This window comes from Macrotis lagotis, chromosome 5 (assembly GCF_037893015.1).
Source record: "Macrotis lagotis isolate mMagLag1 chromosome 5, bilby.v1.9.chrom.fasta, whole genome shotgun sequence".
In the NCBI taxonomy this organism is placed as follows: domain Eukaryota; kingdom Metazoa; phylum Chordata; class Mammalia; order Peramelemorphia; family Peramelidae; genus Macrotis; species Macrotis lagotis.
Window position 1 is genome coordinate 266,252,642 of NC_133662.1, and position 71,479 is coordinate 266,324,120.

The 71,479-nt window shown below is 43.7% G+C and overlaps 2 protein-coding genes and 2 long non-coding RNA genes across 7 annotated transcripts; 2 read left to right on the forward strand and 2 right to left on the reverse strand.

Annotated features, from left to right (window-relative positions):
- Positions 1-2,075: 2,075 nt before the first annotated feature.
- LOC141490217 (uncharacterized) lies at positions 2,076-17,594 on the forward strand. Its single transcript, XR_012469095.1, has 3 exons — positions 2,076-2,159; positions 2,706-2,832; positions 17,181-17,594. It is a non-coding gene; the product is annotated as an uncharacterized LOC141490217 (long non-coding RNA).
- LOC141490216 (small ribosomal subunit protein eS10-like) lies at positions 10,843-11,396 on the forward strand. The gene has a single exon (XM_074190446.1). It carries the CDS (start codon positions 10,886-10,888, stop codon positions 11,381-11,383), a length of 498 nt encoding a protein of 165 aa, XP_074046547.1. The 5' UTR covers positions 10,843-10,885; the 3' UTR covers positions 11,384-11,396.
- Positions 17,595-22,730: 5,136 nt separating the features above from the next.
- On the reverse strand, positions 22,731-49,039 carry LOC141489113 (uncharacterized). Of its 3 annotated transcripts, none has more exons than XR_012468901.1 (5): positions 48,588-49,039; positions 48,255-48,487; positions 46,074-46,152; positions 44,115-44,192; positions 22,731-25,040 (listed from the first exon to the last, which is right to left on the reverse strand). It is a non-coding gene; the product is annotated as an uncharacterized LOC141489113 (long non-coding RNA). The 3 variants fall into 3 exon arrangements; XR_012468899.1 differs by lacking the exon at positions 22,731-25,040 and adding an exon at positions 42,504-42,640; XR_012468900.1 differs by lacking the exon at positions 22,731-25,040 and adding an exon at positions 42,504-42,640 and having other exon boundaries at positions 46,050-46,152.
- On the reverse strand, positions 27,559-40,883 carry ACKR3 (atypical chemokine receptor 3). Of its 2 annotated transcripts, none has more exons than XM_074189800.1 (2): positions 40,863-40,883; positions 27,559-29,605 (listed from the first exon to the last, which is right to left on the reverse strand). In XM_074189800.1, exon 2 carries the CDS (start codon positions 29,577-29,579, stop codon positions 28,491-28,493), a length of 1,089 nt encoding a protein of 362 aa, XP_074045901.1. In that variant the 5' UTR covers positions 29,580-29,605; positions 40,863-40,883; the 3' UTR covers positions 27,559-28,490. The 2 variants fall into 2 exon arrangements, with proteins under 2 accessions (XP_074045901.1, XP_074045900.1); XM_074189799.1 differs by lacking the exon at positions 40,863-40,883 and adding an exon at positions 40,258-40,626.
- Positions 49,040-71,479: the final 22,440 nt, after the last annotated feature.

Consider the following 71,479-nt stretch of genomic DNA (forward strand, 5'->3'; position numbering starts at 1 on the left):
TTAACCCCATTGCCTTACCAAAAAAAAAAAAAAAGATAGGAAAAAATAGATGGGTCACTATCTATGTCACTAGAGGGAACTCCTTCATCCATTTTTGAGTACATGGGAGTGCCAGAGGTAGGACACAGTCTTCCTGACTCCAAGGCAAGCTCTTTCCATACTTCATTGCCACCAAATAAGGTGCCCATACTAGGAGTTTCTTCTGGTTCAGGCTTGGTGGAAGGTTTGCAAACCTATTATCCCTAGAGACAGGATGGTACTCCTTGAGTCTCAGCCCTTGTCAGGAGCAAGAGGCAAACCATTTGTCTTTGGGAAGTAGGGTGATAATGAGGGCTGAGCATGGGATTCCAAACATGTGGGGACTCCCCAGTGAGAAAGAAATCTCTCTTTCGATGCAGATCAGCATCTGCTCTGCAATTTATGGTTTTAGACAACTATCTGGGACTTATCCAGGATCATCCAGTCAAACAGTCAGACTGAAAGCATTCATTTAGTGCCTACTGTATTTCAGACACTGTGCTGGTACTGGGGCTACAAAGAAGGGCATACAACAGCCCCTTCCCTCAGGGGCCTCATAGTATAAAGTATATACTGCTAATTTGTGTTAGATGGAAAGATTAGAACTCACATCTCTGTCCATTCAATCATGAAACCTCTCTATTGGTAGATCAGAGATCCTGCCCATATCCTCTCCACATTAGAGTAGGTCAGGTCTCTAGTCAGAATTTTCTCTTGGTTGGCTGCTAAAAGAACCTCTATGGCTACCCCTCCATTCTCCTCACCCCCCCCCATCATTCCCCAAAGCCAAAATGCCTCAGTATTCATTAGGGCAGTTGTCACTGCTACCTTTGTTCTTCAGGGGCAGGGGGCACTTGATTGAGATCAACAAAGATGTAGGAAGGCCCAAAACTAGGTAAAGAACTATGGTAGGAATGTTTTTCCAAATGTATAAAGTGGGGAAGCTAGGTGGGGCAGTGGATAGAGCACTGGCTCTGGCCTCAGGAGGACCTGAGTTCAAATCTGACCTCAGACACTTAATAATAATAATTGCCTAGCTGTGTGACTTTGGACAAGTCACTTAATCCCACTGCCTTGCCAAAAAAAACTGTATAAAGAGTGACTGGCACCTAGTTTATGCTTAATAAACACTTATGAATTGATTGACTTTGCACATTTGTAGACGTCAGATACACGAGGGGAATCATACTAATAAAAGCTAACTACAAAAGTTGCTCCTTATTTATAGGATATTCCCAAAGTCTTAAGCGTCAAAACTTAACTTGAAGCTGTTAAAACAAAATGTCAGCAAGACTTGATGCCTCCGATCAGGGCTGTTAAGTTGTGCTTCTCTTTGTGACTTCATTGGAGCCTCCCAAGGACCCTGCGAGATGGCACTATTATCATTATTATTATTCTTGTCTAGATGACAGAAATTGAGGCTTAACAAACTCAGTCGATTTGTCCATGGTCAAAGTTAGTCAGTGTCTGAGAGGGATTTGAACCCACGTCTTCCTGAGTTTCAATTTACCATTACTCTATGAGCTAGCTCTCTCCAGAGCTTCAACACTCCCTCCTTGCAAATCAATTTTTCCTGAAAATGTTGCTCCCACTGCAAACAGGCTCTAAAGCGTCACAGCCATGGTCAGACTTGAAGGGTGGCAGTTTGAACTTAGAACTAAAGAGAAAGGTTCCCATTTTCTGATGGTGTCGCTGGCATTCGTGGTGTTTCTGAGTTGACTGTTTGGCCATGGTAAGAGGTGAGGAGAGAAAGCACCCTAGACATGGGAGGCAGAGCAAAGTTATAGAGATCGGAGTTAGACTGCCTGAGGTGTCAGAATCCCCAGTCAAGGTTCTGTAGGAGAGGGAGGGGGCAAGGAGGGAAGCCCCCAGGTTCCAAATACTAATTCTGTAAAAGACAAGCTCGGAGAGGTCACCCAATTAGCAATGGGATGTCCCTAGTGACCCCATTATACACTCCCCTCTTTAAGTATGACATTGGGACCATGCCAGGTGCTAACATCACAGAGCAGTGACTTTCCCCAAGAGGCAGAGTCTCTTTGACTGAATCCCTTTGACTGAGCCAGATGGGAGGTAACTACCCTGATCTTTCTGCCAACTGATCTGAGCTGATAGGGGGCTCGTTCAAGTCTCAACCCTGAGTAAGTAATATATAATTCACAAGATAAACATCAATCCAATGGTCGGAGCTGGGGACCGGGGAACTGATAGAATCACCTTTGGCGCCACGGGTCACCATCAACAGTCAACACATGATATCATTCTGTTACAGTCAGACTTATGGGAATAATTCCAGCCTCCAAGTGCTTCCACGTGTCATTCTTATCATTTGAATGTGTAATATAACCAAGGTTAGGGTCACTAATGGATCTTCCTTTGAATTATGCAATTTAGCTCTGAGTATTGGCCATTCAGTTTGGCAGGTTTTTATTCTGACAACCTTGTATATGAGACTTTGTAGCCATTCCAGCTTTCAAAAACAGAGGAGAAGAATGGGAAAGTGGGCTCCTTCTGGGGGCAGAAGCCCCAGTCTCTGACCCTTGATAGCTGTGTGACCTTGAATATGTCACCGCCCATCTCTCAGCTTCATTTTCAAACTATAAAATGAAAGAATTGGATTCAATGTCTTTTCAAGTCTCTTCCAACTCTCTGATCCCATAAAGTTTTTATTATTTCATTTTTTACAGTCCAAGCAAATGAAAAAAAATGTTGTAAAGAGAGAGATGTTGAACATGGTCCTACACCCCCTTAAAGAGCATGGGATGTGAAGCCAGAGGCCCTGGATCATAGTCCCTTTTCTGTACCTCATTGTTGGTGAGTTTAGAGCCCATTCACATTCTCTGAGCCTGACTTTGGTCCTCCTAAAAGGGAAGGGATTGTCTTGGATCCTCTCTACGTGTCTTTCTCAAATTCTACGATCCCTTTAGAGTGGGCTATAATAGAAGTGGGGGAGAGGGACCAATGACTATGATAGAGGTGAGACTGAGAGTTGGGCAGAGGACTCCCACCAACCTGAAGGAGAGCAGAGACTCCTTTGGTCAAGTTACCTCATGGAGAAGGTAACACCAGAAGTGTGCCTGGGAAAAACAGAGAGCAAACTCTGAAAGCCCTAAGAACTCTGAGGAAAAGTGTCCAAGTATAAGTCCTGATAATGAATCCTGCTACCCACCTCTTGACAGAGAATTGGTGGGTTCATGGACATGGTAGAAATTTGTTTTTCTTGTTATACATATTTGTTACAAGGGTTAGGTCCCCCCAACTCCCTACTTTTTTCCAGTAGGATGGTGGGAAAGAAGATAAATGTTTTTAGTTGGAAAAAATAAGTTAAAAAATTAAAGAAAGGATAAACTTGGGGCAGCTAGGTGGTGCAATAGATAGACTAGTCCTGGAGTCAGGAGGACCTGAGTTCAAATCCAGCTTCAGACACTTAATAATTATCTAGCTGTGTGACCTTGGACAGGTCACTTAACCCCTTGAATCCCCCCCCCCCAACAAAAGAAAGAAAGAATAGAAAGGATAGACTTTAACAGGTAGAGTTTGGGGCCAATGCACCAGGTTCTGGGAAAACATTGTGAGCGTAGGTGCTGAGAGGGGAGAGAACCAGATCAAAAGAGTAAGGATATACAATGAGTCCAATCTAGCTGGGATACCTTAAGGCAGTAAGGGATGCCCCATGAAACAGACCTGGCAACAAGGTTGAAGAAAACTCATGGGAAACCTCGAGTGCTAAGAGAAGTTGTATCTCATGTATTCTGTAGACAATGAGGAGACTGGAAGTTCGTGAAAGAGATGTGATGTGGAAGATTTGTCCATTGGACAGCAAAATGGCTGATGGCTTGGAGACTAATGGGTTGGGGCCAGGAAGACCAAAGCAAGGGGATGGTCATAGTCTAATCAAGGGATAATAATGTTCTCAACTAGAATTAGGCAATGGGGAAAGAAAGGAGGAGACAGGAGAACTATGATAGGAAAGCGAAAGGGCTTGGTATCTGATTGGATCTAGGAGAAAGCTAATTAAAAAATGACTCAGTACTTGAGAGATGGGAAGGATCTAAGTGAGATGACCAGAAATAAAGAATTAGGGGAAGGATGTGATTGAGTGATCTTTCCTGTTGCCCCTTGGGTGATCAGCATTTTCATTTCTTCAGAATCAGAAATCAAAGGCTTCCATGTCCCATAGGCTTGCTAGAACAATGTTGATGCTAAAGAATTGGGCTTGGATTTCTGGGGGAAGCTTGGTGTTGTTAAGAGAATTCGGTCATTTTCCAAAGGTAATTCAGTCTGCTCAATATGGTCTAAATGTAAACATGCCAATAGACAAGATCTAAGGGTCATTTATTCAATGCATATCATAATCTGGACAACTGGCAATTTTTTCTGGTTATTTATTCCTAAATGAACGATAATAATGAGCATTTGTATGATTCTTCAGATTTACAAAGATTCTTCATTATAGACTACTGAGGTCGAAAGAGGCTAATTTACTTGCCCAGGGTCACACAGCTACTAAGTGGCTGAGTCAGCAGTTCATCTCAGATCTTACAACTGCATCCAGTGATCCATTCACTACACCATCGAGCTGCCCAGGCCAAACTTCTTTGAGTGATGAAAGATCTCTTCCAGGAAGTTCTGCAATTGTTCAAGTCTTGGCATCATCAGTACAGTATCGCTCACATATAGGAGCACCTAGAAGATTTCACCTCCCATAAGGAATCATTCTTCCATTTGGATTCCCTCCATTGTAGTGTCAAATACCTTCAAGGAACCCATAACATTCTATTTTTTCCTTCCCTGATGCCAAAGATCACAGGGTAATGGTAGAGGATAGTGATCTCTGTTGTAAAGAATGGCAACAAAGAAATGTGGGCATGATTACAAAGGTCATCAATCATTATCAAAAATGAAGAATGGGTGGTGGTCAGCCTTGTGTTCCACTGGTACCTTCTCAATGCTAAGAGAGATCAAACTCTGCAGCAAGTAGGGTAGAGCTCCTTAAGAGAGGAGATGGATAAGAGTGGCAAAGGATAGACAGGCATGGATGACATATTCAAAATGACTGGAGGAAATGTCTTCAATGAAAAAGACAAACCCATTGGACTTTCTGAGTATTGGAGGGATCTCAAATCCAGATTCAGAATGAACTCTCTACTATTTCTGAGAATCCACATGGTCCCCTAAACATGTCATAAGGGAATTTTATTTTCAGTGTCATTATTTATACTGTCTTTTCTTTTGTTTTTCTTTTTTTTTAGGTTTTTGCAAGGCAAATGGGGGTAAGTGGCTTGCCCAAGGCCACACAGATAGGTAATTATTAAGTGTCTGAGACCAGATTTGAACCCAGGTACTCCTGACTCCAAGGCTGGTGCTTTATCCACTACGCCACCTAGCCGCCCCTATACTGTCTTTTCTATGATCTTAATTTGCTTTTCTATGAGGAAAACTGAATACACACATTTTTCCTGTGACAGAACTCACCGTGATATTGTACTCTACAGTTTGCAAAGTCAACTGAGAGGGAAAGGTGAGAAAAATGAGGGAGGAAGGGAGAGAGGGAAGAAGAAGAAGAAGAGTAAAGGAGAGGATGAGAGGGAAAAGGAAGAAAAGGAGGGAGAAAGGAGGAGAAAGGGAAAGAGAGGAGCAAGGAGGAAGGGGAGAGAGAGAGAGAGAGAGAATCAATAAGTAAAATTTTTCCAGGGATGCTGCTTACTACTGCCAGTCTAAATAGTTTATAGCTATGTGTGTTCCCACATAGATTTAAGACTATATAGCCCAGATCCCCTTCCAAGTGCAATATAATGTTCTCTTGGAAACCACCCTGCCAGAGAAAGGACCCCATTGTTGTTCATTCTTAGTTTTTGAAGAGTGATAGCTTGACTTGCATGTGAATCAGATTTAAGTGAGGCACAGGTGCCCAATGTTGTCCATGCTTACTCTCTCCTCCATCAAAGTACAATGACAGGACAAAATCAAGGACGGAGAGGGTGATCTTGACCTTTCTAAATTTCGGTGTTTCTCTCAAGTCTCAGTTTTTCTGAGAAACACTTTCATGTTTCATTAAAATATAAACTCCTTGAGGACAGGGACCCTGTTTTTCCTTATTGCCTAGAATTACATTAGAGATAATATAGTATATACCAGGTTAGAGTGTTAGACTTGGACTCAGAAAGACTTAAGTTCAAATCTAACCCCAAGCACTTAATAGCTGTGGAGCTGTTGGCAATTCACTGAACCCTGTTTACCTCAGTTTCTTCATCTGTAAAATGGCAGAAGAAGAAAATGACAAACCACTCTAGTATTTTTTTGTCAAGAAAATCCCAAAAGAGATCATAAAGAGTAGGTCATGACTGAAAAATGACTGAACAAAATACTGGAGAGAATTATCCTTGCACTATCTTCCCACCCCAAAAACTTGCTATTTGGAAAGATTTTACCCCTAAATTCAAATACAATGTAAATAAGTCTGAGTAGTTGGTGTCCTTGTACTATCTCTGTTCCAAAAGTGGGTGGGGGAAAAGATTAGGAGAAAAGGAAGGGAAAGGAAATTATCTGAATGACAAAAACATGTTACCCTAACCCTGTTTTCATTTTTTAAATTTTTGGTCAAAAGATAATTCATATTGTCTCAATTACTTCACACAATCAGATGGGATGGGGGTAGGAAGAGCATTCTCTGAAGATTTGTTGATTTGGCAGATGCCCACATTACTGAGGCCAGGGTGGCATGTCTGGCTCTACAGAGGATAGTGTGCTTATAATAGACTGCTGAGATCCTTCCCTTGGTCTGTGGGTGAGGGAGAAAGTCACCAACTTCACTGAATATCTCACTGCTTCCTCCTGGGGCGGGCTCTTAAGCTGCCTCCCCTAATTGACTGCCTGTCAGATTGTTACTTTCTCATTTTCATGAACTTTTCTCTGTGGAGTCCCTCACACTTGGGCTCCTCTTGAAAGTTAGCTATTCATAATGTTAATTCTGTGGTCATGGGAGCAGGATCAGATCTGAATGTTTTAGCAGGGAAACTGGGGCCGATGCTGCTGAAAGAAGACAGCACAGATGGGGGCTTTAGAACCTCACTGGTCACAGGTTTGAAGAAAGCACTCTAAAATGAGTAACTGGGGTTCCATGTGAGAGAATTATTAGGCCATAGGAGCCAACATGGCACGGTAGATTGGGCACCAGGCTTGATGTCAGAAAGATCTAGGTTCAATTCCCATCTCTGATACTTACCAGACCTTGGACCCTGGACAAGTCCCTGTCCTTCCTGAGTATCAGGTTCCTCCTCCATAAAATGGTGAAATAACAACACCTACCTTCCAAGGAGCTGTCAAGATCAAATGAGATAATGGATGTTCAATGCTTTGCCAGAATTCAAGGGAAAGATAAAACTGGATCATCTTCAAGCCTCCTAAATCTGGAGCCAGAAGTTGTAGACTATAAGCTGACATCTCAGGTAGTCTAGGATCCTAAAAGTCCCAGGACCACCTCTCTGGCTTCCTTTAAAGTAGCAATCCAAAAGGATCTCCTACAGGAAGCCTTCCTAATCCCTCTTCATCCCAATGTCTCCTCTGGGGTGGTTATTGATGCTATATGGTTTGATTTGCATAGATTTGCTTGCCTGCTGTCTCCCTCATTAGATTGAAGCTCCCTGAGAATGGGAGCGGTCTTTTGCCTCTTTTTTTTAACCCCCCCATCCTTAGTACAGTGACTGTCTCATAGCAGGAACTTAATGAATGTTCATTGGATTGACTTGAATTACAGATGAGGATCTGACCCAAGGCAGACAAATAGGCAAAAAAAAAAAAAGCTGGGATTCGGACTAGAGGCTTTTGACTCACGCAACCAGATTCAATGAGCAACTGGGAAAATATGTGTTTGCTCAAGTCTAGTCCTTTTCCTTCTCTGAACACCCTCACCCTCTCTCGAGTCTGCTTGGAGCTGCTCATGCCAAAAATTCTGTTCTCCCGTATCCATTATTATGGGAAGCTTATCACCTGGGACCTCAGAGGAGGGAGGCAATAGAAAGAGACACAGGACCTATGTCCAAGTCCCTCTCAGCCTCTGGATGATCTTGGGCAGTTCGCTCAAGCTCCTGGGGTGGACCTCACAGTTCCATACTCTGTGAAAAGAAGAAAGGATCTCCAATATTCCTATGATTTAAAGAAAGGTCTTGCATCCTCACCCCCAGTGAAAGTCCAACCCTCACATATGAAGGGGACTATAGGGATAGGGAGACCTTGGGAAATGATGCCCCGAAGCCTGAGGGTAGGTTGTCCCAGGATCATCATAAAGGGCTCCTCCTGCTGTAGTCTAAGGTTCACTGTGCCCAAGACTCTCTAGCAACATATCCCTTGCCCAAATATTCCAGTCTCATTTTGGAGGCATCTTCTCCACCCTAATAAGAGTTGTCAGTGTCCTGCCCTTGTGGTCAGGTCCTGCTCTAGTCTGGAAGGTGTGTGGTGACCTTGTAACTCTATTCTCATACTCCCCACTGCATGCTCCCTTGAGTATCTCCAAAGTCAATGATTGTCAGCACTGACCGACCCATCTAACTCCTCACCAAAGCCCTTCCTAAAGTCCCAACAAGAGACCCTGAGCAGTTCCTCTTCCACAGTCAGTGCATGGAGCCAGTTCACAGAGCTGTCAAGGGAAAAGCCATGGCAGTCACCTCCCAACATTCACCTGGGAAGCAAGACTTCCATGATACTCCGTGAAAGGGAAACTAACTTCCACTTTCCCCTGATCTTTAGAAGAACTAGATCCCAGTGCTTTCACTATTCCAGGTAACTTCCTCCCTTCATGAAGCAAATGAAAAAAACACACCAAGAGGCCAGTCATGGTGCGATCAAACTAAAACGGTGGCAAGTCAATGAACTAGAAAAATTGCTAAAGCAGCATGTTCCAGGATGCCTTCTTGTGTCTTCCTCTACCAAGGGACACAATGCCTACTGGGAAGCTCAGGGAGGCAGCACTTTGAGAATCATCCAATTGTTATTTAAGCAAAACTTGTGTTAATGTTTGGTGTAATGATTAATAAGAAAGGAATGACAGTTATTAAGTGACCACTGGACTGTAGATATCCCTGAGAGTCCCACCAGGTCTGGCTGCTTTCCTTGGACATAACACTTCCCAGAGACAAAAGCAAAGTATGAGTGAAGCATATTTGATTCTGGGCTAGTAGTGAAGTTAATAAAGAAATGAAGCAAAAGAGAGGTGGGCATCAAGAGAATTCTCAAAGGAAGAGGCCCAAGGACTCATTACAGGATACAACCTTGGTTTGGCCCTTCTATAGAATGGAGATTGGTCAAAGAACATTGAGTTTATGGTGAGGTTTGACCAAGACATGAGTGGGGGAGGAGAGAATACTGTGCTAAATTATCAGCCTCACTTTCTTCTCCAGAAAATCTGGGTCCAGTGGACAGACATGAATCAGGATATCTGGAGATGGCCCTGGATGTGAGGCAGACTTAAGTGACTTGCCCAGGGTCATTCAGCTAGTAAGTGTCAAGTGTCTGAGGTCCTCCTGACTCCGTACCACACCTTTATGTGCCACATGAAGGAGAGCTTGAAATTAAGAGAAACCTAGGTTCAACTTTGTGATAAAATCTGTATAACCATGGAGAAATTCTTCCAATTCTCTCACCTTGTTGCCTTATCTCTCAAATGGGAATCAAAATACCTTTCTCCACAGAATTGTTGTGAACCTTAAATTTTAAAAAAACTGTAAGTAAAGCATGTTATAGATGTTAATCTGCCTTAGAAATGTCGTCATCTTATGGGTCCTGGAGACTGTAGCTGACAAAGTCTTTGTGGCAAGTCCTGGAGTCAGAAGGCTCATTTTGGAAACTTGACTTTCCTACTAATTACCTGCCTATATTTGGGAAAATTTCTTTCCTCTGACCTCAGTTTCCTCAAGTGTAAAGTAAAGGAATTAGAATAGATGATCTCTCAGGTCCCTTTGAACTCTAATTCTCTGGTTTTTGGAATCTGGTCCAGGTTGGACCCACTGAGGTCCCTTATATGGGATCCAATGATCTCACCGTGAGTTACCATCACCTGTTATTGGAAGGGATTGCTTAACTCCAATGCAAACATGAAGCCCAAATCCTGTTCCTGAAAAGGGGCCATCTGGTCTTTGCTTGTGGGTGGCCTCTAGAGATGGGAGGGGGTTCATTTGGTAATTTAAGGTGGCCTGTTGAAGGGAAAGTCACATGGCTTTCTTGCAGACACTCAAGGAAATGTGACAGGGGGAGGGGAGCAGCATGAGGGGAACCAAGGCAGCACTATTGCTCTTGGAATAGATCCAAAAATTGGTAAAGCTTTCCTTACATCAAGTCATAATTTACTTTCCCAAATCTTCTACCAATTGACCCTTCTGGGGTAAAGCAAAGCTTCCAACCACTGATCTATTGGAGCACTCCTCCACTATCTTGAGAAAACAATTGAAGTCAATAATAAAGTGATAGTATTGTTCCAAATCCCAGGGGAGTTTCTTATTCAAAAGACTTCATTATTTGTGAAGTGAAGAGCCTCGCCCTGACAGGCTGTTTTAGTAAGCTCAGATGCTAATGCATGAGTTGAATTGAGAAGGGGTCCACCTATGATAGGTTCCAATGTTCACTTTTCATTCATTCCCTTACTCTTTCCTTACTATTAATAGGTCTGTTCTCTCCTACACCCTACAACAATTGTCTTAGCATGATTCTGGATTAGAGCATCAGATCCTGGGGCAATCTAAGAGCACTGGGCTAAATCTAAGAGAGGAAGTTCCATAGAGAAAAAAGTTGTCTTTTACCTGGGTTCAAAAAGATCAGCTTCACACCTTTCTCTCCTGGGCTCCTTGTAGAGCAGCACCCGTCTCCCGCCGCTGAGATGTTGATGCCCAAGAAGAACCGAATTGCCATCTATGAACTCCTTTTTAAGGAGGGAGTAATGGTAGCCAAGAAGGATGTCCACATGCTAAAGCATCCTGAGCTGGCAGACAAGAATGTGCCCAATCTCTATGTCATGAAGGCCATGCAGTCTCTAAAGTCTCATGGTTATGTTAAGGAGCAGTTTGCATGGAGGCATTTCTACTGGTATCTCACCAATGAGGGCATTCAGTACCTCCGGGATTACCTTCACCTGCCCCCTGAGATTGTGCCTGCCACTCTTCGAAGAAGTAGACCTGAGACAGGAAGGCCAAGGCCTAAAGGTCTGAAGGGTGAGCGACCTCCCTGGCTTACTCAGGGTGAAGCTGACAGAGACACATACAGACCAAGTGCTGCTCCCCCTGGTGCTGACAAGAAGGCTGAAGCTGGGGCTGGGTCAGCAACAGAATTCCAATTTAGAGGTGGATTTGGTCATGGACGTAGTCAACCTCCTCAATAAACCGTGGAAATATGTTTCATATTGAATAAAATTTGGGGGGGGGGGATCAGCTTCACAAGTATAAGAGCAAGGAGGTGCATCGTGAGGCAACCCTTTGTGAGAAAGTTCTGGAAGCTTTCCTGGACACCAAGTTCAATGAGTCAACAGTGAGACATGGCAGCTAAAGAGAATTAGAGGTTCCCAATCATCGATCCATCATCAAATATTTATTGCTTCTACCATGTGCTGGGCTTTGGGAAAAGTCAAACAAAAAATAGTCCTTGCCCCCAGGAGCCTATATTCCATTGGGGAAGACAATATCTCCACAACCAAATACACACAAAGTAAATGTGAGCTTATGAGGAGAAGAGGCTTGCAGCAAGGGAACGCTAGAAAATAATCATATAGTATGTGATGCCAAGGTAAGAAGGGATAAAATTAATCTATGGAAGGCATTGAGAAGGGAGATGAAGTAGGATTTGTGAGGAACAACTATAGCATTTCTTTGTATGGATATGGAGCTGAAGGGAAGTGAGGAATGATAAACTTCAGTGATAGATTGGAGTAAGTCGATGAAGGGTTTTACACACTAAACATGGAGGGCGACCTTATTATTTGATCTTAGGGATAACAGAGAGCCAAAGGAGTTCATTGAATAGCAGAGTAGCATGGTCATACCTTCACTTTAAGAAAACCCCCTGGGGATGGCTAGGTGGTACAGTGGATAGAGCACCAGCCCTGGAGACAGGAGTACCTGAGTTCAAATCCAGCCTCAGACACTTAATAATTCCCTCGCTGTGTGGCCTTGGGCAAGTCACTTAACCCCATTGCCTTGCAAAAACCTAAAAAGAAAAAAGAAAAAAAAAAGAAAATCCCAGGAGGATAGATTGTAATGGGAAGAAATTTGAGGCAGAGAGAACAACCCAGATGCTATTTTAGTAATCTAGGTGAGAGGTGATGAGTCCTTAAATCAGAGTGATGTTTGTGTGAATAGGGATAAGAAGTTTGATGCTATAATATGATATAAAAACAATTAGATTTGACAACTGATTGTATGGTTCAGTGAGGGAGAGAGATAAAGACATCAAGGATGCCTCTGAGGCTACAAACCTTGGAGACATGGAAGGATGGTAGTACTCTCAACAGAAATGTGGAAGTTCAGAAGAGGGGTTAGATGGGGATAGGGAGAGCACATCTATATCTATATCTATATCTATATCTATATCTATATCTATATCTATATCTATATCTATATCTATATCTATATCTATATCTATATCTATATCTATATCTATATCTATATCTATATCTATATCTATATCTATATCTATACCTATATCTATATCTATATCTATATCTATATCTATATCTATATCTATATCTATATCTATATCTATATCTATATCTATATCTATCTATATGTATGGGACATGCTGAGTCCAGATTCATCAAAGACAGACAGTTTGAGATATCCAGTAAACTCAGATTCATGACTTGACTTGAGAAGGAGGTCCACCTATAGTAGGCTCCCATGTTCATTTTGCTTCCATTTTCATTCATTCACTTATTCTTTCCTTGCTATTAATGAGTGCAGCCTCACCTGCATTATACCATGGCTATATCTTAGCATGACTGAATGAAAGTGGCAGATCTTGGGACAGGCATTGGGCTAAGTCTAATAAGTGTATCTACTGCTATGGGTGCAGAGCTCAGGATGGATGGCTGGATAGATGAGTCTGGGAGTCATATTCCTAGAAGTGATCATCAATGACATGAAAGCTGATGAGGTTACTCAGAGAGATAATCCCTCCAGGAATAAGCATGTGATAGCCCTCAATCCTCTGCTCTGGTCAGCTCACATCTGTACTCCTGGGTTCAATTCTGGGACATCTCAGTTGAGGAAGGTCACTGATAAACTGGGGAAGGACTAATGTGGTGAAGAGTTCATATCATCTGAGGATCAGTTAAAGAAACTGGGTGAAAAGAAAATGCAGATAGGAGAGGACAATCATGTTCAAGTAATCATGTGTAGGTGGCATTGTTTGTTCTACTGGGGCTCAGGGGATAGAAACAGGAGCAATGAATGGGTGGAAGTCAATGGAAGAGGTCAATATTAAGAAACTTTTCTAAATAATGAAGTTGTCTCAGAGAGAATGGGCTGCCTCCAAAGGGGGTGAGATCTTTCATCACATTAAGACATTAAGACTGGAGTACCACTTGATGCTTATGGTACAGAGGGAATTGCTATTGAGGACAAGGCTGAACTGGACATCATCTGCCAGCTCTGGGATTCTATTGGGGAGGGGCATTTATAAAAGGGGCAAGCACCTGCATGGTGACTGGCAGATGGGCTGTGCCAGTTTGCCCCCCCCCTCACTGATTTTCCACAGCTCTATTTGTGGGTTTGCTTTCATATGTTTATCTACAGAGACCTTTCCAACTGAAATTCAAAATACTTGTCAGTCATGCTGGGCTGTCCTAAGCACATGCTCTAACATGGAGATGATTCTTTTTTTCAAAAATACCAACAAAACCCAGTTCGTTGCATCAAGCTGTGACTTCATCGATCATTCATCTTGAGGCAGACAACATTCAGAGATGTCTGGGCCATTCAAAAGAGAGGGGGGGAAAATCCAAGTTTTCATAGTCATTTCCGGAACTAAACTGATTAAGTGAATTTCCTAGGTGGGTCTGGAATCTTCTTTTAATGATTTTTGAAAAGAAAAACAAAAAAATTGTCCTTGCTGTAATGCCATTAAATCTGCTTGGATAACTCAGAATATCGGTTGGCAAGGCAACATCCTCCCACAGCCACCACAGTAAACCTGCATCTTAGCAGGGTTCTTGCAGATGAAAGGGACTTGCATTTCAGTCAATCTGGAGTCTTTGGCTTCCTTTCAGCCCTGAAATGGACAGTCTTGATGCTCCGTTTTTCCATCCTTAATACAGGATGGCCCGACTCAAAGGGAAGAGCCCACTGGAGGCTTCATGGCTGTCCCCCTTCTCAAGATCTGCTTTATCCAAGTGTCAGTTGGATTGTGGATTTGGTACTTGGAGCCAGGAATCAGAGCACCCTTTCTAGTGTAAGGAAAAAGAATAGCAAGCTGTCAACCCTTCACCTGCTGCACCAAGCCCAGAGTGGAGAAATGCTTGTGGAAGGCCGATCATCGATTGATTCTCCTGGATACTATCTGTGAGCCCCAAGGCAAGCCACTTAACCTCTGGTCCTTAACCAAAAGTGTCTGGAAAATTCCATGGAATGGCCCTGAAGATGGGTTCCTGATGATCTTCCAGGGCTTTTCCTGCTTTCAGTCTTTGAATATTGTGAAATCACTCCAATTCTCTTTGTGGGGTAGGATTCAATGACCCCTGGACATCCTTTCCAACTCTACATCTATGATCCCCTGCAATCCACTTAACTGCCTTAGGCCTCTATTTCCTCAATCATTGAGTTCAAATCCAGCCTCAGATCTTTTAAGCTGTGTGATCCTGGGTAAATCACTTCACTCTGTATGCCTCAGTTTCCTCATCTGTAAAATGAACTGGAGAAGAAAATGGCAAACTGCTCCAGTATCTCTGCCAAGCAAAGCCCAAATGGCATCATAATGGGTTAGACATGACTGAAATAACTGAACAACAACAAACAAAAAACATCCAGTAGTGTGCTGGAGATGATCAAACCAGCTTGACAGCCAATTGTTAAATTTTCAGCATAAACACTGACATCGCAGAAATCACAAATGCCCCAAATCATGACCTGATATATTTTTGTTGGTGGGTGATTTAGATTCAAAAAAATGAAGAAAATGTTAAAAATACTGATTACACTTTTTTGTTTGCTTTGGGGGGGGGATTTTTTTTTGCAAGGCAATGGAGGTAAGTGACTTGCCCAAGGCCACACAGCTAGGAAATCATCAAATATCTGAGGTCACATTTGAACTCAGGTCCTCCTGACTCCATTACTCTGTCTACTGCACCACCTAGCTGCCCCTTGAGTAAACTTTTGAACTCTAAAGTGTGTCCTATAGACATTTTTTTTCCCAGAAAGCTGGTTGTTAAACATTTACCAGCATATTCCTGCTTGTACCTCATCCCTTTCAGAATAACAGACTGTTACAGGAGAGTACTTGATAAGCCTTATAGTGTTTGGGAAATGTGAGGAAGATGGATATCTAGCGGTTAGAGACCTGTTCTCTGAGTTAGAAAGGCAGGAATTCAAATGCTGATCTCCTCCAGTCATTTTAGCTTTGAACAATCATTGCTGGCTTAAAAAAAAAAAAAAAAATTGGACTCAGCCTTTGGTCCAGTTGCTGGCAGATGCTGTCCAGATCAGCCTTGTCCTCAATAGCAATGCCCTCTGTACCATAAGCATCAAGTGGTACCCCAGTCTTCATGTCTCAGTGTGATGAAAGATCTCACCCCCTTTGGAGGCAGTCCAGTTGTATGTACAGTAGGCCACCTCAAACTCAGTATGTCCAATATCAATCTTCTATTAGGCTCACCACCTAGGAGACATTCCGGACTCCTCACTATCTCTCCCTACCTAGAGCCAAGCTATTGCCAAGGACTGTCCATGTCACCTCTGAGGCATCTGCTCCCCTCTTTCCTCTGGCAAAGCCCCAGGGTAGCCTGACCCTCAAACATCTCACTACTGGAATATTGCAATAGCTGCTGGGATGGGGGTCTACCTGCCTGGGATCTCTTCCCATTCCAATCTGTCCTTCATTCAGTCAATAAAAATGATTCACCTGAAGCACTGGTTTGACCACATCACCCCCTTATTCATTAAACTCCAGTGGCTCCCTAAGAGTTCCAGGAAAAAATTCAAAATTTCTGTTTGGCCTTCAAAGTCTTTCATAAACTGCGCCCTCCTACCTTTCCAATATTCTTACACTCTTCCATCCAGTCTCCGGGATGTTCCATGAGCAAGACCCTCCGTGTCTGAGCTCTGGGCATTTTTCTCTGGTGTTGCCTATGCCTGAAATGACCCCCCCCCCATCTCCACCTACTGGTTTCCCTGGCTTCCTTTAAGTCTTCTAAAGGAAATCTCTCTTAATTCTAGCTCCTTCCCATTTTAATTATTGCCTATCTAGCCTGTGTGTAACTTGTTTGTACATGTTTGTTTTCTTGCTGTCTCCCCATTAGAAAGAAAGATGAATACAGAGTAAGCTCCTTGTATTATAAGATTCTCAAAAGCCCCTATTCATGAAATCCTTGGGAGCTGTGCAATAAACACATCTATTCACACTGGACTGCAGAAACAAAAACCCTTTCTGTGGGTCACAGTTTGTTAAAGTCACACTCCATGGTCCAGAAGGTAAAAAATCCCCAATCCCCAGGTTGTAGTGTCACAAGCAAAGAGGGTGTGCCCCCAGGAAAAGGCTTGTTTTGTTTGGGGCTCCCATCATATCGCATTTTATCAGTTCTGGCAAAAATCATTAAATGTAGTTTGGGGTTGGGTTGTTTTTTTTTAGGTTTTTGCAAGGCAACTTGCCCAAGGCCACACAGCTAGGTAATTACTAAGTGTCTGAGGCAGGATTTGAACTCAGGTCCTCCTGACTCCAGGGCCGGTGCTCTATCCACTGCACCACCTGGCCACTCCCTAAATGTAGTTTTAATAAGTTTGGTTGGGGGTATGAGAAGGACTCCAGAGGACTTTTCTACATGGTGGTACCTAGTGTTAAATGGCCAAGAGTTTTATTGTAAAGCAGATTCTTGTTCAGATAGAATGAATGAAGGAATGAATGAGTGAATGAAAAGGTGGTTACTTCACCAGTACTGGGTGGAAAGCATTGACTTTTTTTTTTTATCATCGCAGGATCATAGCTCTAGCCGGAAGAGACCTCGATAGCCATCCAGTTCAGAAGCATCAAGCATAAGCTGAACATACTTCAAATGAGTCCAATCCCACCTCAGACTCAGCTAGCTGTGGGGCCCTGCCCAAGTTGCCCTGCCAGGGGAATGGAGATCATCACAGCTCCCACTTCCGTGGGATATTGTGAGGATCAGTTGTGAACATGTTTGTAAAAAACTCATAGCATAGTGTGTGGCAGCTACTAGGCACTTGCTAGTTTCCCTCTTCTCACTACAGTTGCCTTTTCTTTTTAGGGGTATAATAACTGACAGTCCTTGCCTTACGCAGAGAATGTGAGAAAAGTGCTTTGTAAACCTTAAAACACTAAGGTTTTGGAGCAGTTAGGTGGCGCAGTGGATAGAGCACCGGCCCTAGAGTCAGAAGGACCTGAGTTCAAATCCGGCCTCAGACACTTCATCATTACCTAGCTGTGTGGCCTTGGGAAAGCCACTTAACCCCATTGCCTTGCAAAATCCTAAAAAAAAAAAAAAAACCACTGAGTTTAGCTGAGTTGTTAAAATTTGCATCAAATTCTTGAAAAATGTAACTGGGAAATGTTTACCAAAGTAATTAAAAAGGCAGTGGAACAGAGGTAACTTTCTTTTGTGGATTCCCAATGTTTTAGTTTTCTAGTATTTCTAATATTTTCAGGTAAGATGGATCCCCAAGGTGGACTTTGTGATACCTCACTCTGCCCTTCACTCAGGTCAAGCTAAGAGTGATCTCCCAGGCAGAGTGAAATGTCCCAAAGTCCAGGGAACTGTCCAGAATGACCCCCCAGAGGCCAGGAACTTGGAGAATCTTTGTTCTTCTCATACCCAAGGGTTGGGTCTTGCTGTGTGGAGCTGCAACCCAGAAAAGAAGGTTCCTGCCCCCTTCATCAATCACCTCTCTGTTTCCCTCCTCTTAGGAGTTCTGCCTATCCCCAGCCATCATTCCATGTGCTGAGTACAATCAACCACATGTGTGAGTGGCTTTGAACATATAATTGACAGAGACAGGGCTAGCCATGTGGGGCTGAAAATGTCCTTCAACCAAGGCAGAGATCTGAAGGTCAAGGATGGGGGGGGAGGGCCATGAACCTCCCTATGGGAATCAGAGGTCTTGTAGCAGGGGGTGTTCAATTCATGTATAGCAGAGTTGGGGCTCAGAGCCAAAAAACCTGGGTCTTAGTTACCGACCTTGGACTTACTGCCTAAGTAAGTTTGGGCAAATCTTCTCACCAATCTGAGTCTCAGTTTCCCCATTTGTTAAAAAAAAAAAAAGCAAAACATGAACAATCCTTTGCACTTGTTCTTCTCAAAGCTGTAATGAAGAAAGTACTCTGCCTACCACTAAAACCCTCCAAAATAAAAAGTGTTATTCTGTCTTACATTGTGGACATTCTTCTTCTCCAGGAACCCAAGTTGCGAGCAACTATTTTCTACAAAACAAAGAGGAAGGGAGAAAGTAATCCATATGCAGGGAAATTACTTTTCCCCACTGTGTGAAAGGGAAGGGGGATATGTTAAATGGAGAAGCCTCTATTGACTGGACCATCTCTTGCATCACAAAAGAGGGGCCTTGGGCAATGAGCACTTTCATTCAATTATCAACAAAAACCAATCACTTCACCCACCTACAGTCCTCCAAAGATTATACAGAAAAGAATAATGACCACATAGCCACTTTGCCCAGGTCTGTTTCTATTTGAATTCCATCAAACATAAAGGACAGAAGAATGTAAAAATAATGGTAATGAGAATGATAACTGATGTTTTGATACAATTTTAAGATTTGCAAAGAGCATCAGGGACATGTTTCCCTTTTACCCTGATAACAATCCTGTGAGGTAAGTATTTTACTATGTAGCCATATTACATATGTATGTAGCAATGGACCTAACACCTAATAGGTTATAATGCCTATCTATTATGTGATAAAAAAAAAACTCTGCTTAGTGCTTGGGATATGAGAGAGAGAGAGAGAGAGAGAGAGAGAGAGAGAGAGAGAGAGAGAGAGAGAGAGAGAGAAGACAATCGCTGCTCTAAGGGACTGCAAACAATTCTGTTCAAACAAGATATACTCCAGTTCAATTAGGAATAATACCTAGAAGGAAGATACTAGAATGAAGAGAAATAAGAAAAGACTTTCTTACAGAAATGGAACCAGAGAATCAGGAGATCTGAGGAGAAGTATCTCAGGCATGGGGGACAGCCAGTGAAAATGCCCCAGTTAATCAATGGAGGATCTAATGATGAGAGGAGCAGAGAGGCTGGTATCTCTGAACTGAAGAGTTGGTGGGGAGTGAGCTGTAAGAAGACTGGAAAGGTAAGAGGACCCCAGGTTCTGAAGAACCTCACAGAGACTTTTGTATTTGATCCTGAAGACAATAAGGAGCCACTTTAGTTCATTGAATAAAGGGGTCGTCTGTGCTTGGGGAAGGTCACTGTGACTGCTGAGTCGAGAATGGACTGGTAGGGGAAGAGAGTTGGGGCAAGCAGATGGCCCAGCAGCCAGCCCACCAGTCTAGGTGTGAGTGGTGAGGGCCTGGAAAGGAGAGGAAGACCAGAGGTAAGAATGCAAGCATGTGAGAGCAGTTTAAAAGGTTGCAAAAAGACCAGCCTTGGCAGCAGATTCACTCTGAAGGGTGGGTGGCAGGTGAACAAGGATGAAGATGACTACAAATTCCTTATTCCCACTTTACAGATGGCAAAACTGAGACTTCCAGAGGGTGAAGTGTTTCCCTATGGTTACATAACTAATAAGAGAGGCTTAAAGGAAACGAGACACCTCAATCTCGAGAACCACCCCAAGCGTTCACGTGGACTGTGTGTGCCTGACTTGTGGCAGAGCACGGAGTAGTCTGATCAGCCCCAGTCAGACACCCTGGAACTTGCCTCTAACACAGTGATGTCATTTTGATCTTCTTTGATGAGGAAGGAAAGGCCCAATCAACCAGGAGTTAAAAGTGAGTTGAAACTTCCGACTTCTAAACCACAGCCTTAACTGAGAAGATGGGGAGGTGACTTTGGAGCTCCTTTCGTGCACGAAAGCCCTCTCTAGGCAGGGGTGCAAAAAGGATAGGCCCCTTCCACCTCTCAGGTGCTCTGTGCGTGCCAGTGTTTAACACAGTGAGAAGCCTGGGGTAATATGTTAAGACAACTGCTCCCATCTGGGCTGTCCCACATTCCCCTTCTCAAGGACTTGTCCCTGCTTGATTGACATGCATTTGACTCCCCCTGTAGCAAGTTGTGCTGGGAAATGCAAGCTCTTATGGGGGAGTGAGAGGGGAGGGGGAATCCAACCAAAGATCACACTTTTAGAGCTTTGGAATTTGGGGGACTAGGAATGTTCTAGAAGCAACTATAGGAGACAGGAGAAATCTGATCTCCACAACTGTGCCCTCACTCAGACTCTTCTATTCTCTCATCCAGTCTACTGCAAAAGTTCTCTGCCTCACTAACCTGAGTTGTAGAGTCAGTCATCCTACTATACCACTGCCCTCTATCAAGTTCCCCTTTCCCTGCCCCCACTGTCAATCACCAATTCTCCAAATTAACTGGAACCTTAGAAACCACCTCGTCCAATCCATCCCCAAATCAGAATACACTCTCTACCATTCCCAACAAGAAAGAGAGCACCCAGCCTTGGACTTGAGGACCTCTTGTTTCATTTTTTTAAATAGTATTTTATTTTTTTAATTACATGTAAAGATAATTTTCAACCTTCATATTTTACAAAATTTTGAGTTGCAATTATTTTTCTCCCTCCCTTCCATCTTCCCTCCCCAGCAAGCAATCTGATACAGATTATACAGGCTCAGTCATGTGAATATATTTTCATATCAGTCATGTTATGAAAGAAGAAACAGAACAAAAGGGGAAAGTCATGGAAAGAAGTGAAAGTAGTATGCTTTGATCTGCATTCAGACTCCATCATTTCTCTGCATGTGGATGGCAGTTTCCATCATGAGTCTTTTAGAATTGTCTTGGATCACAGTATGGCTAAAAAGAACTGAACCTGTCATAGTTGATCATCACACAATGTGGTTGTTTCTGGCTACAGTGGTCCTCTGTTTCTGCTCACTTCACCCAGCTTCAGTTCACAGAAGTCTTTCTAGATTTTTTCTGAAATCTGCCTGCTCATCATTTCTTATAGAAAAATAATATTCCATTACATTCATATATCACAACTTGTTCAGTCATTCCCCAATGGATGGGCATCCCCTCAATTTCCAATTCTTTGCCATAACATAAAGAACTGCAATAAATATTTTTGTGCAAAAAGTATTTTTCCCTTTTTATAATATTTTTGGGAAATAGACCCAGGAGCGAATTTTAGGGTATGTATGCAAAGTTTTATAGCCTTTTAGGCATAGTGTCAAATTGCTCTCCAGCATGGTTGGATTGGTTCACAACTCTACCAACAAGGTATTAGTGTCCCATTTTCCCACATCTTTGCCAATATTTGTCATTTTCCTTCGCTGTCATATTAACCAATTAGAGAGGTGGTACAATTGGAATATCTCTAATAATTACTAAGTTATACTCTTTGATCAAGCTTAAATTTATTTCTTTGCCAATTCTGTCCAGTTCTCCTAGTTCTGTTCTCTGGGACTAAAGAGAACAAATCTGTTTTTATTTGATCCTTTCAGGGATCCCCATAGTAAATTTCAAACTTCTTGCCATGACACTCAAGGCCCTTTCCAATCTGGCTTCCACCTAATACTCTTGATTTTTCCCTAACTACCTACATCCTCTGCTCTGGGCAAACTAGCCTATTGATTACCCCCATTCTTCAGTGTTTTCACCTTGGGGCTTTCGCTCTTAACTATGTGTCTGTCTGTTGAACTGAACATCGGCTTTTTTCCTTCCACTTTCCACTTACTAGAAAGCCATATGTGACTACCCAACATTTGGGCCCTACCATGAATGTTGGCATTGAACCCCTGGGCATCTCTTGTAGGGGACTGAGCAAAATAAACACTCTAGAGAAAAGTTGCTCAGATCTAAAACTACATTATAAAGTGGCAATTATCAAAACTATTTGGAATTGGCTAAGAAATACAGTGATGGATTAGATTAGGTTCACAAGACATAATAGTAAATAATTACAATAATCTACTGCTTGATAACCCACAGACTCCAGCATCTTCAATAAGAACTCACTATTTGACAAAAACTTCTGGGAAAACTGAAAAATAATGTGGCTGAAACTAAGCATAGACCAACATCTCACACCCTTATATTAAGATACGGTCAAAATGGGTACAGGATTTAGACATAAAAGATGATATCATAAGCCAATTTGAAGAGCAAGGAATCATTTATTTCCCTGTCAGATCTATGGAGAGGAGAAGAATCTATGACCAAAAAAAAAGATAAGAGATCAGAATGAAATGCAAAATGGAAAATTTTGATTATATTAAGTTGAAAAAGTTTTGCACAAATAAAAACAATGCAACCAAGATTAGAAGGAAAGCCAAAAGCTGAGAAACAATTTTAATAACCAGTTTCTGATAAAAGCCTCATTTCTAAAATATATAAAGAACTAAGTGAAATTTTTAAGGATACTCCCCAATGGTCAAAGGATATAAACAGGTAGTTTTCAGATGAAGAAATTAAAACTATCTATAGTGATATGAAAGAATGCCCTAATTTACATTCAATTAGAAAAATGCAAATTAAAACAACTATGAGGTACTATCTCACACCTATCAGATTGGCTAAAATGACAAAAAAAAGCAAACAGATCAAATTGAAGAGGAAAGCTGGGACACTGATGCACTATTTCATTATTGGTGAAGTTGTGAACTGATCTGATCATTCTGAAAAAGCTGGATAAATGCTCAATAAATAAAACTGTGCATACCCTTTGAGCAAGCAAATACCACTACTATGTCTGTATCTCAAAGAGATCATGAGAAAGACCTACATGTACAAAAATATTCATAGAAGCTCTTTTTTGTGGTGGCAAAGAATTGGAAACTAAGGGGATTCCTATCCATTGGGGAATGGCTGAACAACTTGTGATATATGAATATAATAGAATACTATTGGTCTATAAGAAATGATGGGCAAACAGGTTTCAGAAAAACCTAGAAATATTTATATAAACTGACACTGAATGACATGATCAGAACCAAGAGAACATTGTACACAGTAGCAACAACACCGTTAATGATCAGCTGTGATGGGTTTAGCTTTTCTCAGCAACAGTGATCAAAGACAGTTCTAAAAGACCCAGGACAAAAAATCCTCTTCACATCCAGAGAAAGCTATGGAACCTAAATTCAGATCAAAGTATATGATTTCTATCTTTTAAAAATTGCTTTTTGTCTTTTCTTTCTAAACCTTTTTCCTTTTTTTCTGATTTTTCTTTCACAACATGACTAATATGGAAATATATTTAGCAAGATTGTACCTGTAAAACCTGTATCAGATTACTTGCTTTCATGGGCAGGGGAAAGAAAGGATGAGAGGAAGAAGGCTTTACATAAATGAATGCAGGAAAAAATACATATAATTGGAAAAATAAATTTAAAAAACAAACAAAAACAAACAAAAGAGAAGAAGTGCCTAGACATTACAAATGGAGTGGGGACTTCTGCAGGGATGGAGCCTTTCTTCACATGAGATTGGTTCTTGTCCTTCTTTATCAAAGATGAGCCAAATGACATCACTATGTTAGAGACAGATCACATACAGTGTGTCTGACTGCGGCTGATCAGACCAATATGAGCTCAGAACACTCTACCGCAGATTGGGCACAAAGAGAACATGTGAACATCTGTGGTGAGTTCTCTAAATTTACACATCTCAGGTTTACTTTGAGCTGTTTCCATTCTGCCTTGCTCATAGAACACAGCACCTTCTCGGATGAGGGCTACTTCATTATTGCCAAGATGGAGAAGAGAGCTGCTGGGTGAGTCAAAGGATGAGCATTTGAATGTTGCCTCTGATCCCTTTGTTTGTAGGACCATGGGAAGTTCCTATACTTCTCTGGGATTCCATTTCCTTTTCTGTAAATTAAAGAGTATAGACTAGATGACATTCAAGTATCTTCCAGATTGAGATCATGTTATTCTTGTATCCAATAGCTAGTGAGAGGGGAAACTCATACAGGACTAGTAAAGCTAAGAAATTGGTGGTCTTCTGGACGCTCTGTGCCTTATGTCTAACCTTGCTGCTTCTCCTCTCCTCGGGGTCTGGTTCTCTTGATTCCCCACGGCTGCCTCTATAATGACTTTGGTGAATCAACATCTCCCAGCATTTTAGAAAAGGTCCCCTATAAGGAAAATGTCACATCATAGATCTAGGATAACTGGAAAGTACCTTAGATGTCATTCTATCCAGTCTCCTCATTTCGGTAAAGAGTTAACTGAGGCTCAAGGAGGGGAACTGAGTCCCCAAGTGGTCACACTGCTGTTTGCCTGCAGAAGTAGGGCTAGAACCCAGGTCCTAGGATCATAGATTTGGTATTTGTATCTCTTGCACTCATTGACTGGCTGACAGAGAAGAAACTAGCTCAAGGTCATGCAGCCCATAAATAGCAAAACAGATATACACATATATATGTGTATATATATATATACACATATATATGTGTGTGTATGTGTGATGTGTGTGTAAACATGTATATGTATAGATAGATGATAGATAGATAGATAGATAGATAGATAGATAGATGATTTGATTTTATTTCTGATGCCTCAGATCATCCAAGAGATTTTGAGGATTTTGGCAGGAATGATTCTTCTTTGGTAATGCCCTTTCCAGCTGGTAGAGAAGAGTCCAAGGATCTTGCAGGAGCCAAACCAGGAATTCTCTTGATATTAGGACACTGAAAAAAGAAAACTACCTTTAATCCAGGTAAGGATGTAGCAGGAAAAAGAAGTGAATTTGAGTTGAGATTCATGCTGTATCTTATGACAAAAGGATCAAGGGCTGGAAGTAAAACAAGTTTTCATATAACCCCAGGAGATAAACATTACCAAAAAAATTTAAAAGGGATGGATTATACTGGCTTAAAACAGGTCAAGAATATTCTACCAGAAGATTGCTCTCTGACACATTTTTTCCCGGCAAAACCCCAGATAAGAAACTAGATGTTCCCTCAGTGACACCAACTTGAAAATTCATTAGAATGTTTAAACTGGATGAGAGTGAAGAATCACAAGACTAACCCCTTTGCTCTTGAACAACATTTATTAATAGGTTTATTACATTTTGATTTTATATTGCAATTATTTTCTCATGTCCCCTTCACCACCACTGTCACCAAAATGAACCCCTTTCTTGAAAATGAAAAATGTTCCACAAAGCCAACTAATGGTGACCATAGCTATCAGTCTGACAATGTACAAAATATTCTGCACCTGTTGTTTTCTGCCTCTATTGTTAAAGGAGATGCCTATATCTCAGCTCCCAGTCATGATTGGTCATTGTTCATCATTTGCTTTCTTTCACTATTTTTAAAATGTATATTGTTGTAGCTAGTAGATGATGCAGGGATGCAACCAGGGCAGAGAACTGGTCTCTGAGTCAAAAAGAGTACTACAAATTTTCCTGCCCTCAAAAACTTTCATCCTCCAGTCCTTCACCTTGGCAGTAGTTCACAAAACTGTTCCCACCTCAGTCCCCTAATTTTATAGATTAAGACGCTAAAACCCAGGCTCAAAATAAGGGTGTGACCTGAGGTCATATAGCTAATAAGAGGCAAAGTTAAGACTTGCATTCTAATCTTCCAATTCTATCCAGAAGCCTAACTTCTCAGGAAACAAGGAAATAATCACCAAGGTTGGTCCTAAAGAAAAGCCCTAAGTTGTTAGTTTCCCCATCACCCATATTCAGGGAGCTGTATGAGAGCATTGTGAATAAATTGTGGATAAAATGGAGCATGCAAAATGTCATCATCAACAGTGGCCTACACTTTCTGTGCTTATGACAATGCCAGCACATAGTAGCCTCTTCATTATGAATTTTATTATGTTCAGTTGAACATCCATCATTATCTTCATCTCTCATGCCACCACTGTAAACTTAGACTTTGCCCTTGTGTCCACTTGGCTGATTGGGGAAGCTTGACCAGTACCTTGGCCAGAGCACCTCTGATCATCTCCATACCATACTCCTCACCATCCCCTTTGGTCCCCTTCAAGTGTTGTCTTCCCCCTATTGGAGTGCAAGCTGTTCAGAGACAGGCACTATCTTATTGGCTTCTTTTTATATGCTTCATACAATGCCTCCATAGGAAATGCTTCAGTAATGTTCTATCTTTCTATGTTTTTACCAAACTATATCCTCCTCTCCCTACTTTGCTATAAGGGACCTCATTAGGGGAGAGAAGAAATGTATGTGATGCAAAACCAAATCATACCAATTTATCAAAAGTTTTTAAAAGCACTAAATATAATATGAGGTCAGAAGGTATTTTAAAAAGTAATTCAAGAAAAAAAATAAAATATTGAAAGGAATCTTTAGCTTCTCTTACCTCATTTTGTGGCTGACTATGTGCAATTATCTTGCTTTACAGCTATTCATTACTATAGAACAGTAGTTCTCAAACTTTTTTGGTTTTAGGATCCTTTTCTACTCTTAAACACCCTCCCCTCCAAGAGCTCTTGTGTGATTATATCTAGTGATCTTTACTCTATTGGAAATTTAAATGGCAGCATTTACTACAAAAAGTTTTAACCTTGTGGATCACCCAAAAATGTCTTGGGAACCCGTTGGGGTCTCTGAATCAGTATTCTATTGTCTATTTATATATCAACTCCCTTCTCCTGAAAGTACAAACCGCATAAGAGCAGGTACCATGTCTGATGTCTTTACTGTCTCAGAGGCAGGAGAGTTTAGTAGAAAATCCCTGGCCTTAGAGTCGACAGATCTGGTTTGAATCGTACCTTTGGGACTGACTATCTGGGACATCACATCACCAAGGGCCAAATTAGCTTGACCTGATAAAGTTTCCCCAGGATATTAAATAAGAGAGTTGTCTTCCAAATCTATTACTCTTTCCACTACACACACACACACACACACACACAAATAAATCATGGAATGGAGAAGGCTACTCTCTGGGTTGTCTTCTTCCAGAGCAGGCTGATCCCTATCTCTTATCACATGATACTGACTCTTTTTGTCCTTTTTAACATCCCTAAGTCCATGTTATAGGAATGGATGACAGCAGCAGAGGGCAAGTGGGGATGCTGGCATGGCTACATGTGTAAAAATAAATATAAATAAAAATAAAAATGCAAGCCCAATGCAGAGTTGGATCCTTATGTCTCCCAGTTGACTTAGTCTTTCTGTTTGAGTTCCCTAACCTCCCCTCTCCCAAATAAACCAGAATCATCAGATGCCTTTGGAACAAAGACTTTTATTTTAAAAAATAAGTTACAAATAGAACTTTCTGCCATTAGCCCTTTCTGCTCCTTCTGTGGATCTAACCAATTTGATCCAAAGTCTTGTATTAACTCTACCTTTACAATACTGTTTTCATGCCACAGGCTATATTTTAAAGCAAACAGTCCATGTTCCATGCCCCATGCTGGTATATACCACCATACATATATAAAGCTATTGTAAATAAAACATTTCAATTGAGACCAACATATATATAGATAGATAGATATTTATATACATATATTTTCCTTCCAGCTAACAATGAAAATCATCCTTAGTCATAGAACAGTCAAAAATGATGCCATGCTAACATTTCAACTACAGCACTCTGAATACACAGGTCCACTTTATACTCCAAATAGAAGATAAAAATATATTTAACTTTCAAATGCAATGTATTAAGGTACACTGATAACCAGAAAATAAAAAAGTCTTCATTCTTAAATACATCATATAAAATATCCAGAGAAGTCTGGCGCTCTTTTACGGCATCTTCAATCAAAGTATTACATCTCCAGCAGATGCGACTTGTCCTTCATTCTGGAAGAGGACTAGGACATCAGAAAGGTGATAACATGGCTAGCCAATGTTTCGGATTTAAGTGAGGGGGCAGCGGTGCCAAGTCCCCAGACTCACTTTCTCCTTCAGTGCCATCTCAGTGCAGTGGCAAGTTATATAACAGGATACATGGAAGCTTTGTCGAATGCAAAACTTCCCTTTTCCATCGTGGGGGCTGGCCACATCCATAGTTACCGAGAAGAAACAAACAGATGACCTTGATGGAATGGGTTCCATCCAACTGGAAGCGGGTTTAGCTTTCCTTTGTACTCAGTGAAAGTCAAGTACAGAAGTTCCAAGTGATATCTTTGGGGGTGGAACTCCCTGGTCATTTGGCATTCTGCTCCAAGGCAGAGTACTCTGCTTCTGATACCCTGGAAGCATCTATAAGTTTGGTGAGACCCGTTTTGGCTGAGTACTTGAAGATGAAAGCTTTCATCAGTTCATACCGGTAGTTTCGGTTTATGAAGCTATAGAGTACCGGGTTGACACAGCAGTGCACCAGGGACAGACACTGGGTGACATGGAGAGCCGTGTAGAGGAAGTTCTCCAGTTGACAGCTGAAGGGAATAAAGTGGAGGAAGGAGAAGATGTCTAGGAGCACCACAGCATGATAGGGTAACCAGCAGATGAGGAAGACGATGACATAGGAGAAGATGATCTTCTGGTTGCTATGTTTTTCCTGGTCGCTGGAGGCTGAGATTGCTCTGGCCAGTAGGAAATAGAAGACAGCGATGATGGAGAAAGGGATGATAAAACCCAGGACCACGGAGAGCAGTTCCATGCCCAACAGCCACTCCTTGATGCTGTGTTCTGGATAGATGGACCGGCAGTAGGTTTCATTGTTGGCTGCCGAGGTGATAGTTTTCAGATAGTAAGCATCTGGCAGTGACACACAGATGGCTATTAGCCACACAAGAATACAGATGAGCCGGCGGACAACCTTTTTCTTGTGGATGCTGGTGTTGGTGAAATAGGTCACAGAGAGATATCGGTCCACACTCATGCAGGTCAGGAAGAAGATACTGCCAAAGAGGTTGATGGAGAAGATGAGGTGAGCAATCTTACAGGTAAGCTCACCCATGGGCCATTGGTTGTGCTGGACCAGGGAAACCACCCATATGGGAATGGTAATAACCACACACAGGTCGGCAATGGCCAAATTTAAGATGTACAGGTGAGTTTCATAACCTGTTGTCTTGGCCTGGAGATTCACCCAGACCACCACAGAGTTGGCGATCATGCCAACTACAAAGATGAAAATATAAAAGATAGAGAGGATATATAACAGGACGCTTCGGCTTGTCGCGATAGGGCACATGACAGTATCCACCGTGATGCATTCTCCACTGGTGCATGTCCAGTTGAGGTCTGTAAAATTCCCCGGTTCAGAGTAATCAAAAGAGAATGGATCCATGACTGATAAAGATCCAACTAGATGACCTGGAGAAGAGACCAAAAGACAATTATTTTGATATTGATGGTATGCTTCTCTTGCTTCACCTGCAGATGCTGGTTTTTATCTGAGATTATCACAGAATATCAGCATCAGACAGAACTTCGAAGACCATCTAGTTCTGCCTGGACCTGATCAAGAATGCCTTCTCCAACCTCCCAGACCAAGGGTTATCCAATCTCTCTCAAGTCCTCTAGTGAGGTGAAACCCATTCCCACTTACATTATGTGTGAGCATAAGCAGGCTATTTTCCCCTCTCTAGGTCTCAGTTTATTCATAAGTAAAGAGGGGAAGTTAGACTGGATGGCTTCTAAGATCCCTTTCAGCTCTCAAAGTATAGTCATATGACCTATAATTTCCTGAGGTAGCCAGTGCCCTTTCGAGGGGACTCTAATTGTTTCAAAGTTCTCTTTGCACACAACACAAATCTTCTCAGCAGCTTCGATACATGTAGAGAGGAAAGAGACTACATAGAGGCCTTATTTAGCTGAACTCTCCCATTTTGCAGATAAAGAAATTGAAGTCAAAGTTCACTAAGTCAGTTGAATGAGGGTTCTTCTGCCCCTAAAGAATTCTTTTTGCTATGTTCCAGGTGCCAACAAAAAGAGAGAAAAGTAGGAAACGGTCCCTATCTTCATGGGAGGTGGGGAGGTGGAGAGCACATTCCAAAGTTTTCAGGAAACTTCAGAAAAATAAGTTAATAATCATTTATTAATCTGGAGCTATATGCCAGCTACTATGCTTGGGGTGAAGGAAGGAAAGAAGGAGGGAGGGAAGAAGGGAAAGAGAGAGAGAGAGGAGGAAAGGAAGAAGAAAGGGAGAAAATAACAAGGGAAGAAAGAAGGAGAGGGGGAGGAAGAAAAGGAGGGAAGGAAGGGAGGAGGGAAAGAGAGGTGGGGTCTGGGGGGGTGTCTGGTCCCTCCAAGGAATTTACATTTATTTACTCAAAAAATAAATAAATAAAAAGTCTAAAGACTTATTTAACCCTGACTTAGATAGAGAAGGAGAGAAAAAGGAGGCAAATTAAAGCTGATCTAAATTAACAACACGTAGCTGAGCCTAAATTAATCTGTCCTCCCCAAAAAAGAAATGGCCACTTGCTGTGTGGGTTTTATGATTATTATTATTTCTGTATTCGATGCTTATGACCTCATCAAGTTGGCTGTGATCCCTGGGAGTGAAATCAGCCGAACACTCGATGGGCCAGGTCGCTGTCGGGCCCCTGCTCTGCTTCCACAGCCCAGATGATGCCGTGCTCTCTCTGCATAGGGGACCCCTCCTGGAGGCAAGTTATCTTGCCCAAGATTACTGCCGCCAGAGACTTCCAATAACAAGTTTGACAAACTCCACCTCAGATTCACATTGAATAAAAAATACAAATGGCAACCTCCAGCCCTGAATTCCTCATTCACATGGAAACCAAGTCCTGGATTCTGGGCCACCCTCAAGTTCTAATTAGGAAGAATCCAGGGAAAATGCTCAAAATGTAAGGCATGGTAAGAAACCATCCTGCTTGGTGTTAGGTGCACATTTCTGACTTTGGGGAGAAATGAGTGACTTCAGGAAGCCCTCCTGTGAGCCAGTCATTGTCTGTTGCTTCATTTACTATTTAAACAGTTGTTTTAAGGACAAAGTATCCAGGCGCAAATGCTTAAATATGACACCAGTGGTCAATCAGAGTCAATGATCTAGAAGGGCCTTGGAAGTCATTGGGTGCAAACCTCTTATTTTACAGCTGAGACCAGAAAAGGAAGTGACTTTCCCTCCCAACCTCACCATGTTAGTGGCCAGCAGAGCTGAGATTTGGACTAAGATCTTTCTAACATAGAAGTGAGATATTCATTTTATTAATGACTTGCTTGCAAAGCAGGAAGATTGCTCTAATGTGGGAACTCTGCCCCCACCCCAAGGCATTGTGGAGAGAGTTTGGGGTCTGGAGTCAGAAAGACTAAGATTGGAATACTGTCCCAGACACACTCTGTGTGACCCGATTTACTATTATGTTCAATGCAAGTGATAATCTCCCTCAATGAGCTTTGTGAGGATAAAAATGTGGTTATATAGAAAATGAGCATTACAAGCGATCAAGTCTTAGGAAAATCTCAGCTCTTATTTCTATTATCCAAAGAGTCTTCAAATAGTTAATCTCCATGAAACTCTGGCACGATCCCTGGCTCACAGTTGTTGTCAGTCATGTCCAACTCTTGGTGACCCCATTAGGGATTTTCTTGGCAAAAATACCTGGGTACTTTGCCATTTCTTTCTCTAGGCTCATTTAATAGAGGAAATTGAGGCAAACTGGGTGAAGTGCCTTGCCCAGGGCTCCCCAGCTAGGAAATGTCTGAGGTTAGATTTGAACTCGGGAACATGAGTCTCCTGACTCCAGGTCGAGTGCTCTGAGAACCATTACACTCCTCTCTGTCTCACTACCTAAGTCCAAAATTGATCCAGGACATATTGTATGACCTTGAGCTAGTTATTTCTCTGGAATTCAGTTTCTTTATCTATAAAATGAAGGGATTGGGATCTAAGACCTCCATGGTCCCTTCCAGCTTTGCAGTCCAGAGCCTGTGACTCCCAAGTTCAACAGCATTCTGCTAGTCCAAAAGACCCAAACCATAGACTCAGTTAAGTCTCCCTAAGAAGATGAAGTAAATCCCAGGACTTGCTTTGCCAACAGGGCCATTATATAGGATCATAGTTCAGAACTGAAAATTACCTAGGATGTTATCTGATCCCATCCCTTTATTTGCCTGAGGGGGAAATTGAGGCTCAGGGGCTCCCAGGCAGGGTGTACATGGCATGCAATCAGGAAAGAAGACATCTTAATGCTTTTTTCTTTTTAAATAATTATCTTGGAATGGCTCCTTTCTTCATTACTCCCCCCTCTCTCCATCACAGACATCCATAGTTTTGGGTGGCTGCCAGCTTTCTCTGGTCTCAAACCCGAGGGCACTGGGGGAGAAGGGACTTGGAGAACTGAGAAGTAATTGTTTTGTATTCTGCCTCTGCCCTCTGGGCAATGTTAATTTGATTTGGTAAATCACTGAATTCTGTGCCAAAAAAAATTATTTACGATGACAAGGAACACTTCCCTGCCCCCTCCTTCGCCTTCCCCTCCTTCAGCCTGGCTCTCTCCTCATTAAGTATCTTCTGACACAGTGGGGAGTCAGGCAGCAGGGTACTGGGCCTGCTTGAGGCCAGCCCCCCAGCCCCCTCTTTTCCACTCCAGTCTGGAGACTATTAGCGCTACCACCAATGGCCTGAGTGAGCCAATGGATGGGGTCCTTTCAGACAGCGCAGCAAGGTGGAGGGGGAAAAGAAGGGGAGGGAGAGAGGGACGAGGGAGAGGGAGAGGGAGAGGGAGATAGAGACCTAAATAAAGGGCCTCGTAATCACATCTCCTGTTCTTCTGTGCATTTGAAATAAAAGTCATCCAATATCTAGATCTCTTATCCTGGGGATAGTTATAATATTCCTTCTGGAAACAAATGCAAAGCTGCCCTCAAAAAGAAAATTGGTTTTTAATAATGGCAATCCTGTCTTTCAAAAGCACAGAGCTATTATATGGAGCATCAGCAATATGCCAATGAAGACCTGAGTTTCCAAATGTCCTTTAAAGCTGAAATCTCCATTGAAAATCACTGTCTTTTTTATAAAAATGCATTATTATTAAAATCATTTCAGGATTTCAATACAAGCAGTTAGAGAGTACACACACACACACACACACACACACACACACACACACACACACACACACACACACACACACACACACACACATCCTGTCCTCAGTAGAGCAATCTATTGGATTCTGAGCTAAACCTCCCTGGGATTCAGGTCTCCCACTGTATTCATTTCCAGTCATCCTGACCCATATCTGGCCACTGAACCCATATGGCTCTAGAGGAGAAGTGAGTCATAGCATCATCTCTCTGATGTCAGTTTTTTTTTTTTTTTTGAGACAAAGGACAAAAAAACAACAAAAGGAGGAAATGGTAGTGAAGTGATTTGGGGTTGCTACTCAATGGTACAGTTGAGAAAGTGGGGGGACTTGGAGTAAGGAAGACCTGTGTCCAATCTTACTTTAGATCCTTGTTCCTCTGTGATTCTGGGCAAGTGGCTTAAGCCTCCCCTGGTCTCACTTTTCTCAACTGCCTAATGAAGATACTAAAAGATCTTCTTCCTCCTTAGGACTTAAAGTGCTGCAAAATGCCAGCTGTGATGGTTAGGGCAGAGTAGAAATAACTGGTTTGGAGTCAGGGGACTTGGATTCAAATCCCAAGCATCCCTCTCATATTTGAACAAGTCCCTTCCCTAACTCTGGAAGGTTAGATTAGATGGCGGCCTCGAGAGCCCTTTCTAGCAACAATCCTGAGAACTGGGTCAGTCTCCACTGAGCCTGGGGATAATGCACCATTTCCTGAATGCTTTGTGAAGAATCTGAGATACAATATACTTTCCAGTTAAAGAGTGCATTTGAAGAGAGAGGCAGAGACTGAGCAGAGACAGAAAGAGGAGAAAGGAAGAGACATTAAGGCAGAGAGGAAAAGAGAGAGGCCGGGAGGGAGAGAGAGAGAGAGAAAGAGAGAGAAAGAAAGAGGGAGAGAGGGAGCCAGGCAGGCAGAGGCTGTTCAAGTTGGAAGGAACACTGAACTGATCTACTCCAGAGCAGACTTTAGCAAACATAGTCCTAGAGAGCAGGTTAGATCACCCTCTGCTGGAAGAAACCAGTAATTCACTATCCACTGCCTCTGGGGGGGGGGGGGGGGGTTGGCAGACTAAACCTACTCTCCAGATCCACCTGTGACCTGTTGGCTCTTGGGTCAATTTGTTGCCCACTCTAAGGGAGGAACAATTGAGGAAGAACTCTATTCTATCAGATGAGCTAAAAGGCTTCTCTGCCTTTGACTGAACCAAATGGGTGTGTGTGTGTGTGGGGGGGGTCGGTCAGTCCTTGCCCATAGCTAAGATTGCACCAGTTCCACCAATCCTGAGGTACAAATGAGAGGAAGGAGACCCTCAGACCTGGGAGGCCCCATAGCTCAGGAGACGAGCTGGGTTTCCTTCACTGAAATCCTTTGACAATACCATAGAATATCAGAACAGAATTGGGGTCATGATGGGGAACAGAGTTCCTGACCAACGTCTTCCTCTCCCTGGTTTAATTCATCCTGATTTCCCTCTGGCTTATAAACAGGTAGCTGACTGATGCTTCATGTGCTACGATGACTCCATTCACAGGCTTCTTAACCTTTGGTGTGCCATGGACTTCTCGGAAGCCTGGAGAAGCCTATGGACCCTTTTTCTCATAAGAATGTTTAAAATCCATAAAAGAAAATAAATAATATTAAAAAAAGAAATCAGTCAAATTGAAATTCATTTATCAAACTTGGTTTTTAATCTATAAACCTCAGGTTAAATGGCTCCTGTTCTTCCCCTAATCCTCTCTTTCCCCTGAGATAGGTATCCCTCTATGACCTCCTAGATGGTGAATCTACAATTAGAAACATAAGGTACCGAGATCACAGAGCTAGAAGAGACTAAAGAGGTCAGTAAGACCAGTTTACAGCTTTACAGAGGAAGAAACTCAAGCCTCCAAATTGGAATTCCCTTGCACAAGGTCACATGGCAAGTGACCAGGTTCCAGGATCCTAGATTTAGAGCTTCCAAGGACCTCTGGGGTGATTTAATTCAACATTTAACAAAGGAGGAAACTGAGGCCCCAGTGACCAACCTAGTAAGTGATTGAGTGGGCATTAAATCCCAGGTTCAAATATTTTGAGGATGAAGATGAAGATTGTACATCTTTGCTATAGAAACCTAACCTTCCCTGTCCCCTTCTCATGGTCTCCTTCCAGAGATCTTGCATGTGTATCAAAGTGGGAAGAGGAGGGGCGGCTAGGTGGACCAGTGGATGGAGCACCAGCCCTGAAGTCGGGAGTACCTGAGTTCAAATCCAGCCTCAGACACTTAATAATTGCCTAACTGTGAGGCCTTGGGCAATCCACTTAACCCCATTGCCTTCCCAAAACCAAAACCAAAAAAAAAAAAAAGTGGGAAGAAGAGTGGTATCCCCAAATGAAGGACTTCATGCCCCTGTGGTGGGCACTCCAGAAGGCCAAGCATGGAACTCTACAACATCTGCCCACACACAGATGACTATCTCTTCCTCAAATCTATGGAGTTTGATGATGGCAAGAGGCAGTGAGATACAGGGAAAGGCGTGTAGATTGGAACTGAGAGGATAAAGATGAAAATCTCATCCCCTTGAAAACCTGAGTGATTTGGGCAAGCTACCTTTCCCTTATGAGCTTCAGTTTCCCTCATCTGTCAAATAAGAGATTGGACTAAGGGATAAATGACTCATGTAAACAATGACAATCGTTTTGTTTTTCCAGTCAACCAGAAGTTACAGGTAGACTGGAAGCTGTTTGAAGGCAGAGAAATAGTTCCTTTTTCTCCAGTGCCCATCCCAGGACCCAGCAGTCATAAATAGTAATAAATCCTGTTGGTGAGTGGGTTGGATCTCTGACACCTGGTTTGCAGCAGGTGGCTAATAAAAGATTTCGATGGATTGTTTGACTAGAGAATAGGAAGGTTCCTTCCAGTTGGAGCAGGTGGGGCAAACACCTGCCAGACCCTCAGGATGCTCCCAGGAATAACTGGTGAATTTGGCACATTCACAGAAGGCCTTAGAGGCCCGTGTGCTCTGGAAGATGCCACAGGTATAGGAGGAGCTTCCTCCTCTGGGGTCTGGCCCATCCCTACCACCCTTGCTCAGGCCCCAGCCCTCCCCAGGTTGCCAAAGCTTCCCATTCCTGCTCTCTCCTAGTTTGATGAGGTCGATCATGATTGTGAAAAACACTGCCAATCCTCAGGCAGAGGAGGGAGTCCTTTGTCTCACAGCAATATGTCCAAGGCAGGCCTTGAACCCGAGGTCTTCCTGACTGGTCCGACTGGTCCAGCAAAGGCTAGAACACCAAACTCCTCCTTCTGTTCCCCATCTAATTATTAGGACATTTGGCCTTCCATAAAATAGTTCAAATTTTCCTCTCCATCACTCCCAGTTGTGTCTTCTGGAGCCAGGCAGAGCAAATCCCTGACTTCTGCCATGGCTGCCCATTGCCCAAGCGGTAGAATAGAAACCTCAGAGCTTAGCATGCTCAGACCTTCACAAACTGAGCCTAGCCTACCTTTGCCTGAGTCAGGAAGCACATTTTTTAAAATCCACATTTATTATCAAGGGAGAGAAGATTGGCAAAGTGTTCGACAAGTTGTGTCTCACTCAGAGTAGACATTCCCTTTCTTTTGTCTGTCTGCCCGAGAGCTCAGCGTCTGAGAGACGGTGGAAGCTGAACGACTGCTCACTGGGGAAGGAATGACTGGTCAAACCCAAGGAGACAGGATCTGGGGGCAGCCTCCGGGTCTCCCAAGGCTGTTGGAAATCCATGCCCACAAATATGGCCCTGGCGTACAAGGTGCATCGGGCAGCCTGGGCCATCTGCTCCTGCAGTCCAAGCAGGGCCAAGTGGTCTGTTTCCTTCCCCAGCCAACAATGCAGCTCTCCCCTTGCATTCAGGAATGACCCAGGGTAAGCTTGTTTCATGTAAATCAGGGGCTGCCCAGGGACCACAGGGGCATAAATAAACCTTGACCCCTATTCACACAGAGCCAGCACCCCTCCTCTCCCCGGGGCTTTAGGCACATTTCCCACAAACCTAGAGAAGATGCTGCTGCTGCCTCCCCTGCCCCCCCCACCCCAGTCCTTGGCCGGAGCATCATCTGAGGAACACTCAGAAACCTGATCAGTCTATTGTGCACAGATGCCCCCCACACTGCAGACAGGAGTGGGGGGGAGGGTAAGGGGGGACTAGCTGGATCTGACAGCATTGACAAGAAAGGCTGCTGTCCACCCTGGCAGGCTAGCCAGGGGATTAATTCTCCCCCAGATTAGTTGGAAAAGGCATTTTACCAGCTCAGCCCCTTCCCCAGGCCACCCTCCAGAGCTGGGCTCATCTTTCTTTTCTCTTACTCATATCCTTAGCATTTCACACAATGTACAGCAGACACTTAATAAACCTATGCTATCACTCAACCAAGGATCAGAGACCTAGAGCTGAAAGGAACCTCCCAGGCAATGCAATTAGGGTCACTCGCTGGGCAAGGGGACTTGTCCAAGTTCACCCGGGGAGGATTTGAAGCCAGGGCCTCTGTTACCAGTCCCAGAGCACTTCCCATTGGACCAGACTGCTTCTCCCAAGGACTCGCTGGAAAGATGTTTGTGTGCAAGAGCTGGAGAGGAGGCAGACAGGGTGCCCGGCCACCTGGCTCGACTTCCTTATCAGTGTTCTCCCCCATTGTGGCTTATTTACAGCTTCTGGGAGATAGCTCTGCACCCCAACTCCACCCAGTGAAGAACCTTTAACCAAGGCCTCCCTTCGCCCTCACTGGGGTCAACAGAGAGTCATTTCCTATCAAACCTAGGAGGAAGACCAAGCATTCTGCCATTCGCCAGGGGAAGTCCTTTTGCTTTCCAGATAGCATCAACTGGTTAATTGAGAAGTCATTCTCAATTACCCCTTTTAGGTAACAAAGGCGTCAAACATTCACAGCTTAACCCAGTTTGCAAAGCCAAGAAATTCTGTCCCTCCCTCCCCCAGGCCCCATTTTTTTATGCCTAAAAAAAGAGAAAGGGAGAAAGTAAGTATCCCCAGGCTATATACTTTTCCTGACCTTTAAAATCCTTGCTATAGAAACAACCTTTGTCTCCTCAGCTGCACCACTGAACAGAGGTGCAACTTGATTGCAAAGTCTTTTTTTCTTGTACAAAGCAGTGAAAATAAATTCCTCAAGGGGTCCAGTCTAAAGTGTGGTCTAAAAGTTAACTGGCACTGCACCCTGGCATCACAGATCATGGAAGGAGAACTAATGGGACCTTGAAAGGCAAGCCCCTCTCTAGAGAGAGGACAAACTTCCCCTAAGATAGTCACAGAAGTGAGTGACCCAGACAGCATCTGGATCCATCTCCCATAGATGGAAGCTGGCATGGCTGCTTGGCATGTCTTTTTTTTTTTTAAAATAACAGAGTCAGGAATTGGGACTGTAACCCAGGCAAATCCCTGAGAAAGAGTTCAAGCCTCTGCTCGGCCAGTCTCAGAAGCCTCTCAGAGCCATTTTCCCTGGCTTCCCCAGAGGCTAGCTGGAAACAGGAGCCTCCCTCCCCTCCCAGTTTACAATTGTCACACAAAACCCAACTGTTCCTGATTAGGGAGGGACTCTGCATCCAGAAAGCCCCAAGCTCTCTCCTCTCCCTCCCAAGGTTGGGCTTCATTAGGAGACCCTAATACCTTCTCATCTCTCCCAGGGCTGTTTCAAATCGAGTCTACAGCCCAGTTCAGCATTCCTGGCTGACCCAGGTACACCATGCTCTCTGGAATGTGTTTGTGTGTGTGTGTGTGTGTGTGTGTGTGTCTGTGTGTGTGTGTCTGTGTGTCTGTGTGTGTGTGTGTGTGTGTGTAAAGGTAGGAACGAATCTGGTTTTTATCAGTTTGGCACCAAAACCCAAGGATTGCTCCATTTCCTGGTGCCCCCCCACCCTTGGCTCTTGGTCTCCAGGGCAGCTGCTTCAGCATCATACCCATACAATAGATAGCCTGTCCACACAGCCAAGCATTTATGTACAGGGGAGAAATAAAAGGGTTAAGTTGTTTCAAAGACAGACACCCAGTCCTCCCCCAGCCCCCAGCAGAATCCTGCTTTAGAAGAGGGAGAAAGGCCCTCCAGCCACTTCTTTAAGTCTGTGGAATGGGAGGGGTGTTCGTCCCTTCCTAGGCTATAGAAAAGTGATCAGTGAAGCCCAGCAGCCAGCTCTCTCCTCCCTCTTCGAGGCCGCCCATTTGATCTCCACATTTCCAAGGAATAAATAAAGGGGGACACAAAGGCCGCCACTGCACTTTCAGAACAGAAAGAAACCAAAGTTAGCCCAACTCCCTCTGCAAGGCTGAAGAAAAGAAGGTCCAGGGTCTGGATCTTCAAAGGGCCATAAACCTAGTGAGGGAGGCCCTGGCTCCCCCCTTAAACCCCAATTATCGGGTGGTGAGCCATTGACTGGGGAGGGGTCGGGGAAGAGCGCTTTTGACAACTCCCCATTCTCCCCCAAAGTTACAAGGGCCCCTTTTCGGGCCCACCCATCCCTGACCCTCCTGTCAGTTGTCTGGCTCCACAGCCTCCCTGGGCTGGCCTGGGGCGCAGCCACCTTGGGGAAAGCTCAGCGGCCCGACTCTCCTTGCTCGGTGCACACAAGTTTTGTTCATGTATTGGCAGCCGGGGCTGGGCGCTCCTAGGGGCAGAGTCACCACGCGAAAGAGCTGCGGGCCGGCCGCGGGCGGGGGTGGCGCTGGGCACGGGCTGCCATGCCCACTTGGAGCTGCTTTTGCTACAACACGCCCAGCTCCAAAGTCCTGAGTTCGAATACATCCCAGACCCATGGAAGCCCCGAATTCAAGACATCCCTGGGTGCTGCCCTGAGTTCTAGTCAATCCCGGGATGCAGTAGAAAGCTCAGCTTGGAGGACGGGAGTTTAAATCCCATCTCTGTCGCTTACTAGTTGTGTGACCCTGGGTAAGTCACTTACCGTCGGGGGGCTCGTTTCCACCGCTGTAAAATATTGGGATGGAATAGCCTCTAGGGCCACTGAGGCGCATTCCTGCCCGTCCGGCTGCATTTAGAGCCAAAGCGGACTGTGTGTGACCAGTCCCTAGCGAGTCCCCCGGCGAGTCCTCCCGGAGTTAGGAGGACGGAGCCCGGGCATCCTTAGGTCCCCCAGTGGGGTGGCGGGACCCCCCCCCCGCCTCACCTTTATCCCCAGCCCTCTGTTGGGGGGGGGGGGGCTGCTCCGGAGTCGGAGCCCACCTTGGCCAAGCCGCAGGAGCCCTCCCGGCACAGATCGAAACAAAGGGGGCAAACAACTTCGGAAAGTGCCCGGGCCCCCGACTGCTGGCCGCGGGAGGCAGCACGGGGGAAGGGCTGGGGGCGTGCCCGGGGCAGAGCTGTCCCTCCAGAGAGGACGGGCGCCTGGGGCTCCGCGGAGGGGCTGGCGCAGCCCGGGAACAGGCGGACAGGAGACCCGGAGCGCCGGCCGGGGCCGGTGGGAGCAGCGATCCGAGGGTTCCGCCTGCTCCGCCTCCCCGGCCCCGGCGAGCGAGCGGGAGAGGAGCCGGAGCCGAGCCGGAGCCTTACCTGGGGGCGCGGGCTGGGCGGGCTGGGCGGGCTGGGCGGGCTGGGCGGGCTGGGCTGGCCGAGCTGCGGATCCCGACCCCGGCCGCCGGGCAGCTCCCAGAGACTGAGGGCCCGGCCGCGGGCCGCTGCCTTTATAGGGCCGCCCGCCCGCCTCCTGGCTCCGCGGGAGGGGACACAGCACCTCCCGCCGGCCGCTCCTCAGATGGCAGCGGAGAGCCCCGGGCCCGGGCGCCCACTCCCCGCTCCGCACCCAGACACGCGCAGACACGTGCGCGCGGGCCCCCGCCCGGGGCCCCAGGGGCCGGGACACGCGCGGACACGCTCGTGTGGGACACGCGCACACGCCTCACCCACGCGCGGACACAGCTGCCGTAGGCACAGCCTGGCTCCCAGAAATGAGGGAGGGCAGAGGACATTCTACAGATGGGGAAACTGAGGCCCGGGGTCATGAATGTTTGCCCTGTCCAGCGCCCTATCCGTGGCAAATGACGGGGAGCTCTGACCCAGGGTCCTCAGATCCCCAAAATCCTTTGCCCCGAACTTCTAGGCACTGTTCTTTTGGGGAAACTGAGGCTTGGAGACAGGGAAGCAAAATACCCCCGGGATAGCCTTAGAGTTCGAGCTGGAACTTCAGCCTCGCCCTTTTCCAGGTCAGGGCCCTGGGGTCCCAGGTACTGAAGTCACTTGCCTCAGGTCAGAAGCCTTTAAATCTAGCCCCCCCAGGGCCCCGAAGAAATACTGCTTGACCAATGGCTGAGGGTTGACCCGTGCCCACCCTTGGCCACTCCGAAAACCTGGGTGCAATGCCCCCCCCCGAGACTCAGTAGCTGTGTGACTACATTTCGCAGCCTCAGTTTCTTTTATCTGAAAGAAGAGAGCCAAAATAGCTCCAAAGTCTGTCTGCCCAGACTGGGGGTGCGCAGGCCGCCCCCCAACCCCTCCGGTTTACTTTGTGAAGGCAGGCAGCCGAGCCGGGTCTCAGGTGCAGGGTCAGTAATCCCCTTTGCAAACAGCAGTTCTGTCAGCACCCCGGCGGTCCCGGCCCCTCTCGCGGCTGCGGGGGCCAATTAGTGACTGCCTTCCCCTCCCCTCGGGCCTCGGGGTTTGCTTTAAGCTTATCGGCCCGATCCCATTAAGCTCCATTGAACTCCACCACCCAACTCCCAATTCTTTCCCTGCCGAAGTAACAGTTGAGCTATTTGCAATGAATGGAGCCGGAGGAAGAGCAGAGCGGCCGGGGGTGGAGGGGGGTGGGGGCACCAATCTCCACGGCGCATTTCCTGCGCCAAGCCCTTTGAACGGGGCTCCAAGTTCACGGTCCCCCTCGAGCTAGGCCGGGGCGATGCGGACTCGGGGCCTCGGCTCCCATTTCCTCCCTGGCTGCCTTCTCAGTCCCCGGGACTCAGAGGGAGTGGGGCTAGAAAACGGATGCCATTGGACGCTCTTGACGAAGAAGGAACGAGTTTGGGGAGTTAGGTCATAATTCCAGAGAGGCTGTTTATTTGGGGAGGGCAAAACAGGCGGCCCAGAGCCCCGGGAGTCAGCCCTTTAAAAAGCAAGGCCGGCCTCTGGCCACGTGGTGTTGGAGTTAAAGACCCGGCCCTGCTGCTCCAGAAAAGCAGGGCTTGCCTGGGAGGGAGGGGAGCGGAGATAAAGGGGAGGGTCCCCAAGGAGTCAGGTTTTTGTTTTCTCTTTTCCGGTCTCTATTCTCCGGGGGTCCTGCGAGGGCTGGCGGCTTAGAGGGGGCTGCTGGTTGGCCTTTCCCACTCTGCCCTTTTCTGATAACAAAAAGAGAGGGCTGAGCAAATCTTCACCACTGCGGCTGTGTCTTCTCCCTGAAACCTTGTCTCTTTTCTCCAGGCCCTCCTTCCCTGAGCATTGGTGCACAGCCCATATTTACTTCTCTGGGATCCTTCTGGGTCTCCCGGTGTGGAAGCTCTAAGTTCCTCGAGGGCAGGGAGCTAACCCAAAGCCTGCTACTAAACGCCTGTTCCCTGGACTCTTCAAGAAGCACTTATTAAGCACCCGCTGTTTGTCCCCCCAAGCAACAGCCTCTGGCTTTATCGAATAATTGGACAAAATGTAGAATATCGTCGGTGGGCTCTCTCTCTCATAAATGACAGTGACGGGTTGTTATTGGTTGGAACCACCCAATCAATGAGGTCTTATGCCCAGTTTTAGCATGTGGAGTATGTAAGTACGGGCCAGTTATTGAACTAGGTGCTGGGAATACAAATGACCAAAAGTGAAATGGGTCCCTGATTATAAGCCAAGGGTTCATTTGAAGTAAAAACCTAGGTGCAATTCCCTCCAAGACTTAGTAGTTGTGTGACTTCATTTCGAAGTCTCAGCTTCTTCATCTAAAAAAAGAGTTAAAATAGCCTCTCCCTTATAAGAGTGGAGTGAAGCGGAGCACAATCCCTGGAGTCAGGAGGATCTGAGTGCAAATTCACCCTCAGACATTTAATAATTACCCAGCTGTGGGACCTTGAGCAAGAAACAAAAAACAAGGGGGAAAAAAAGAGTGTCCTGAGGCTCATGAGATAATAATGTCTGTAAAGGACTCTGAGAGACTCAAAACTACATAAATTTTGTGAGTTATCCTATTTCTGAGGGTTATTGGATGATACAGTGAAGTGTTTGTGGTGGAAAGAGGGAAGCCAGAAGGACCTGGGTTCAGGATTTCCCTTCTGATACTGCTCTGTAACCTATAGTGCCTGCCTCATAAGCTATCCTTGTGTGCTTCAAGCGAGAATATATCTCTCTAGTCTTTGGAAACACTGAAATAGGCTCATGAGAACATAGAAATGGAAGGAATTTTTGTGACCATCAAGTGAAATCCTTTCCTTTTATAGTTAAGGTAAAGGAGGCTGGGAGAGGTTGTTGTCTTAGCTCCCACAGAGCTGGAAAATGTCAGGCGGAGGATTGGAATCCAGGACTCTTTCACCTCAATCTAACTCCCATTTCCCGAAACTGCTATTATTAGAAAACTTTGGGCTTCAGGAGGCTCTCAAGAATTAAAAATGTTGGTGCTTAAAGCAAACTGGATGAAGTTATTCAGAGTTCTTTACCACCCTGCTCTGGCAGACAATTGATTGCTCTCAAGAAACTGGCATTCTCCACTCTTCCAGCTTTCCCTATTATTATAGCAAGGAAACTGTATTATTACAGTGACCCATGGAAACCAATAGCCCCATTTCCTACTGCCCACGCTGAACAGACTAAGGAGGAAAAAACCCACTGTTTACAAACCCTGGGATTCTCGAAATAGCCTTTCACAAGTAGCCAGCAGTCAAAGTTTGGGCGATAGCTTGTCTCGCTGTTTTCTTCCTGTAGACAAGTGAGAAGTTGGGTCCATCGAAAGCCCGTTCTAAGCATTTTAAGTCTGCAGAAAACATTTATGAGTCCTTTTTTTTTTTTTTCAGATCTGGATAATAGATGAAAGGGCACTAATTGCTCAGAATTAGTCACTGAACTTAGAGCACCCTCACTGAAGGAGAGACACCAAAGAGAAACCAGTAACAGGATGTGTGGCCTCACCCAATGAGAAGAGCAAACAGCTCTCGGGGTTGAGAGAAATGACTGTGTATTGTGGAGCAACCTTCCTGTCAGACACTTTGCCCCTCACTATTTGGGTGACCTGGGACCAGTCATTTATCTCTGCAGATGTCAGGGCCCTAAGAGCTTTGGAGGAATTGATTTCAGAGGTCCCTTGGAGTCCCAAATCTAAGATTCAGTAAGCCCAGGATAATAAGATGATAATTGTAATAATGGCTAACCCTAACCCTGTGCATAACCCTGGCTTATTATTTGCCAGTCACTGCACTAAGCTCCTCATATTTATATTTCATTTAATTGTCACAATGAGCCAGATAGTATTATCTCGATTTTACAGATAAGGAAACTGAGGCAGACTGAGCTTAAATGATGTGCTGGGGTCAGCCAAATAATAAGTGTCTGAGATTAGATCTGAATTCAGGATTTCCTGACCTGAGCTGAACAGTCTATCCATTTGAATGATCTTTGGAAGGGAGTTCAGAGGACTTTTGAAGTTATTGAACCCTCAAAGAAAACTGAAGCACAGAGCAGTACAGAGACCTATGCCAGATCACAGTAGATCCAGTCTGTGACAGGATTCACACCCACATCCTCCTAACTCCATGTGCAATACCTATTCATTGTCACCCCTGCCACACTTTAGGTCAGGCTCATGTGCTTTCTGAGGGTCATCTGCATTAGGTAAGAAGCTGATTACTGGTGGATGACCTGGGAAGTGGCAATTTCTTTTGTCTGTGAGGGCTATCTGATTCTATCCTGTTAAAGTTCTAAAATTGCCTGGGCAGAAGGCTCTTAGAGACCTGATATGGGGGTTCTGGGGACCCCCTGGCTTGAGTCTGGGGGCTTTGTTTTCCATCTAGTATCTGTCCCATATTTCTTGTATGAGTTTGGCTGGCCATCCCTCTTCTCTGAACCTCAGTTTCTTCCTCAGTAAAATTGATAGGGGAGGGTGAACTAAGTGACTTTTAAGTTCCTTCAAAGATCCAAATGAACCCGTTCATTCATTGTTTAGGTGGGGAAGATTCAAGTCTTTCATCCCAAATTTGAACATTTTTAGAACCACTGATCAGCAGTGACAGAATAGTTCCATCAACCACTGAAACAATTTTGGGGACCAAATGCAATGGTATTAAATGACAGGAGCTCAAGTTTCACAAAACTATATGATTTATAAAGGGGTCTCCTTCCCATAACCCTGTGCACAAAGGAGAGTGTCAAGTTCCATTTATTCTCCCCCTGCTCCAGAAGCTTCTTTAGTGCCTGGAGGATCAAACAGAAACTCCTCTGTTGGGCATTTAAACCCTTCTACATTGGCAGCAAGGTAACACAGTGATTAGAGTGCCAGGTCTGGAATTAGAAGGTCCCGAATCTAGGCAAATCACTTAATCCTGTTTACCTCAGTTTCCTCACCTGTCCAGTAAGCTGAGAACAAAAATGGCAAACCACTCACATGGGATCATGAAAAGTCAGACTTGGCTAAATGACATGTTTTCTCTTCATCCCCTCTAGCCAGACTGGCCTGTTCTCCCTTCCATAACAACCTTCCTGTCTCTGAATCTTTGCCACTTTTTCAAGAGCCTGTTCCTCCTTCCCCCAGTCTCCATGCCTCCCCCGACCTCTTCCCATCACCTGTGTATTTATTTTGTAGTTAACCTGGATCTGCTTCTCTGTAAACCCTGTTTCCCTCCATTTGGGGAAGCTCTCGAAGGGCTGGGACTGTCTCACTTTTCCGCTGCAGCTCATGCACAAATGTCGGTTACATAATAGGGATTTAATAAATGACTGTTGGTTATTCTCCTTTGACCTTTGATGGAGAAAGCAACTCTGAGAGCCTGAATTCACAAACAGTAAACCTCAGAGTTGGGGCTTGAACCTGAGCCTCTGGGGACCCGCACCCAAGATAAGAGAATCCTGGCTGTTGACAGGGGCCATTTAGGACCACCCTCTGGGTTTACAGAGAAGTAAACTGAGGCCCAGGAAGGTATACGACTTGCCCAAGGTCACACTCCTTCAGCAAGACCAAATCAGGAGACATAGGGGTCACCAATCTCTGTGGGTCTCCATTTTCTTCTTTGGAAAAAGAAGGGTTTGGATTGGTGAGCAGCAACCAAACAAACAAGCAACCACCTTTCACTCAAGTCTTATTGCATGTTGAGCACTGTTTAAAAAGCTGGGATACAGGGACTCCTGTCCTCCAGAAGCTTCCATTGAAATGGGGAGGGGTGAGATGGTCCTAGATTAATCTATGGAGACTACATACAATAAAAGTACTTGGGGAAGGGACCTGGAGAATGGATATTTGGGGGGTGGTGAAGGAAGGCCCCTCTTCCCAAGGAGCACATGAACGGAGTTTCTGAGGGAGGTGATGGTTACCAAGACCCAGAAGGGCTGAGGGCATTCCCTAGAGGAGGGTGAGCCTGGGCCAAGAAAGGATCGGCTCTGGTCTTGTGAAGGAAACCATTCCCTGGGGCTGCCCTCTACAGCCCCCACCCGGAAACTGTCCCACGTGGCCTGGCAATGCCCCCGGGCTGGGCACGACAACGCTCTCTCTGCCCTGCGGTGCCCAAAGGGTTAACGTCGAGGCGCTGGTTCTTAGACAGTGGAGGGGCTTGGACGGTTCCATTAGGGAAAGAAAGGGGGTGAATGGGGCTTTCCCTTAGGTCCCCATGGGGCAGCTTGCTGACTCCCCCCTCCGGGGCCTGGATATAGACGCTCCTCCCTCCTTGCCAGACCCTGGGGAAACGTGGAGGGGAGAGAATGAACGAGGGGAGGGGGAAGGGGAGGCAGGGGGAGGGGAGGCAGGGGGAGGGGGAGGCAGAGGGAGGGGGAGGCAGGGGAGGGGGAGGGGAGGCAGGGGAGGGGGAGGGGAGGCAGGGGGAGGGGGAGGCAGGAGGGAGGGGGAGGGGAGGCAGGGGGAGGGGGAGGCAGGAGGGAGGGGGAGGCAGGGGAGGGGGAGGCAGGAGGGAGGGGGAGGCAGGGGAGGGGGAGGGGAGGCAGGGGGAGGGGGAGGCAGGGGAGGGGGAGGGGAGGCAGGGGAGGGGGAGGGGAGGCAGGGGAGGGGGAGGCAGAGGGAGGGGAGGGGAGGGGGCAGGGGGAGGGGGAGGCAGAGGGAGGGGAGGGGGAGGCAGAGGGAGGGGAGGGGGAGGCAGAGGGAGGGGGAGGGGGAGGCAGGGGAGGGGAGGCAGAGGGAGGGGAGGGGGAGGCAGAGGGAGGGGAGGGGGAGGCAGAGGCAGGGGAAGGAGAGGCAGGGGGAGGGGGGAGGCAAGGGGAGGGGAGGCAGGGGGAGGGGGAGGCAGGAGGGAGGGGGAGGCAGGAGGGAGGGGGAGGGGGAGGCAGGGGGAGGGGGGAGGCAGGAGGGAGGGGAGGGGGAGGCAGGAGGGAGGGGGAGGCAGGGGGAGGGGAGGGGGAGGCAGGAGGGAGGGGGAGGGGGAAGCAGGGGGAGGGGAGGCAGGAGGGGGAGAACCAGCAACTTTTTGTTACTTTGGCTTCTCCAGTTGGTCAGTTGAGGCCTAGCTTGGCCGTCCTCTCCAGTCAGGCTTTCTCACTTTCTCCTTTATCCTCTGTTTTTTTCTGGGATGGGGGGGAGGATCTGGAGGGGGCTGACTCTCCAGGAGCACATTTTTGGAGCTTGCCGCACAGGGAGACTCAAGGGCGGTCCCCACCAGGAGCAGGACCCCAGCCCAGGCTGGCCGAGGGCTTTCACTAGCCCCCACCTCCCACCATGGTTCCTATGACTGGGCTCCAGATCCATGATTTATGAAGGACCTACTATGTGCCAGACACCTTCTATGACACCAAGACCAAAAAAAAAAAGAAAAAAGAAATCATTCCCACCTTCTCCTCTGAGTTTACAACCAGAAGATCCACCAGGAGGCTACTGTAGTAGCCTCAGCAAGGAGTGATGAGGCCTGAGCTATGGTGGAGGCTGTGATTATGGGCTGTGACTGTGGCCTTCGCTATGATCATGGTCCTGGTGGTGGCTATGATACGGCCATGACCATGGCCAATTGGCTGTGAGGGATGCTGAGGAGGTAGAAACAGCAAGCTTTGGCAACTGAACCTATTGACTGAGGAGAGGAGAGGGTGAGGGTCAGAGTTGAGGGTTTTCTCCTATTAGCTGTTCCCCCAAATGGCCATCAGTCAGTCAGACATTGATTAAGCACTTACTGTTTGCCAGGCCTGGTCTAAATTCAGGGGATACAAAGAAAAGCAAAAGGTCATCCTTCTCCTCTGGTGTTCACCCAGTGCAAGGGGCGTCCTGGGTCTGATCTGAGGTTCTTTGGAGCCAGTGTAGGCACAAAATGAGACAGTCATAGGTCATTCAACAAGTACCAAAGGAGGCTTAGCTAGAGGAGAGGAAGGACATTGCACCAGGAACCTGAGGACCCCATGATGTTTCAGCTGAGACCAACTTCCCGTCTTAGCCGTACTGTTGGTCCAGGGTCAGAAGTCTTAGAGATCTGGCCTTGCAGACCAGGAAGCCACATCTACAACCTGAACCCAACCCGTGAGCCAAAGGAGGGCTCCCTTACATTGTTCCCTACTGAGTTTCATCTTATTAGATTTAGGCCAGTTCTCTAAGATCTTTGTGGATCCTATTATCCAGCATCCTGGCTTTCTCGTTCAGCTTGGTGTTAGCTGTAAATTATATGGACTTGACATCAAGGTCTTTTGTTGAGATCACTGAAGCATACATAATATAGCTCGAGGCCCCCAAAGGATCCCTGGGGTTCTCCATTGGAGATCTGCCACATTGACATTAAGCCTGACTCTCCAACCAGCTCTGAATCCCTGTCTTTGTGTCTGGGCCATCTCTCCATGTTCTCCACAAGAGTAATGTGAGATATTCAGCAAAATCTTCACTGAAATTCAAGAAAACTATGCCATGACCTCTCCCTCACTATGAACAAAATAATAAAATAATCCTGGTTTTTTTAGGTTAACTTTTTTCCCCTTATACTAGTCATATATTATGATGCTACCCCCATGCACCTGCAATAACTTTTCTTCATTTCTGGAATCAACTCCATCATCTCCAGATGAACGAACCTTGATCTATTTGCAAGGCCCAGCTCAGATGCTACTCCTTTTGTGATACTTGCCTTGATTTCATCAAGCTGTTAGGATACTGGTCCTCCTCAAATTGCAGAGCACCATTTGGGATAGCTCCCTTTTTATGGAGTTCCTAACCCCATATTTGTGTCAATCACCTGACCCTTTCAGTTCCCTCATCTCAGTTCCCTCAGTTTCCTCATCTATAAACTTGCAGTGATCATACCAAGGTCAGATGGAAGGGGGTAACATTTACACATTAAAATTCTGGAGAAATGTCAGCTATACACTTTCTTTCCACAATGTATCATAAACTCTGTTATATGCCAGGGTCTGGCATGCAACAAAACCACAGATTTCAGGCTAGAACTCTGATTTAATTACAAAGAAGGAAACTGAGACCTCAGGAAGTAAAGCACCAGAATCCCAAAGATCTAGCCTGTCTTTCTGTATCCTGACTCTACCATCCAGGCTGTTGGTTAGTGAACGGCAGAGCTGGGATTCGAAACTGGGGCCTCTGACTGCCCAGTGAGCATTCCTACTGTAGGGTGTGGAGTGTGAATGTCCTAACCTCTGCTCTGTCCCATCCTACAGACCCCCACCCTTCCCAGATCCTTGATTTCTGTAACAAGAAAGGACTGAGACGAGAATCATCCCAGAGGAAAGAAGATGAGAGCAAGAGGAAGGAAGAGGTCTGGAGGTCACCACCATTCCTACATAATTGGGGCATCACTGTCAGCTAGCACAGGAGAGCATCCTAGGAGAGAAAGCATCATCATTTTCCTGTCAGAGTAATGTGATTATTCAGATAATATTTATTGCCCTGATGAAATGAGCTTACTTGGTGCTTGCGATTTCCCTCTGAATGTGGTCCAGTTATGAGGATAAAGAAAACCAAAGACTTATAGACCCCGAGCTGGAAGGGACCCTGGAGATGACCTCATTCAGTTCTATCTACACTGAAGCAAATGAGGCCCAGAGAGGGAAGGGGACTGTCCAGAATCCAACAGGTAGTAATAGGAGACCCTGGATCTCCTCCCAGATCTTCCAGCCCCAAGCCCAGTTCACTCTCTACTCTCCTACCCTGCCTCCTGCATCACTCAGAAGCCTTCAGTCCCTATTACCTGTGGAGGCAAGGTCAGACTCTTTATCCTTGTCCCCGTATCCAGGGCCCGTCACTATCTAGCACCAGTTCTGCCTGTCTGGCTCTGGCTTCATGACTCCTTCCATGCAATCTTGGCTTTGTATCTTCCTCAGGACCTAGCCAGACCACCATATATGTAAATATTTGATAGCTATTTGTAACTTGATAAATAATCCCTGACTTGATTTGATACAAATGAGGGAATGTTTGACCCCTACCCTATTCCTAACTCTATTCACCTCATCTCTCCTGCCTGCATCAGCTTCATTTCCTCCATCTTCCTACCATCTCTCTCGACCTGCTCTGCTGAAGCTTCCCATCCTGTCCACCATAGTTACCTCCTTTCATGGCTTGTATCTAGTCACTCATCAACTGGCCAGCACACAAGTTATGGACAATGTATAGAGAAAATGTTCAACCTTTTGAAGAGTCAGTGTGAGCACACCTACTGAAACATCACAATGCGGTGTGACATAGGATTGGCCCCACCCAAGGCTTTGAGTTCCATACCCAGTACCCCACATTCTATTCCTTTGGAAGACACATAGCACTGCTGACATGCCCACAGCTTCTTCAAGACAAACCAGGGTATGACCAATGGCATTAAAATCATGGTAGCCCCTAATGCTTGCAAAACATGAAAAGAGAGAACTTGTGTGGCACTTTGAAAACAATGCTTAATTTGGACCAAATTAGAGCACATCATTGTGCCTCTTATTTCTGGCCTTGGAGTCAGGAAGATGAGAATTCGAATTCAGCCTTAGACACTTGCCACTTATTTGCTGTGCGACCCTGGACGAGTGACTTAACCCTGACTGTCTCGCATCCAGGGCCATCTCCAGTTGTCCTGATTCATAATCTGGACAATGGACCCAGATGGCTTTGGAGGAGAAATTCATGTGCTTGTCATGGCATCACCTCCCTAATGGCATGGTCTTCTTCAAGAATGAAGGACATCATCATCATAATGAATGACAAAAGCAGGTGATATGATCAAAGATCTCATGAGCCATTTTTTTTAAATGAAGAAACTAAAGTAGATAACCTTTAGGCCTTTGCTATCTTCCAAAGCCTATAATCAGTTAAATAAACCTAAGAGATGGAAACCTAAGTCTTCTGCTCACTCTTTGGAGTCACTTTGAACGGTTTGAATCCTCCTTCTGATTTCTGACTGTTTCCTTATCTGTACAGCCAAGGATTGAACTAAATAGTTTATAATAGACATTCCAGGTCTTACTCCTTGATGAAGAGAAACTTTTGGTGAATGAATCTAGGGATCAGGGTCGATAAGAGCTGACACTTTCCATTTACTCGTATTTAGGGAACAATAGTAACTAATACATTGACAGCAGGAGGGCGGGTAGGCTCTGAGCACAAGAGGGTAAATCCAGAGAGCTACAGGAGTAGAATTCTTTCCATTCCTTTCAAAAAATTATGAACCTAGAGATGTCTAGAAACATTTGTCTCCCAGCCATTCAAGTGCCCTTAGAGATCATTGTTGTCCTTCACAATAGAATAGGGCCAAAAGGACATTATGATGTTAGGGTCAATTTACTGGATGTCCTATGGTGAACCCCAGAAATAACTAGAGTAGGACATGAATTTCAGACTGAGAAATCCAAGTGTTCCCAAGCTAACAATGCATAGAGATCACCCAGATAGACCTGAGTTCAAATCATGCTTCTCAGGTTTATGAAGTGTATGACCTGAGTTGCGTTACCTTTTCTGAATTTTGATTTCCTCATCTGTGAAATGGGGTAATGGATGGGGATTTCTACTAGAGAAGCTCTGAGGTCTTTTCCAATTCTACAACTGTGAACTGATAACTTTTTCTGGATGGTGAGAAAGAGCACAAATAGAGGCCAGGTAGATGCCTCAAGACCTGGGTTCCTCAAGTCCTGTGTCACAGAAGTTGATTGGAACTCTAGAGGTTTCGGATAAAGACTTGGATTCATGGCAACCATTAGGAGTCACTCTCTGTTTCTCTCATCTAGCACTCCTCTTGGGGCCAGGGACTTCCAGGTTTGAGAAGGTTTGGACTCCATTTCTTTGGCAGATTGTTTTGGCAACTGCAGGACATCTGGACATTGTATATCAGTTAGGGTCTCTGTAGTTTCTGGTGCATCATACCTATGCTTAATACAATGTCATCTCCAAACCTTATTTACTCTATAGTCTAATCTGTATAGAACTCAGAAAAATGACCAGGAATAAAAACTGCTAAGTCCTCTTAGTAGTCAGATTTCATAAAGCTGTTATAGTTTCCACACAGAGGAATTCCTCTTTGACCTTCATTTAGCCTAGAAATTTCAGAGCCTATTTACTCTTACTTTATGCATAATTCTAACTGACATAGTAATATGTAAGTTAAAAAGTAGGGCAGGAGGATTTCTGGAGACAATACATGTTTATGAGCTATAAAAAACTGACCCTGGCAGCCTGAGGGAAAAAAAGGAAGAGACAGAATATATAAACTTCAGATTAAAGACCTCAAGTATAGTTGTAGGGCTCTTAAGGATTGGGAGGCCATGCTCTTACATCCTTCAGCTTTCCCCTGGGAGCATTGTGGTGCAATTGTTTATATTCCCATTGATGCCCCGGAGTCACAAAGGAAGGGTAAATTATGTCTAGTCTACTCCATTTAGGAAGCGTAGTGAGAAAGGTTAATGAAGCGGGTGTGGTCTAATGATTCTTTACCAGAAACTCAGGAAGGGACATAGCACTGCTATGTCCAACCCAAGTCCAACCCAAGCCTGAAGAGAAATCATACTATACCAGACCTGACTCATGGCTCTCTGCTTGGATACCGCTATCCACTGAGACAGCAGATTCTTTCACCCTTGACCAGCCCTCATTGTTAGCAAGTTTTCCCTTGAATCTTTCTCATCAGCTTCCATCCATTGTTTCAGCCTCTTCCCTCTGGGACCAAAAAGAACAGGAACAAGAACCCTCTCCCACATTTCATTCTTTCAGATACTTGAAGTTAGCGTAGGTCCTTCCCCTCAGCAGCCCCCATGAAGTCTTCATCAATCTAAGCCTCTTGTATTCCCTTAACTGGCTCTCATAGGCTATGGCATATAATGTACCTAGAATTGGAACCCAGGTCCTCTGGCTATCATCTATCACTCTGTCCACTATATGCTAATGCCTCAATTTCTCCACCAGTAAAGGGATAGGGTAGATTAAGTTGACCTATGAGTTTCTATCTCTAAATTCTATTTCTCATGCGAAATGAATTAATATTACCCATTAAGCTAAAATGAAAAAATGTTACCCACTGAGATAAAATAAAATTGTTTTAATTATAATAATAGCTACCTTTTGCTTTGAGATAAAATGGTGAATTAAGATAGACATCATTTTATAAATATTTAATGACACCCAATTCATAGATATTTATTAAGTACCTACAATGTGTTAGACACTCCAAAGAGCTAGCATTCTGAGGAGAGGCTTTGGTAGTGACAGGATATTCAAAAAATGCATTTGAAGTCGTTTGGGGCCTGAAAGTGTTGGGGGGGGGATTTTTTAAAAGCAAATTGTAAGTCATGATGGGAGGCTGGTCCATATTTACACACATACCCCAAGGCAAAGGAATACTGACCTTTTCAGTAAGTATAAATCACTACTCAATAAATCGCCAGCTAGGGCTAATGTGGATTTATATCAGCTGTTCTGTCAGAAAAATCCTCTAACATCTGAAACTCTCATCAGACAATACCCAGCATGTTCTGCCTGTGCATGAGTCATTTGCAGCCCTATTCATACTCCCAACATCCATTCATGCTCAATGGGTTTCCCGTTTCCTCTCCTCCATGTCCTTTTCCTATGACGGATTGTTTATAAAAGCTCTAAGTCTGTGCACTTGCTGGACGGACATGTGGACCTTCCACATACCCGATTGAAAGCTGGTCCTCTGCCAACAAGGGCCAGCCAAAGCAGTTGGCCTGAAGTTCCCTGGAAGTGCGTACTTGCAGAGGTCATTGTTAGTCTGTCCGGGAAGGACTTGCTGGACACACCTGCTGAAAGTAGTGCCATTCAATGATTCTTTGGGAGAATCGTTCTGATTCACTTATCAGGCTTCAGTCCCTTTTGATTTATTTGTAGGTTAGAAAGATCTTGATTCTTAAGATGGTTTCTTTTAAAACTATTATAGTCATTTAGTAAATGTCAGCAAATGAACATTTCAATATGCAAAGAATAACTGAAAAGATATATAAACTATGAATTTTTAGAGTTTTGCTTTTTTCTAAATATTTCAAATTTAATATGGCAGCTTCAGTGTCATTTGTTCTAAACATCTTTTTACTCTTCAGTTTATTTTTTAAATTTGTTTTTTAATTTTTTTTAATGGAGTAATGGGGACAAGTGACTAGCCCAAGATTACACAACTAGTAAATATCAAGTGTCTGAGGTCAGATTTGAACTCAGGTTCTCTTGACTCCAGGGCTGGTGCTCTCTTCACTGTGCTCCCTACTTGTCCCTCTTTAATTTATTTTTAATGATTTATTCATTGTCTTTTCTTTCTTTACTTTTCTTAGGATCACTATCACGTTCCCTCCACACTTTCCTTTCTCTCACCACCAAAAGGAAAGCAAAGTATCCGACCTTGTGACAAACAAGTATGCCAAGGTAATTGAGTAGGGCAGAAAAATGGTGCTAAATCTGTACCACTAGTTCATCAGCTCTGTGCCAAGAAAAGGAAATACATTTATTTTTAGTCTTCTGAAGTCGTTTGCACTAACCAAAGTTCTTAGTCTTTGACAGTTAATTTCCTTTACAATGCTGCCATCAGTGTACAATTTTTTCTCTTATTTCTGCTCCCTTAATTTTGTGACAATTCATATAAGCCCAGGTTTCCCAGAGCCTGACCCTCCTATCATCCCTATACATTTTTTTTTTAGGTTTTTGCAAGGCAACAGGGTTAAGCGGCTTACCCAAGGCCACACAGCTAGGTAATTATTAAGTGTCTGAGCCCAGATTTGAACTCAGGGACTCCTGACTCCAGGGCCAGTGTTCTATCCACCGTGCCACCTAGCCACCCCATCCCTATACATTTTGTTCAGTCATTTCCCAATTATTTGTTTTTAGCTCTTTGCCACAACAAAGAGAATTGTTAAAAAAAAAAAAAAACTTTTATCTGGAGGGACATTTTGTATATGTTTTTGGAGGTTTAAGTGCAGTAGTAATGATATTTTTTTGGTCCTTCATTTTCAGAGAAAACCATGACATCAGGGAAGTGCCATGACAAGCAAGTGAAATGGATTTTAGTGAAAGGGTACTGTGTTAAGTCACCAGCCTCACTTTCTCCTCCAGAACCATCTGGGTCTAGTGGTTAGGTATGAATTAGGACAGCTGGAGATGATCCTGGATGTGAGGCAGTCAGGGTTAAGTGATTTGCCCATAGTCACACAGCTAATTATATTTATTTGGCAAGTGTCTGAGATAAATTCGAACTCCCGTCCTCCTGACTCCAAAGCAGGTGCTAGATTCACTCACCACCTAGCTGCACTAATATAATTGAATCAAAGAATATATATTTAGTTTAATAACTTTAGGGACAAAGATTGGAGTTCTTTTCCAGAATGTTTGGAACAGTCCTTCCTCAGCAGTGCATTTATGTGTATGGTCTGAAGTAGTTTGCCATTTTTTTTTTTGGTTACTTTGCCATTCTGAAGGATGTTAGGTGGAATTTTTATTTTTCTTTCTCTTTTATTAATGATTTAGATTATGATTTTAGTTGGTTGTTGGTAGATTAGCTTTTTTCTTTCAAAACAGCAATGACCTTTGACCATTTCTCTATTGAGAAATAGCCATTGTCCTATATTTGTGTCATATCTTTAAATACCTAGATTATCAGAACTTTTTCAGAAAATTTTTCTGCAAAGATCCCAGTAAACTATTTTCCTTTTCACGATGACTTCATTTATTTTGTTTTAGTCTAGAGACATTTCAATTTTATGTAACCAAAATTGTGCATTTTATCTTCCATGGTCCTCTGCAGTTTAGTCATTGGCTCTTTTCCTATCCATAACTGTGAATGATTGTGAATGATTTCTCCTTCCTTATTCCACCTATTTGCTTATGATATCATCTTTAATATCCAGGTCATATATATATCCATTTAGAGTTTATTATGGTATGTAGAATGCAATATTGATCTAAACCAATTTCTACCAGATTATATTCCAACTTTTCCAGATTTCTTTGTCAAATAATGAGTCTTTTTCTCACAATTTAGAGTTCTTGTATTTATCAAACCTTATGTTTCATTATTGGTTTTCTTCTGATTCTTGTGAGTCTAATCTTCTATAGGGATAACTTTTTCTATTTTTTAACCAATACTCCAAAATTTTGATCATGATTGATTTCCAATATATTGTTTTATATTTATTATAGCTGGGCTCCCTTCTTCATGCTTTTAAAATGATTTCTTTAGGATTCTAGACCTTTGGGACAGCTGGGTGATGCAGTGAATAGAGCACCAGCCCTGGAATCAGGAGAACCTGAATTCAAATTCGACCTCAAACAATAATTACCTAGCTGTGTGACCTTGGGCAAGTCACTTAACCCCATTGCCTTTCAAAAACCTTAAAAAAGGATTCTACACCTTTTTTTTTCTTCAGTTAAATTTTGCTATTTTTTTCATTCCATAAAATGATTGATGGGTAGTTTAGTACATTATTGAATCTACAAATTTCTTAACTAGCATTGTTGTTTTTATTATATTGGCATTCCAAGCAGTTTCTATTTCTCCAGTGATTTAGATCTATTTCTGTAATGTGATTTTGAAATTGGGTCCACATGATTTCTATGTGTGTCTTTGTCACTAGATTTTAAATTCTTTATTTATTTTGAATGGAATTTCTTTTTCTATTTCATTGTGCAGGGTTTGTTGGTAATCCAAAAATAGTCTGACAATTTTGTGGGTATATATATATATAATATATATTATATATATATATATATATAGTTTATACAGAGAGAAGGTAATGTAGCATTATGTGTATGGCTATATAAAATGCTACATTACTAGCTATTGTTTCAACTAGTATTCAGGTGACTTTTTAAGTTTTCTTTTTTTCAGTATAGTGACATTTCATCTGAAAAAAGAATTTTTCCCCTAGCTTATTCTTATTTCCTTTCCTTTTTTGCTCATGTTGCTATGGCAAAGATTCTAGAATAACTTAACTGGTAATTATGAGCAGCCCTGATTTATTTCTAATGGTATTGGCAAGGCCTTCGGTGTTTCACCATTATGGCTAATGTTATCTATTGATTTTAGATAGACACTACTTGCCATTATATTTGTTATTAAAATGTTTTAGGCTTGATGCTGTGTTTTATTTTAAAAATCTATATCTAATTGGATATCATGTGATTTAAATTATTTTATATAATTATTATATTTATGTAATTACTATCTCCATATAATTGTATCCATTATATCCATATACTCATTGTATCTGTATAATGATTTTATATAATGATTATATCCATTGGGACACCTTGTAATTTATATTATTTTTGCTATAAATATGGTTTCTATAAATGTAAATATATTTCAAATCTTGGAACAAACTTGTACTTTTGTCATAAATAAAACCAGTTCATAATGCAAAATCCTTTAAATATCCTGTAAACTCTTTACTGATATTTTAGTCAACATTTTACATGGGCACTCATTAGAAATATTGACCTATGGTTTATTTCTCTATTTTATGTCTTTTTGATTTGAATTTCAGAATCATTTTAGTGACTAGGAAGAGTTTGGCAAGAAATATAGTCAAATGCTCTCAGTTTTCAAATGAAGAAACTGAGAAACAATATATCCATGAGGAGTAAAGGAGCTGTTCAAAGTCACACAGCTAGGAAGCAATCATTAGAATGGGATTTGGACCCTGATCTGGGTCTTTAAAGTTAGGGTTCTCACATGTCACTTTCTAAAAGAACAGAACTCATTTGACTATAAGAAGCATTTATTTAGCTTCTACTAAAGTATCAGACATTATACTAGACTGGGGAAAGAAGGATAACAATGACCTTGAGGGGCTTTTATTTTATCACAGTATTCATGGGCAGGAAAAATAAAATTAAAAATAAAACCCCCCAGTATTTAACACTTTATAAAGTTGTATGGGCTAGAGTGGAATGAGACTCAAATCTCAGATTCTGACCTATTTAGGCTGAGTTATTGCGATTCAGTAATGTCTGACCCTTAGTGCTTCCATTTGGGGTTTTCTTGGCAAAGATACAGGAACGGTTTGCCATTTCCTTCTCCAGATTATTTACAGATGAAGAAATTCAGGCAAACAGGATTGAATGACATGCCCAGAGTCACACAGCTAGTAAGTATCTAAGGTGATATTTGAACTCCAGTCTTCCTGACACCAAATACTGTACTCTATTCATTTCTCCACCTAGTCACCCTTGGGTTAGACAGAGTGGCTAGACTCAAGTCATAGAGGTCAGAATCTTTGATAAAGACACTCAGGAATAAGAATAGGAAATACTGAGGGGAGGTGCTAGAGATGAAGAGGCTGGATAGCAGTTTCCTGGACCAGCGTGTGAATACACACTTCCCTAATTGTTCCAGTTCCAAGGGAACACAGAGACCTGATAGTACCAGGGCCATTGTTTACAAGGTCTCAGTCTCTGAGCAGGCTCCACAGCTTTGAATGGCCCCAAAGGATAGGAGATAACAGTAGATAGTAAGCAGAGATGCGAAGTCTTCTTCCCTCCCCCACTTTTCCCCAGGCTACAAGTTGGGTGTCTGTGGGTATAGCCCAACTATTACTAAATGTCTCCTCTGGTACAGTTAGAAGAGTTGACACTTGATGGGGGAAGGGTGACAAGTCTGAAACCTGAGAAAAAAACTTCAAGGGAAGGCTTCAGGAATCCTGTTTGTCTACAGTATCACAACCAAAGTACCCACTATTTACTTACTGGGGTTGGAGTGATAGAATAATGGAAGCCAGATTCCAGGCAAACAGAGAAGACTCATACAAGATGGACTGTGATACCAATATGAGATAGGGGACAGCCGAGGGTCATAAGATTATGGATTTAGAGTCAGGCTCAGGCAATTAAGAAACATTTATTCTGCACCTATGTCCAGGCACTGGGCTAAGTATTGAACATTTTACAAATGGCAAATGCAGTCCCTACCATCAGTGGAGGAGACAATGGCAAAGTAACCAGGTTCACAGAAAATAGATGCAGAGTAGATATAAGGCTTCCTAAAGGGAAGGCAGTAGCAGTTTGTGCAGAGTGGTGATGGGAGGACACCTAGAGCTGCCTCCTACAAAAGGTGGAATTTGAGCTAAATCTTAGAGGAAACCAGGAGGCAAAGGGGAAGAGGGAAAGAATTTCAAGAATGGAGACAACTAGTAAAAGGGCAGAGTCATGGGAGGGAAGCATCAGGAGATGAGTGGGGGGCTCAAGGAACATCGGGTGTAGATGGATTGGAGAGTGAAAGGAGGGGATTCATGTATAAGAAGATAGGAAGGGTAGAAAGGGGCAAGCCAGCCAAGGCATTTTCATTTAATCCTGGGGGTAATAGGAAGTCATTTCCATTTGGGGACAATCATTAGACAATGCAATTGACAAGAAGGCTCTTGAAAGGATAATCCAGGTGTGAAGTAATGAAGGCCTGAGCCAGGATGATGGCCATGTGTCCAGAGGAAAGGAAATATGGATGAGACTTGTTTGGAATATAGTGGACTGGGATAAGCGACTGCATACAGAGAATAATTGAGAGTAAAGAGTTGAGAATATCATCAAGATTGTAAACTGTAGTGACTGGGAATATGGTGGTGGGAAATCCAGAAGAGGGGAGGTTGGGCTTTTTGAGGGAGTGGCGATGGGAAGATGATGAGTTTTGTTTTGGACTTAGTGAGTTTGAGTTGTCGTTGTACATCTAACCTGAGCTATCCAATAGTCAGTTGGTGATGTGGGGCTGCAGCTCAGAAGTGAGACTGGAACAACATCCACTGATCTCAGAATCAACTGCATAAAGGTAATCTTTGATCCCATGAGAGATGATGAGCTCATTTAGTGAGAAAGCATGGGAAAGAAAGAGAAGAGATCCCAGAATAGAGCTCCCATGGAACAGCCATGGATGTGAGTTGGATGAAGATCTAGGAGAAAGAGATAAAGAGGGATCAATTATCCCATATAGGAGGGTAAATAGGAGGGAGACAATGAAAACAATAAAAGCAAGAGAGAAGAGAGTGTCAAGAGAAGAGGGCGACTGAAAGTGGCAAAGGTTGCAGAGATGTCAAGAAGGATACGGCCTGAGAAAAGGCCATTGGATTGGGCAATTAGATCATTGATAACTTTGAAGAGAGCTGTTTCGGTTGAATGATGAGGTAATAAAGAAGACTACAGAGGGTTTCCATTCTAAACTTTAGAAGAAAGTGAAGTAACTATGATGGATGCAGGTCCTCTCAGAAATTCAGAGGTCTGGGACAACCCTAGGAGATCTGTTAAAGACAATTCCATCCACATCCAGAGGGGGAAAAACACCCCCACAAGCAAAAATCTGAACATATACTATGTTCACTTTTCTAAAACTTCTCGTATGCTTTTTCTTCCTATCTCATGGTTTTCTTTCTTTTCTCTTAGTCCTAGTTTCTCCTGTGTGAAATGACTAATAGGCAAATGTGTTGAACACAAATGTAGAGGACAACTTTTACCAGACTGTTCCCCACCAGGCGGAAAAGGGAGGGAAGGGAGGGTGGTAGAAAAATGCGGAATTTATAAATTTGCAAATGAAGGAATATTGAAAAAGAACCATGGCATAGAATTAGAAATAAAGTAAAATATCAATTAAAAAAAGAAAATGAGAGGAGATGAAGCGGAGGCATTGAGTAGAGTGACTGAGAAGAGGAGAGATAAGAGCACAGAGACTGGGATTGTTCATGATTTGTTTTATTTTTGCAGATGAGAGAGAGATGGCAGTGTTTGTAGACAGCATAAAAGGTATAGAGACAGATACAGAGACAGAGGCAAAGAGAGAGACAGAAAGACAGAGAGAGGGAGGATGGGAAGAAAGGGAAGAAGGGAGACAGAGAGAGACAGACAGAGATCAAGCAATTTCCTGGAAAAGATGGGAGGGATTGAGATGAAGAGACAGAGACCTGAAGAAAATAGGGGGCGCAGTTTGTGGAACTACAAGCTGGTGGAACATGGAATTTCGAATTCTAGGAATAAGTAGTAATTTAATTCAGCTGGAACAGAATCCAAAAGGCTAGAAAGGCCAAGTAGAGCTAGACTTTGGAGGACCTTGAATGTCACGCTGAATAGTTTAGATTTTATTCTACAGGCAAAAGGGAGTCCTGAAGAAGGGTTTTTGAGCAGGGGAGTGAGTTGGCCAGAGTTCTGCCATAGAAAGACTATCAGTGTAAAGGATGAATAGGAGACCTATCTCCCAAAAATATTGGGGAAAGAGGAAAAGAATCCATATGTAACCAGACGATTTATAGTAGCATTTTTTTTAGTGACAAAGAGATAGAGAATAAAAGACCATCCATGTCTTGAAGAATGACCAAAGCTAATGGTATGTGTGAATATGCCAGAGAATTCTTGTGCTGTAAGATCATGAAATGGATGGTTTCAGAATAACCTGGAAAGACCTGAATGAATTAGTACAGAGTGAAGTGAGGAAAACCAGAGGAACAGTTTAAGCAATAATAAAAACATGGAAAAGATGTAAGAGTTCTGAATAATGACAAACCATGATTGGAGAAGACTGATGAGTACCATGCTCTTCACCACCAGAGGAGGAGGGTGATGGATTTAAGATCCCAAAATAGACATACTTGTTTGGACATAGTCAATGAGGCTTTACAAAGAAGGCAAAAAAAAAAAATGACTCCTTCCCTGAAGATATTCACATCCTACTTAGAGGAGGAGGAGGATGGGTAAAGGAGGGGACACCAGGTAAATAACTATGAAAATACAGAATTTATGCATATAGTCTTCTCAGAGAAGGTCTTAGAAGGATGGAGAACTGAGCAAGGTCTCCTGAAGAAAGAAAGGAGGTTTTTGAGTTGAGTCTTGGAGAACTCTGGAGACAAGGCTGGGGGTGGAGAGAATTCCAATCCAGGACAAGATACAATGTACAGGCACCCATCGAATTTCTGTGTGAAGATTAGCAAGGAGACCAGAGTCATTGACTCATAGAATGTTGGGAGAGGCATAAAGTATAAGAAGCCTAGAAAGGTCGGAAGGGACTAGGTTGTGAAGAGCCTTAAAAGTCAAACAGAACATTTTAGATTTGATATTTTAGATTTTTATATTTTTACATTCATATATTAATTAATTATTATATATTTGATCCTGGTAATAATAGAGAATCACTGGGGCTTATTGAGCAGAGAGTGAATAAAACCAGACTTGTGCTTTAGGAAAGTAATCTTGGGGTAGGGTATGCATGGAGTTCTCCCTAAGATCAGAAACAACTGGTAATGTTGCCAGGTGGACACCTAGGTGGAGCAGTAGACAAAGTGCTGGGCCTGAAGTCAGGAAGATGAATCTTCATTGACTTACTAGCTCTATGAGCTGGGGAAGTCATTTAATTTTGCCTCAGTTTCCTCATCTGTAAATTGAGCTGGAGAAGGAAATGACAAACTGTTCTAGTATTTCTACCAAAAACCAAACGAAAACCAAAAAAATATGAGGTTAGTCAGACAGGACTGAACAAAATCTTTCAGTAATTAAAATATCTTGACTGTAATTTATATATAATTTACAGTTTATTGGAGATAGTGAGAAGAGATAACCAATATCAATCAACAAATATTTCTTGAGCACATTGTGCTTGGGCTAGGTTCGGGATTTAGTAAAACTGTGAACTTAACTCCTTGCCTAATTTCTTCTGAGGTCAGGGATACACAGACCCAAGAAGGTCTGAATCTCATAAAGGGAAGCGCAGCTTGCCAAAATGACAATATGGCTCCATTCTCTGAAGTCATGCAGAAAAATAACAGCACCCAGTCTCCGCCAACCCATTTCCTCTTTCTCCTACTGTAAACTCAACCTGGGGGCTCCTGGTCCCCATCCTATTTGCCCGTATGTCTGTGTTAGTCTGATGATGGAAGAATGAGCTGGGGCAGTGAAATAAATACCACAGCTTGTATTTTTCCTATAAGAAAAAGAGTCTCGACATGGAAAAATGAAACAATTAATTTTTCACCATGGCAGCTGCAGGAATCATTTTGTCTTCTCCAAGGAGGAAGGATCAAATATCACAGTCTGGAAAACCTTTGTGTCTTAAAACCACCCTGCAAAGCACAGACAAAAAAATTAGGGGCTGCGGGAAATTCAGGTCCCTGCTCCATTCTATGATTCTGGCTGGTGCCTGAGAAGCCTGAGGGACTTTCTGGGGGCCCCACTGGGTGGGGTATGACACAGCTGTGTCACCACTTCAAAGACCCATTGGCACTTTGACGTCAACTTTTGAAAAATACTGAGTTTTTTCCCTTTCTCCATATAGTGGTGGCAGACTCCTGGCAAGTTGAAGTATGCCTTCTAGACCTGGTCAATGTGTCCATCTATCTTATCTATCTATACTTTGTCTTACTATTGGTGGGAGCAGTATCAGGAAATGACAGCAATAAAAGATAAAAAAGCATCAGTAAAACAATTTCAATAAATAAAAATAAAAAATGCCTATTGGGTTAAGTCACAGAACTAGAGAGATTATGGATTCTTTGGGGCATCTGGAAGATTCAGGAGCTGCAGACCCACAGAGCAACCCACAGGGAAGCAGGCCCCTTATTTTCTTTCTGACAAAAGCCCATTCAGCCAGTATAGAGGAGGTTTTCTCCTGGCTGCCTCCACAGTGTGGCTTCATGGAAATTCATCGGCAGTCCTTGGCCTGCCTCAAGTGCCAACAGACTGCAGAGAGGCTAGGGCACCCTGTCGATTTGGAAGAGTGTGACTCTTCGGTAGCACATTGAGACCCTGGCAACAACTGGCAGTCTTAGATGGAAGGCCAGACCTTACCCAGTTTGAGGTGTGATGTCATGCCAATCAAGGCTCTGAAAGAAATATAATGTGGACAACTCCTGAGAAACTCAGCCCTTGAACTGTCAGTGAAGCCAAGTTCAGTCACCAGGCCTTTGCTGAGCACCTACTGTTTATATTTAGACACTGGCGATGATGAGACAAAAATAAAAAATTCCAACTAAACACCACCTACCTTCAGGGAGCTTACTTTCTACTGGAAAGAGATGTACATAGATAAATATAGAAAATATACAAAGTAAATTCAAAGAAATATTGGAAGCGAGGAGAGAACTAAGCCCTCTTAGAGGGATGGGGGATCAGGAAAGAGCAAGCGTGGGAAGAGGCACCTGAGTTTTAATTGCAGGGATCCTGAGAGGTCAAAGTGAGGAAAAACAATATACTGGAAGCAGAGATGGGCTGGGAGGGAGGAAAAGCCATTAGAATGAGCTGGATCAGACATTGGGCTCTACAAAGGAGTTTGGACATTGTTAGAGTCCGATATTGGAGACACTAAGGCTTCAGGTCAGAGCGACCCCAAGGAGCAATGATAGCTTGGACATTAAGGTGAGGTAGCATGGGAGGAGTAAGCTAGAAGTTCTCTTTTATCATCATATGGCAGGTCATCAATTTGGAAAACTTGGGCAATTCTCTTTGTTGGCTGTAAATTATAATAGAGTTGGATAGGAAACCTGTCGGATTTGCTCAGCAGGACATTGGAAAGATTTCTGGAGTTTTCAACTTTCTTATTTATCTAAAAACTGCCCTCTTTTCCTCCCTTCCTCCCCCTCCTTCACCTCTCTCTCTCTCTCTCTCTCTCTCTCTCTCTCTCTCTCTCTCTCTCTCTCTCTCTCTCTCATTGTCTGTCTCTAACTCTTTCTTTGTCTCTGTCCCTCTTTCTCTGTTGGCTTCTCCTTCTCTCTCTCTCTCTCTCTCTCTCTCTCTCTCTCTCTCTCTCTCTCTCTCTCTCTCTCTCTCTCTCTGTCTCTCCAAAAATTACTAAAAACCTCTTAATTGCCAAACTGAATAACTTCTGTTAATCCTTAGCATTCTTGACTATTCTGAAGCCTTTTCCACTGATAATCACCTTTTCTCCTGAATACTTTCCTTCTCTAATTTGGCACGGCACTACTCTTTCCAATATCCAGCAGACTGTTTCTTCTCAATCTCCTTTGCTTCCATGTCATGCTCACTAACCCCAGATGTGCAGACTCTTCTGTTATGTGACCTTTATTTTTCTCCCTCTATTCTCTCACTTGGTGATCTCATCAGTTCCCATGAGTTAATTTATCATCACTATGAGAATAATTTTGTTAGCCTTTTTTTTTGTCCAGCTCCCATCCCTCCCCTGAACTCCAGCCCAGCTACCTATTCTGTAAATATCCAACATGTCCCAAGCAGAAATCCTCCTTATCTTCTCCTTCCACTGCTACTTTCTCCTTTCCCAAACTTCCTTAAGAGGTGCCCCCATTCCCCCTGTCACCCAGGATCATAACCTCAGGATCAGCCTCAGCTCTTTGTTCTACTTCATCTTACTCGATGGCAAGTTTCTTGTCATTTCTGTCTCCAAACATCCTTGATGATCACCCCTTCTCTCTATTCACAGAGCCACCATCCTTTTCCGAGGTCCTCATCACCTCTCACCTGAAGTTTCTGGATCATTCTTTCTACCTCAATTCTCTCCCTGCTCTAATTCATCGTCTACTTAACTGACACAGTGTAAGCTGAACCCTGGCTCTGTACTGAACCCTGATCAGCATTTCCAGTTGCTATTTAATACCTTGAGGAATGAAACTAAAACTCTCCATTTAAAGCCTGTTGTCCCTTTTCCCCCCTTCTACCTTCAAAATCTTCTTGCATATTAATCTATAGTCCTCTGCATATTGCATGTATTCTGCAAACTGTTCATAAAATCATGAAGACAAGTTTATAAAATCATATGTATCCATATCCATAGATAGAGACAGAGATAGAGATAGAGATAGAGATAGAGATAGAGATAGAGATAGAGATAGAGATAGAGATAGAGATAGAGATAGAGATAGAGATGGAGATGGAGATGGAGATGGAGATAGGGATAGGGATAGAGATAGAGATAGGGATAGGGATAGATAGAGATATAATACTGAGTTAGGAGACAGAAGACCTGGGTTCTAATCTCAATTATTTCTGGCCTTTAATATCTTAAAACCTTGATTTCCTCATCTGATAAAATGGAGATTTTTTTAAAATTGATTTTTTGACCATTTTGACTATGAAGGGTAATTGTCAGCCAACCAATAAGTATTTAGCTCCTCCTAAGTGATCATTCACTTTTCCAAGAAGCAAGACAATCCCTGACTTCAAGGAGGTCATTGTCTAATCTGAGAATCCATCCAGAGAGTTGAGTTGAGCTGGACCATTAGCTTTCCATGGGAACTTGACAAAGCCATTGCTCTTCTGTGAACCTCCATGTATTAACCCATAAAATCAATCCATAAATGCTTCTGAGCGTCCATGTGCTTTGGAACAGGCACTTTCTAGTTCTATGAGGTAACTTCAAGTGTTTTATGATTCAGTGACTTAAGACTTGATTTCTGAAGTTCATCAAAGCTCAGAGCTGGAAGGAACCTGAGAGCTCCTCCTTCCAAGCCTAAATCCTGATGATCTTAGCAGACATTTTGAAATCATCTTTTACTAGGTGAAGTGTTTTATAAACATTATCTCATCTGATCCTCACAACAATATTGTAAGAATGGTGCTGAGGAAACTGAGACAGATAGAGGTTAAGGTGATTTGCCCAGAACTAGTAATGGACTGAGATGGGATTTGAACTCCCATCTATTTTCAAATCCATTATTTTCTCCATTGTGCCACCTATCTACTTCTTAATAGAAGGACCTGAATAGGACACCCTTTTTCAGGAATCCTGTTACACACTCCTCAGTCCTCTCCAGTGCAGCTCAGAAAGATGTCTGGCTTTTTTCAGTGGAGTGTGGTGGATTGGGCAGGTGAACCATGGATTCCCCCCAAAGTGACATTTCTCATGGTCTTCCTAGATGCAGAGGTGAATGATGATGATGTTGATGATGATGATGATGTTGATGATGATGATGATGTTGATGTTGATGATGATGATGATGATGATGATGATGTTGATGATGATGAACTTACCATGTTCCAGTCATGATACTGTAAGTGGCTGGCTGTCACCTCTGAAACTTGACTTCTCTCTTTCTTTTGTTCTTCCCATCCCTCCATTTGCTAGGTGGTTTTCCACTTGAGCAGTCTAATTTAGCAGCATGATTTCCATCCCATTTAATGGCTAGTATAATAGTGATGCCATCTGCAGTTGGTTTCCAAATGCTCACGCACCAAGGACACCGAGGGCTGTCATTATCTTTGAGACTTGAGGACACTATTTATATTGCTGCTTCAGCCCAATGACAGGAGGAGCCCTTTGAATAAAAACCTGATATGAAGCCACAGTTTCGAATAACAACTTGCCTTGGATAAAAGCTTTCTGTAAAAACTATTTTTAAATTAGCCCGGCTCATGCTAGGAGGAGGCATAACCTGGGGAACTACTGACTACCTAATGAACAATTTTCCTTAAAAGACATTGTCATCTGTTTGACAGAGTATAAAAATGTGCCAAGGAAAAGAAAGAAAAGTCATTTGGGGAAGGAAATTATACGTTCTGAAAAAAGCATAAGGAGTAAGAAAAGAAATGATTTATATAGTGGAAAAAATCATTCCCCTTCTTTTTCCCCCCTCCATTCCCCATTAGTCCACAACAATTCCTGTATGAGGGTGACATTTTACTGATTATATCAAGCCCCAGAGAACTATGTACCCTCAAATGAGGATCAGAGTCACTGGAAAAAGGTAAACCAAACAATCCATCCAGGAAAACACAAGTAGATGAAAATGCCTAGATTATAACTTGCAGTTGATCTACTGAACTGGCACATTATTAGATGATAATGCTTGCCCTTTGCTCTTGGAGAAGACCATGACATCAGGGAGATGATGACAAGCACAGGAACTGGATTTGGGGGTGGGGCTGTGCTAAATCCACAGCCTCAGTTTCTCTTCCAGACTCATCTGGACTCCAATTATGAATTAGGATGACTGGAGATGGTTCTGGATAACAGGCAATCAGGTGACTTGCCCAAGGTCACACAGTATTAAGTGTATGAGGCTGGATTTCAACTTCCATCCCCCTGACTCCAAGGTCAGTGCACCACCTAGTCGTCCTACATTAATAGGTATGTTTCAAATAAATGGTACAGATGGACGATGAGTCAGACATAGAGTTAAATAGAAGATAAGTTGGAGGAATCCCATTTGGAAATGGCATACCCCTTTCCATGATACCAAACTCTATCTAACACAAGATCCCATATTTTTTTAAAGAGATACTTTTGAAAAAATCATACCTGAGGAGTCCTAGGCAAGGCATTTTATCTCTGAGCTTCTGACAACTTCCTAGAAGCTGGTCCTGAATCCCAGAAGATCTGGGTTTAAGTCCTGCCTCTGACATATACAACTGACTAAATGACTCCAAGCCAAGCAAGTCATTTCACCTTCCTTCTTCCTCCCTTCCTCCCTCCCTCCCTCCTTCCTTCCTTCCTTCCTCCCTTCCCTTCCCTCCTTCCTTCCTCCCTCCCCCCTTCCTCCCTCTCTTCCTTCCTTTCTTCTTTTTCCCCACCAGAAAATAACCATGTGTTTACCCTTAAGATCCTGATTTGAGAGAGGAGAAAGTGAATGACAGTGAAATCAGATAAATGAATTTGTGCTAATATGATAATAATATCTTATTATCTTACTATCTTAACCTGGTTCCATAAAGCCCCTGATGGATAGAGATATGTTGGGCATAATATTTTTTTTGGCACTCCTGAGAATACAGCACACACACACACTAATGAAGGCATTGTGAATCAGGTGGCGTCAATCATCTCAGTGCTGGGCCAATAGGTAAGATTACTAAGTGGGAGTAGGCCTCAAGATCCTAGAGTTGGTAGACATTTTAGCCATCATATAGGCCAATCCCCTTCTTTTACAGGTTAGATAACTGAGGCCCAGAGGGAGATTGAAAATCATAAGATCAGAGATCTAAACCTGGTAGGGAATCTCATATGTCATCTAAGCCCCTTTATAAAGAAACTGAGTCCAAAAGAGATAAAGTGAATCTCCAAAGACCCACAGCTAATGAAGCAAATGAATGCAATTTGGACCTGGATTCTCTTATTCCAAATCCAGCTCTCTTTGCACTGTGCCCCTCAGTGGTTCCACCCCCTGCTGGAAGAGAACTGGTTATCCCAGTGACTGACAAATGAATGCCTGACTGTCCTCAGAGGTAATATTGATCCTGCTCATCACGCATGTTGATTGTGGTAAAAAATAGTAGCAGTATAGTAGCGTAGTAATAGCAAAACAGACGCCTTGCCCAGGATTCCTCAGGTATGATTTTTTCAGAGGTACCTCTTTAAAAATATATGGGATTTTGGGTGAGGTGCAGCTTGGCATCCTGGAAAAGGCTGTGCCATTCCCAAGTGGAACTCTGCCAACTCTTCTCCTTCCATTTAATTTTGTCTGACTTACTGTCCATCTGTACCATTCATTGGAAACATATCTATTGAAGTAGGGCAACTAGGTGGCACACTGACCTTGGAGTCAGGAGGATGGGAGTTCAAATCCAGCCTCATACATTTTATTGGCTATAGAGAAGCTAACCTCAGCTATGAGATTTTAACACCTCCCATATGTATGAGTTGAAATAACCATCAGACTAATCATGCAGGAAACAGCTGGCACCCACACAACCATCTGTGAGACACAGAGACCAAAGGAAATCAAATGAAACCACATATTTATTGTGCATCCTCCAGATGCGCCTGTTAATCTATGACATCTTGATGTTTGCATCAATCCAAGCACACTGAAGGGCCTCTTCATTGAGACTAATGGCCATTCAAAAGAAAAATTAACCAAGTAATCCATGAAGGAAAAACCAAGTAGATGAAGAAAGTAGATTGCCCAGACTGTTCCAAGTAGGGCATGATGGGCAGCCCAATGAATTAATCTATCATTGCATAGACTTGTCCACAGATGGTGATCTGGCTTTGGAATTCAGGGAGAAAAGAGTTAATGGGTTGGGTTGTATTATAGAAGTGACTCAGCACTTGATGATCAGAGATAGCTCCTGGATGGGAAAACCAGGTGGTAAAAATCAATATCCTCTTGCCTAAACTATATACTTACAAAACTTGGCCAACTATGTCCAAAGAACCAGACCTATGAGTGAACCAAAGAGTGATGGAAGGCATATGGTAGGTATATATTGGCTGGACCATATTACCAATGAGTATTTAATGCAAGAAGGCCCATGTAACCAGAAATAAAGGTTGGTTGGAATGGAGCCTAGTATCCTTCAATTTCAAGAAATAAATATTTATTAGGAACCTACTATATACAAGACACCTATTCTAATGCACTGTGACAAAAATAAAACTGCTCCTGTCCTAAAGAAGGTTTATATTCTACTGTAAGGTTAGAACATGCACAGAAATTTCTAGATTCAAGGAAATTCCTATTGGGAAAGAAGAATCCCACATAAAGAAGTGACTGATACATGGGAAGTAGAACCTGAAATAGACCTGGAAGGAATTCCAGAAATCCAAAAGACAGAGGAATAGGAAGGGTCTTCTTGGCCTGTACAAAGGCATGGTGGCAGGATTTGGTTCACATTGAGGTGTGATGCCTTGTGAATTCTTGAATGTTGTTTCTTGTTCCTACGCATCAATTTCCTCCTCTCCAAAATAAGGGGTTTTACTAGATGAGCTCTGAGATCCCTTCCAGCTTTACAT

Excerpts from the sequence above, each read along its gene's own strand:
- LOC141490216 (XM_074190446.1), top strand. The coding sequence starts at position 10,886 with ATGTTGATGCCCAAGAAGAACCGAATTGCCATCTATGAACTCCTTTTT.
- ACKR3 (XM_074189799.1), bottom strand. The coding sequence starts at position 40,327 with ATGCGCCTCAGTGGCCCTAGAGGCTATTCCATCCCAATATTTTACAGC. Across the intron at positions 29,606-40,257 it reads TGGAAACGAGCCCCCCGACG|GTCATCTAGTTGGATCTTTA; the intron begins GTAAGTGACTTA and ends TCTCTTCTCCAG.